Source organism: Lygodium microphyllum, chromosome 19 (genome assembly GCF_053477565.2).
Source record: "Lygodium microphyllum isolate KBCC chromosome 19, Lygodium_microphyllum_v1.1.10, whole genome shotgun sequence".
Lineage (NCBI taxonomy): Eukaryota > Viridiplantae > Streptophyta > Polypodiopsida > Schizaeales > Lygodiaceae > Lygodium > Lygodium microphyllum.
In genome coordinates, this window is record NC_141153.1 from 101,108,074 (window position 1) to 101,180,162 (window position 72,089).

Sequence of the window (72,089 nt, forward strand, 5' to 3'; positions counted from 1 at the left end):
AAGCTTTATAGTTTTTCTTGACTGGAATGAGGTGTGCAACCTTGATGAGCATGTCTACTATAACCATAATTCAATTGTAGCCTCCTTGCACTGAAGGTAACCCAACAACAAAGTCCATGTTGATGAACTCCCACTTCATTTTGGGGATGTCAAGAGGTTGCAGCTTCCCAGGCATCTTGACATGTCCTGCCTTAATGCACTAGCAAGACAAGCATTCAGTGATATATCTGAGCACGTCTCCCTTAAGCCTTCCCCAATGGTAGCTCTTTCTAACTGTGTTGAGGGTCTTGACATATTCAGGATGGCTTGAAAAGGGGGAGTCGTGTGCTTCCCAAAAAATTCTTTTTTTGAGTTTCTTGCTCGAGGGTATGCATAATCTTGTCCTAAAATAGACAAGTCCCTCATTGACGGAGAATTCTTGATACTTGACCTTAAGTCTAGGGTTTTGGTCCTTTTCCAAAATGTCCTTTATCATCTCCAGATATTCTGGGTCATGGCTAGCTTCTTCCTTAGCTAGTTCAAGGATAGGGTTGCTAGGCATTGATACCATAGTTGCCAATGATTCCACCATTGAGGGTTTCTCCATGATAAGAGAGTTAAGGAATGCCTTGTGACTTAGGGTGTCAGCGACCACATTCTCTTTACCGGGTCAATACCTGATCTCAAAATCATACTCCTACAGAACTTTAATCCATCAACGTTGCCTCATGTTAAGGGCGGCCTAGGTGAAGATCCATTTAAGGCTCTTATGGTGTGTGACCAAAGAGAACTTGTTACCAAGCAAGTTATGTCGGCAAAGTTTGAGACCATGAATCACTCCTAGCGGCTCTAGGTCATGGGTGGCATAATTCCTTTCATGGGTTTTTAGCTTTTGTGAGGAATAGGCTATACGATGACCTTCTTGCATTAGTACATAGCCCAGTGCAAGTGAGCTAGCATTCATGACAACTTCAAATTCCTTGTTTAAGTCAAGGAGCTTCAGAATTGGTGTTGTCACCAAGCTATGCTTGAGCTTATCGAAACTTGCTTGTTCAGAGGGCGTCCACACTATGGCAACTTGCTTTTTCAGCAAATTTCTGAGGGGTGCTGCAATTAAAGCATAGTCCTTAATGAAGATCCTGTACCAACCTGTTAATCCAAGAAAGCTACGCACTTCTTTAATAATAGTCGGTGGAGACCACTCTTGGACATCCTTAACCTTTGTAGGGTCTACAGAGATTTCTTCATTTGACAATATAAATCCAAGGTATTCGATCTTCCTTTTGAGGAAGGCACACCTTTTCTTCTTAGCATAAAGCTTATGAGTCCTCCTGGTTTGAAGGACGATCTGAACTTAGGGTTCATGATCCTCCTCTTCCTTGGAATAAACCAAGGTTTCGTCAAAGAAGACGAGTACAAAGTCATCAAGATATGGTTTAAAAATGTCTTACATTAGCTTCTTGAAGGTGGCAGGGCATTAGTCAATCCAAAGGACATTACTATGAATTCAAAATGACCATATCTAGTATTGAATGCGATCTCTTAAGAATATCCTCTTCTTTGACGCAGATTTGATAGTATCATGACCTCAAATCAATCTTGGAGAAGAGTTTTGCTCCCTGCAATCGAATGAGTAACTTGTCTATCCTTGGAATGGGGTAATTATTCTTGATGGTTACTTGGTTCAGGCCTATATAATCGATGCAAAGTCAAAGTACACCATCCTTCTTCTTTTGGAACAAGACTAGAGCCCCCCAAGGAGAACTGTTGGGGCGTATGTACCCTTGGTCCAATAGCTATTTGAGTTGTTCCTTTAACTCAATAGCTTCAGGAATGGACATCTTGTAGGGCCTTTTCACAACTGGTGCAGCTCCTAGCATTAGCTTAAACTCATGATCCACTTTCCTAGGTGGTGGTAATTCAGTCAATTCTTCTGGGAACACATCCAATATTCTTTTAACCATGATGATTCTTCATTGCTATCCTCTACCTGATCCGGTTTGTTTAGCTTGATCAAGTAGAAGGGTAATTCTTTCCTTATTCCTTGAACTATTTGCGTTGCCTTAGCTAGCTGGATCTTTGGTTTACCTACTTCTCCTTGTGTTGTAAACAGCTCACCCTTAGGATTTCGAAATGAGACTTGAGCCTTCCCACAATAAATGCGAGCATCATTGGGGATTAGCCAATCCATCCCGAGTAGGCATTCATGGATTCCTAGATTCATTACCTTGAACTTAACACATGTGGGCTCGTTTCCAAGTAGGAATTCCACCTTAGCAGTTTGTCAAGTGCAAGTGATTTCTTGCCCATTTGCTAGTTCGACAAGCAAAGTGGGTGCAGCTACAGTGGTTATCCCTAACCTTCTTGCACAGGCTAGTGAAATGAAAGAATGAGTGCTGATTTACATGACATGATTAGTGGCAGAAACGTCAAAAGTGGGAGTAGCATGCTGGATTGGAAAGTTAAGAGACCCAATGTATGCTGCCCAACAATCAGCCAAGAAATGTCTAATGAGAGAGACCACGGGCTTGGTGAGGAAGGCTCAATTGCAAGACAAGATTATTTGGAAGCAAGCTATACTTGGTGATAGGGGAAACTTAAAAGTTGAGTTGGAGAAGACATGGAACATGTTTAGGACAAATATCATAAAGAATAATGAAGTGAACTCTAACAAAGAGATACAAATAATCGATTATGCAAGTATTCATGTATCATAGGTATGCCACTAGAAACCAATTATTTTGCAAACAACAATTTCAACCACAATGGAGCCCCTTGTTTTTGCAAGTGGATGGTTGGAAATCACCTAGTTTTTAAAAGACCTTCAAGTCATTGGCAATCTTAGTGGAGCTTGCTTATGCAAGGTGAAGCAAAGTACAAAGCTATAAGCAACATGTGCCACCCTGTTAGGCTCCTAAATAAAGTTTTCTCTTCCAATGACAAAATCATCCAATGTAACTCATGTTTTGAATTGGCAAGAGATAATAGCATTTGCAAACTAACCTATGTCAAAAATGCATGGAGGAACTTACTAACTTGCATAGGTTTTTGGAGAATAAACATTTAAACTTAATGAAAATGTATGACATGGGAATACAACTCCATTATCCATGTGAAAAAACAAAACCCAGATTAGAATATGTCAACTGTTTGCATTGATTAAATATCAAAAAAATTTCCCCAACCAAAAAAATTCCTCGAAAATGAATGCCCTCTCTGATTTCAATAAGCAAAGAGCAAGATGTTTTCATTTACGAGTTTTTAATCTACGACTTAAGCCAAGGATGTGCCACCTTTTTGCACATAATGTCCTTTCTTTAAAAGCTCTCCTCTTTAACATCAAATTCTAGGTTGCTAGTAGTGAAAGAGAAGTATCCTTATGCAACATGTCAAGCGATTAATTATTAAGTAATACATTCTTAAGTTAGAGTTTGTAAATTCCTTATCGTGATCTTCTTTTTGCGACATATAAAGAGCCATATGCGTTCATTATAAAATACCAAATACTGTGTCACTGTGCTAATGTTTGAATGAAGGTTCTTACTCAACCTCTCTGTTTGTTACCAATGATATTCTTAAGATAAGCATATTGAGGTTTATAAAAAATGATCAATTTTGGAAGCCAATAGAAGTTTATAAGCTCTTCATTGTGACCATCTCTTCCAAAGGTCTTTAGAAGTTTCATGAACTTGTTTTCACAAGTATATGTTACTCGTACTAAGTCCTCCCTTTATATTTTAGAATGATGTGAGCATACCACTTTGTATTAAGGTACGCTAAAAAAACATCCACCCACCCACCAACATTTATGTAGACCATTGGACATAAAACAACAGTGCCATAATAATGAAACACAAGTAGTCAAATAAGTATGTGAACTTAAGCATTGTGGAGGACTACATTGGCTTGACATTTATATGTGCAAAAAGGTGACACATCCTTGGCTTAAGTCGTAGATTAAAAACTCGTCAATGAAAACATCTTGCTCTTCGCTTATTGAAATTAGAGAGGGCATTCATTTTCGAGGAAGTTTTTTGGTTGGGGAAAAATTTTCGATATTTAATCAATGCAAACAGTTAACATATTCTAATTTGGGTTTTGTCTTTTCACATGGATAATGGAGTTGTATTCCCATGTCATACATTTTCATTAAGTTTACATGTTTATTCTCCAAAAACCTATGCAAGTTAGTAAGTTCCTCCATGCATTTTTGACATAGGTTAGTTTGCAAATGCTATTATCTCTTGCCAATGCAAAACATGAGTTACATTGGATGATTTTGTGATTGGAAGAGAAAACTTTATTTAGGAGCCTAACAGGGTGGCACATGTTGCTTATAGCTTTGTACTTTGCTTTGCCTTGCATAAGCAAGCTCCATTAAGATTGCCAATGACTTGAAGGTCTTTTAAAAACTAGGTGATTTCCAACCATCCACTTGTAAAAACGAGGGGCTGCATTGTGGTTGAAATTGTTGTTTGCAAAATAATTGGTTTCTAGTGGCATACCTATGATACATGAATACTTGCATGATCGATTATTTGTATCTCTTTGTTAGAGTTCACTTTGTTATTCTTTATGATATTTGTCCTAAACATGTTCCATGTCTTCTCCAACTCAACATTTAAGTTTCCCCTATCACCAAGTATAGCTTGCTTCCAAATAATCCTGTCATGCAATCGAGCCTTTCTCACCAAGCCCGTGGTCTCTCACATTAGACATTTCTTGGCTGATTGTTGGGTAGCATACATTGGGTCTCTTAACTTTCCAATCCAACATTCTACTCCCACTTTTGATGTTTCTGCCACTAATCATGTCATGCAAATCAGTAGGTCCATATCTACGTTAAGATCACTTGCATCGCCCACACAAAGAAGTCTTGTGATCATCCATAACAATGCCACAATTATTTGACAAGCACTAATCAATACTAACCATCCATCTACATTGTTGGCACCACATTGCTATATCATCCCACCAATAAGCTCATTTTTGCATTCAAGTCATTTGATATAGGTACCAATATGCTTCAAATCGAGACATAATTCAAAGAGTGTATCTCAAGATGAAGAGCGGTAAAAACATTTGGTGCATGTGATATGCTTGAAAATGATACAAAATACAAAGAGCGTATGTCAACATGAAGAGAAATGAAACAATGTGGCTCATTATGTTGTGCCTTGTTTTCTCATTGTTTGGTCCATTTGGATGTAAAGATAAGAAACTCTAATAGATGAATATGTTTCACTATATTGCCAAATTCAAGATTGCACAAAGTTAGTGTCTCTTGCATGCTTAACGTGTGAAACTCAAACACCAAACGACATGTGTATCGAGGATTATCCAAATTCCAAAGTGAGTCTCGCACTACATCATGCTCAAGGGTGCATTGCTCATGAGTACAATACCAACATCTTGAGTCTAGAAGCCAACACATGTGTCACCACTAACCCATTGGGAAATGAGAGAGTGAACTGGCGCTCCTCATTCTCACCGCTGTATGCACAATCAGAAATAGTGCTGATGCCCCTGTAACTCTCGTCATAGAGTTGCACCATCCTACCAACAATCAGGATAGATGCCGCTATATGTGGTGCATACTGTAAGGTAAGGGAAAGCAATGCATGGCAAGTGTGACATGAAAAAACAGTCAAAGGGTCCACCAAGAATGTTTTGGTGCAGTAGTGAGGACAGTATATCCGTGGTTTTGCATTGAATCTCATGCGGCCCCTTCCTCGCTGATGCTTGCGTCTCAATACACCTGTGGTGTGGGGACACTTGGGTTGCGAGGATGATCCAGATTCCTCATTTGGACAAGGATGGTCATTCTTGCCATGTCCCAAGCGTGTCTGTGTGACATTTGCCTGGACTTGATTATTTTCATTGTGATTTGCAAAGTGATGACCTCATGGTTCGGGACCCATTGTCACATCTGCACAACATAAACCAAACAGGAATGTCCATTCCATGCTAGTTTGGTAGAACCGCCGCATCGAGAGGAAGGCCAAACACATTGGTCTTAAATGTGCTATCAATCGCCCAGGCACTATTCTTTGAGAACCTCTTGCTCATTTCTAGCATCCATTCATCTTGGACAACCAATATGAATGGTCTATCCTTGTCCTCTTTCGCATGTGGATTATATGGTTGGCAATATAGCACCTAAAGGAGCCAAGATTGCTTTATCAAATAGATGTACTAATCACTATAACATATAAACATCGAGAGAAATATGACAAGCACCTTGTTTTGGTCTCATAGACGAATCGTCTCCAAGTACATCGTGGTCCAATCATCCTTAGAAAATTTGCCTACAAGATACCAATAGCATTGATGCTCAAGGCAGCCCAAGACGATTGAACAATAGCTTAAAAGATGAGAACATACCTTCGTTTTGCATTTGGTAAGATAGTGTTTGCACCTCTCTTGGAATCATGAAGAACCTATACGTCACGCGATCTAATGGAGAGGCATTTATGAAATGAAATTGCTCTTTGGTCAAGCTCATCTTGGTGATGTGGCGGCATGTCCCCACGTCAAACAGATCGTCCTTGCAGCAATCAACCACACATGGATGCACTGGCAAGTGATATAAATCACTACGAGAACCAGGTGTATGGTCCTCGTGTAGAGCATGTACCTATAGAGTAACCTTGTGGAGACCATCTTTATACTCAATTTGCACCTTGAATGGGCAACCACATTTCTTTGAGGTTCTCAATTTGCGAATTCGGGAGCCTTTGCAAGTTGCACTACCACCATGATAACATGCATATTCCACTATTGTCTTCCCTAAACCATGCGTTTTGGTTGAGCGAACCTTGACTAGCCTGGCTTTGTATTGAATCATGATCTCTTGAAGTTGGCACTCCACAAGAGATATGTCTGAGGTAAGCTCCAAGATAGGTACTTTTCCATCAAACCCATGGGGCTTTGTGGATGCCTTACAAGTACAAGCACCGATTAGCTTTTTCACATAAGCAAGAGGGATGCCATACTTTCTCATGTCCGTACACCAATTGGATTTGATGGAGTCAATTGTGGCATTAATGCATTCGTGAGCACCTGTAACCCTATTTATGTGATTTGCAAGGAAAATACTCTCCCAGTCCTCTATAATGCAATGTGCAATGATGGCTCCGATTTAAGGGCTAGCACAACTTGTCCATCATCGTTTCTCCTCGTGCAAAGACTTTCTTTGATCCTTCTCCACTTCTTCTTTAGGTCTAATAGCTCCCTTTTGTCGTATTGCTTGAGCATCCCCAATGTGATGGCTTTTTCTCCGTTCAAGTCACTTACCATCAATCCATAGCTCTCCCTATCGAATGAGAAGTACTTTGATGAGGTCAAATTAAGCGCGCTTGGTGCAATGCCGCTGGTTTCTTGTATTGTTGAACCATTACCTTTAGAAAAGAAGTCAATCATCTCAACCTCATCGCTTGCTGCATGACCCGCCACCTATTCTGATAGCCCACCTTTCTGATGGGCTGGGTTTAAACCCAACCCGTCAGAAATTTAAACCCAGCCCGTCAGAAAGGTGGGCTGGGTTTACTTTTGTGGATGGGTTTACTTTGGCCAAAAAACAGTGACCCAACTCGTCCCCGTGATCCATGGTCGCCCTCCACCGTCGATCCGGACTCTCACCACCCCGTGGCACATTGTGGTGAGGGGGGTGGGGGACACGAGAAGTCTTGGAGATCAAGGCACAACAATACTCTCCACGTGCTTGTGTTGGTTGGCCTAGTGGGCCTTAAGACAGGGGGAGGCTGGGGCCGAAAGTATAACAGCAGGCGAGCGGAAAACAACAACTGTTGGGAATTTGGAAGAGGAATTGCATTCTCCAGCTCGGACAAGATTCTCCTCACAACGCGTACCAGACATCAGGTTTTTCCTGAAATTTAGCGAGAGAGGAGCCGATCGGTCCATTCGGATTGCAGAGTTTCTACATCCAACAGCCGATCCCATGGCAGATTCTAACCCAGCAGGCGCCGAAAATGACAGCAACTCTAGCAGTGCTGAGAAATTGCGGGTGGCAGGGGCATGGTCTGGCCAAATTGAGGTTCCCTTGGATCATTGGACCATCAAGGACCTCCGCAGGCACCTCTCTGGCATGTCCGGTATCTTACCGGACTCCCTAAACATCATCTGTGCTGGCAAAATCCTCAAAGATGAAACCCCTGGATCTTTAAGGCAGTGTGGCTTAAATTGCAGCTCCAAGCTCCTCATGACTCGAGCAGCGGGGCAGCAGGTGGCCACAGCTTTTATTGCAGAGGAGGAGCGCCAAGCACGCCTTGCGAGAATCAAGTATGCAAGCCGAACCTTATTCCCTGAATCGTGGCTGTCTACCTTCTACTTACATCATTATAGGGTTGTTTAACACGCTGATACAGGGAAGCGGCAGATGCAATGGTAAGGAGAAGCAATGAAAATCCATTTTCCGAAGACAGTTTTGACTTCCAGCTTGAAAATCAAAGTGGAGAAAAATTGAAGTTCAACTCGGACAGCGACCGCAGGTAGTTTCTTCTTTCAATCCAAAATCTCAATTCTGCTCGACTGGCCAAGTTGTGAATAGGGCATTAGCACTCCGATTACTGATCAGTTCGATTTCAGATCAGTGCCAGCTCTTAAACGGCAGAATCATCTGTAGCTTACACTCTTTCTTTCCGACATATCATCACTGGAAACTTTGTGTTTCATGTTTATTTCGATGCCACACATAGCCTGCATGCATGTGCCATGGGGGGAGGGAGGGTTATCTGTGTTTAAACCTAACTCTCAGTTTTGCACTCAGGGCATTGACGTTGGGGCTAATGCTGCATTCAAAGGCTCGTGATCTGATTGTACGTAATGTCTACACAGAGGCCTTGGAAGTCTTAAGTATGGCAGAAGTGAGTGTTGAACTTATTTAAACTCACCTTGATCTAAGCAAAGAATGGTTCATAGTTTGGAATTTTAGGAACAAAGAAGAAATCCCAGTCTTTACTCTTTTCTCTCTTTCGATACTTAGTCTTTCTTGAATTAACTACTTAGAATTTACCATTTACAGCTTATTTGGTAGATAAGACATCATAGGTAGGCTAGCATGCTTATGTCTATCTTGATGTTGATTCACAATCTTTGATAAACTTGCTTGTGAGTGCATTGCCTATAGCATCTGGTGATTTTGGATTCTATAGATGAAGTTTTTAATTGCTTTGGTATTGCATGGAGAGGGCATATTGCTAGATGCTTACGCCAATGTTTCAACAATAGACATGATTGCTGTTCTACACCTTTTATTTTATCCGCCACCACCTCCTCTTTCACCTTGCATTGTGGGCATTTCAGGATTCATGGAGTGTGGAAGGTTCCCTCATCCTAGTGTGCTTATTTTTTTTAGGCTTATGGCAAGGGTATGCTACCTCAAGAAAATGTAAAATTTTCCCTCGAGGATCCCTTGGTTTACACTTAGTCCAGCCTAGTTATATGGGGTAGGGGATAGACACAAGGATCAGATTGTGGATGTGGGACAGCTGAAAGAAAGGGATGGACACTATTGTAGTTCTAGTGGGCGAGAATGTAATATACATGGATGTTGCCCATGCCAAGGTGATTGCATGTTGAGTGGGTCTAGTATCTATCTAGGCAAGTACGATACCTTGACGAGCATCCTAGTCCTATTGCAATTGCTATAACCTCATCTACAACATCATCAATGTAATGTGCGTGACTGAGAAGCCCTTAGTGGCACGATTTTAGTGGCCCGTCAAGAGATAATCCTAATTGATGTTGCCTAGTACTTCTCAGAATAACATGGGGTTTGTCACCTAGGTTCACTTGAGTCACTTCACAACCGAAAGTTCTAGCCATAGCCCATGAGGATTAACCTTAATCCGGTTCCTAATTCGATACTAAGGTTACCTAATAGTTTATGTAATGTTGTTCTTTGAGCCACTGCATTCATAAGTCAACTCAAATTGAAGCAGATTAGTACCGCACTTGGTTCATAGTGAATGAGAAACGAGGGGGAGTGTAGCACGTCAACCCCTCTGCCCATAAGGCATAGTCTCTCTCTGGTCCCCTAAAATAGTATTGATTAGAGTCTAAGACAACATGCTAATTAGTCAAGCATTCGAACTTTCCCTAATTCTAGTGCTTTGAAGGAAAACTCTCGGCTCACTGAGACCACCCATCTGTAAGACGTACTCTTCGGGGTTTTGTGCTTGTGCTTGTGCTTTCCTCGATGGTGTGTTTTAGTTATCTAATTACCTACCACGCTTATGTTTGAACACGTGAAGGTAGCTTCTTTATTTAACCTTTCAAGGCACTAGGTTTCTTCATGTTGATCAATCCACCATAGAAAGATAATATCAACCATTTTTTTGGAAACAGTTGCAAAATGAGAATATTTATCCATACCTTCTCCAAGGTGCAATGCCAACTTGGCATTCTGTCCCTTAATTTGGGACTTTGTCCAAATCTCATAGCATATGATCCATAAATCCACTGTTATCTAGCATCAAGGCCTTTTAGGAAGTCCATTCTGGGCTCGTGGAGATTAGGCTGGTCCTCAACAGACCTAAGGGACTTATGGCCAGAGCCCCCTTGGCTCCCCTATCACCTCCTAGCCTAAACTCCCCCCTATGGAGAGAGCTCTCACATCTAGGGCCAGTTCTAGCCTCTAGCGCAGTCAAACCAGCCCCTTGATGAAGGGATTTTGCCGCTAACCTTGGGAGAGGTTCAACGCGTAACCAAAAATCTGCCTTTTGGGCACATAACTTTTGTACAAATATATAACCAAGGCAATCATTCTATTATCAATAGGTAACTGAACATTTCTTTTTCATAATATCAATCAATCAATCAACTTTTTATTTAAAAGACAAATTTGACAAACCAAAACAATGTCCTTTGAATACCTTACAATAAAAAAGACAATATCCACAACAACTTAATCTTTCTTAGAGTGCAATTACTTGAAGTAATATATGCTGCTCTCCTTAGTATTTAGGTCACACATAAAAATATCCAGTCTCCAGTCTTTTCTTTATATATTGCAAGCTTTTTTTCTAAGTGATTCAACACTATCATACACAATCCATGCATAACTTTCTTCATTCTAACCCCATGAATAACCTTTACTTTCCATGAATGATTGTTTCTTTATGCAATAGTCATGAACAATTTAATCAAACTAAACATAATTATCATTTCCATAGAAGAAAACTCAGTGTCTTCCCCTCTTAGGATTAAGATAATGAATAACTTGCTTTCTTTCCTATTCAATCATGTTCAGATTTGAGATTATCAAGAACAAGAGTAGGAGCATAACAAGTTTCGGGGATTCTTTGCAAGTTGTGGTTCGGATGTTCCTTTATTGGATGGAGTAGCTAGGTTTGAGGAATCATCATGTTGTCCTTGAGTTTCCCATCTCAATAGCGCTTCCACAAGACCCCAGAGCTCTCCTAATGCTTTTATAGCCTTGGAGGTAGAGTGCTTGAGGTTGTTGTCAAACTTTACAGCAGAGAAAAATACAATTTCTTAGCCTCCAGGGATTAGATTGTTGAAATCTTCAGAAGGTTGGGAAATGGTTGGAGAATGAGAGAAAATGTTGAGGAGAGAGAAAATTCAGAAATTCTTCGCGAGAAGTGGCCTGATTTCAGCCAAAAACAGCTGCTGCCCTGTATTGATAGCCACAAGAATTTCCACCAGCAATTAGAGAAGCCCAGAATGGTTGTCGCCTGCAGTCCGAGGCTATCGCCCAGTTGAGAGGACCCTTGTGGCTGCTGTCACCTACTCTAGAACCGTTCATGACTGGCTGGAAATGGCCAAAATCTGCTGGCGACCTGCTACTGCAGCCTCTCCACGACTGAATTCCCCTAAGAATGATTTTACTCTCTCTCTCTCTCTCTGCCTCCCAATAGCCTCCTCTAGCTTGCATTGGCAAGTGTGTCAAGTGGCAGCCTTTCAAACTCAAATTTTCAGCATTATTTGCATTCTTAAATTAATTTTTAGCTTAAAAATTTTGAGAATTAATTTAATATTTATTTTAGTGTCCAAAAAATTAGTTTGATGAGTCAACAATTAAATTGGCTAGGCCAATTCATCTCCCAAGGTGTTTCGAAGTCTTTTTTAGCCCTTGGATTGGCATCAAGTATCGAGAATTCCCGTCTTTGCTTCACTCCCTCTTGCTCTATACTCTTAAGAAGAGCCTCTCCTCTCTTGCTCAGGTTGCCTTTCATTGGCTTCTCATGCCTTGTATTTATAGTTAAATTGAAGAAGAAGGGTTGTGGCAAAAAAAGAGTTCTTTATGAAGGGTATCTTGGCAAATCAGCAATTTGGAACCTTTCAAGATGCAATCTGATGTTGGCGATTTGATCTTTGAGGTCTTGAGAGATTGCCGGAGATGCCATGATTGATCTGCCTAGCTCTCGGATGATCTTGCTTCAATCTAAGCCTCTCGTCAAACTGAGAAGAGGGGGAGATTGCTGGAGTTTTCTGCTGTGATTGAGGAGGAGAATTCAGGCTTTTTCTTGTGTATTTAGGATCTCCAAATTTAGGAGAAATTGTGCGCCGTTTTTTTGTTAAAAAAGGGGGGGCGGCGGCGGCTTGTTCATTGTTATCCTCCTCTTAATCTTCTTCTTTTTTTCATAAAGCTTAAAGCTTTTAAACTTGCCTTACTTGCTAAGTTTTAAATGGGTTTAGTCAATTATGACTTATGGCCCATTACTTGCGTTCGTGTGGTGACTTTCGTGAAGAATGGCTACAGTCCCTATCAACGTGGGAGAGTGTCGGGTTATGAACTTCGGACTACTTTTGTTCGAGACTTCCTCTATTTAATGGTCTAGAATTTTTCAAATCTAATGCAAGAAGTTGAGAAGATTGAAAATAAAGTTGGAATATCACAGTTGTACATGAGAAATTCCATCCGGTGCTTGTTAAGAATGATGTTTATGGATGCTTCTTGGTGATTGAGGTTGTGTTTGAAGGGCAGATTTTATGGCTGGTTGGCCTTTATGCGCCTAATGACTCATTGCATCGTCAGGCCCTGTGAAGCCGTCTTCAAGTTTTTTTGAGCATGGGAAGACAGGGTGCTTGTTGTGTCTATATGGTATTTTGGGTATGTTACATGTCTACAGTGATATTTAGTGTTGATGTATGAGCCCGGATATGGTTATGACATGCTTAGGCTCTTAGATTTTAGCTACATTTGATGTACTTGGGCTTTGGTTAGTTGTTTTGAGCTTACGTGCTTACTCACTTATGGGTATTGAAGCTTTATTAGAGACTTATGCTCTTGAATGTATTTGTGATACGCTTGGGCTTCTTGGATGCTTGGATGTATATGTCTTGAGCTTTGCTTGCTTGGTTCGCGTTCGAGATTTGCTTCTAGCGGGAGATGCTTGTACTTACTTGGCAGAGCTTGGTTCTTTGAGACAGTGGGACTCTGGTTTACAAATATGCTCTCTTATATGCTATTGGATGCAGTTACCTCTACTTGTGGGCTGATTTGATTCTGTATGCTTTGGATAACGGCACTTATCTTTGTCAGTAGTTTGTTAGTGATGTATATGCTTATGAAATGTATGGTTTATTGACACATTGAGTTCATGATAGTCTTTGGTGCTAGTGGTCTATGCTTAGTCATTGCTAGTTGTATTATTTGTATCCCGATTGCTACTGAGCTATCCCTAGCAGCAAGATCTTTCTTTCTTGGTTATTTGCCCATAGGTGGATTGACATATACCGCTGTCTTTAGTTCAGCATTGCTATAATTACATTTTTTTCAGCATTGTCTTGGAGAACAAGCATTGTACTTTGGTATTCTATTGCTTGCAGTTGGTGGATAGCTCTATACATTGGTATTCCCTCCTATTTTACCCTTGTTTTGGCTGAGTTTTGAGGGACTGATTTGCAGTCATTTACTGCAGCCCATTCTCTTGGACTATCATTATGGTTGATTCTTTGAATGATAATGCTATTTTTAATATTGTGGTTCAAAAGAAGTAGGTTAGGCCTTTGGAAACCAGGAGTGTAAAGCTTGAGGTCATTGATCAGGATAGGTGGGATGAGTTGGATGAGCTATGTAAATCCACTCTTATATTGTCATTATAAAAAAAGGTTTATTTCAGTGTTGTGGCACCTGAGGATAATGCTTGGCAGTTATGGGAAAAGATATCCAATCTTTATGATAAGCAAAGTCTCGCTTTACATATGTATTGGTTGAAATAGCTCATGGACCTTTGCATCAAGGAAGGGACTAGTATATCTGTACATTTGAATGAATTTCATTCTATTTCATTCTTGCTTTACATATGTATTGGTTGAAATAGCTTATGGACCTTTGCATCAAGGAAGGGACTAGTGCGCACATTTGAATGAATTTCATTCTATTTTCAGCAAGTTGACTTTGCATGGCATTGAATTAAAGGATAATCTCCCTCCATTGTTCTTGCTTGTAACGTTCCTAAGTCATGGGACACTTTTCATATTGCCATGCGTGCTGATATGCCTAAGGATGGTTTGAAACTCCATGATGTTGAGGGTGCCTTACTCACAGAGGAGATAAATAGAGAGAATGTAGATGCAGCTCGCACTTCTCATGCATTGATTGTTAGAAGTAGACATGGCGGTGAGAGTGGTAATGATTATTGTGATAGAGACTTAGAGAGGTCTTAGTCTCATAGGTAGTCTCGCAGTAAGTCGTGTGGTCGGAATGTCTCTTTTACATGTCATTACTCTGGGAGGCAAGGTTATATTGGTCTACAGTGCCATAAGACACGCGATGATAAGCGTAAGGAGAAAGGCAAGGGACATTGTCACTTTTTTTTTGTTCTCTCCTCACTAGAGGCACATTTGTTTTTAAGTGGGAGGTTGTTGGGGATAAAGGCACCTGTACCTACGCCACTTTGTATTTACTTCACACACCGTGATCGCATACTTGTACCCATACGACAGTACTCCATTGGTCCCTATTTCAAGCGTTGGGTATTGATCAACAACCTTGGACTCTTATTACTCACGCTTTTCTTCAGGACATGAGCCTTTGTCATGGTAATACAAAGATTCAAGGTTCATGGTGGCATGTGCTTAATGTCGAGGCTCGCTTTTCTATGTTTGCCTTGGTTCTTTTTAACCATTTGGTGTGCTCATGGAAAATGGTCCTTTTCAAGGCTTGATGGCATTTGATAGAGGACAGACAGGTTAGATGGCAATTCTAGCGGTGTCTCCTCTTCTTTCTTGGAAAGGCAAATCCGAGGAGAAACCTAAGTTTAATTGCATGGCTCGTCTTGGATTGGCCTTGATGGATTGATACCACTCTCTTGCTTCGCACCATCAAACGAGTCTTTTGGGTACCTCATGTTAAGTTAAGAAATGCATCACGTGTTGATTAACCTCTTAAACAATACCAAAACATGCTATACTTTTATGTAGGTTTCTCACTCTACCGTGCAGATTTCAGCTATTAGCCACCTAGCATCTATTGTCGAGGCATCATCAATTGCAGCCCATCACTATCCAGCCCTAGGTGGCCTGTTTTCAGCCATCACCTTATTGTTTGGAGGTCTCCATTTGCTGGGTCATCATAACACTTGATTAGCCTGCGTTTTTAGCATCTGGTGTCAAGTGACAGGCTGCTGCCATCTCTCCCACTAGGTGATTGCTGTAGCACTTGCGTTTTTGTTGTCCAGTGGGCCGCCTATATTAGCAAACACCTCTCCCGTTGTTGCTTGATAGTTCTCCACCTCCGGCGATCAATTTTCAACCTTCTTTGGTGGTACACCACTGCATTTATCAGATTTTAGTCTCCAACTGCTGTGTTTTGGTGACTAGCTTGTTGCCCTTCATTATTCAACACTCTTGCATCTCCGACTGGTGGTTATAGTATTCGGGATCCGTCTCCGATAGACGTTACACTTTGGCATTGTTGCTTTGCCCTTGGGTACTTTGTACACTCTTCATTCGTTTACAGTTTTCATTCACTTCAGAGTTGTTTTATTTCTTTCTCCTTTTGCTTGTGTTTATTTCTGTGTTTGAGTTTTTAGTTTTGCTTTTAGGTTTTGAGTTTCGCATATCTGTGTTTGTATTGTTGTGTTTTTGTTGTGGTCATACACTCTGTGTTTCCTCAATGCAAACCCTAGCAGCTACTCCACAGTTTTCTTCACAGTTCATGGCTACAATGACCTTTGGGGTAGAGTCTCCGATCTCTTGCAGGACTAGCAACCCTTTCCTAGGATCTTGTAGGGTGTTTGACCCTTTAGTCCTCTTTGTTACTTAGATTTATCATTTCATGATCAGAGACTGCACAGGGTTAATCAGCAAAGCCAATACACTTTAGGGATTGTGCAAATCGAAAGCTTGGTGGAAATTGAGAATATTGGAGGGATGGATCAATAAGGCACCATTCAAATGCAAGGTGTTCATTTGGAGAATGTTGGTTGGGGGACCTCCTCTTTGCATCCGCTCTTCATTGCAGAGGTATTTCTAATGGGTATTATTTCTTCTGTATCACTATGGTTGAGTCTTCTTATCAGAAATTCATCTCTTGTCTTTTTGCTCAGAAGATTTGGGTTCTTCTCTTGGACATTTGGCATGATATGGTGGGAACTATGACGCGTCCTCCTAATTGGGTTTTTGGTAAAGCTAAATATCATGGTTTGCCACAACCTCATATGAAGACATTGTTACACTTTTCTAGATTTTGGGGTGTTTGGCATATTTGGGTCATCGCAATGCATTTATTTTTTATGTTGTCTTGGGCATTCGACATCATGTCGTGAAGCTTAAGGGACTTCCCTAGTGGTAGCTTGACTTTATACAGCATGTGATATCTTGGTTAGAGATGATCTAGTTCCTTGGCATACGACAATCTCCTTTGTTCCTTTTCCGTGACTTTGTATCTTTTTGTGCACAATGACCTAGAGCCATCTTGCATGTTGCGATCTTGTACTTTTCGTAATTAATACAATAACCTATTACGCGGAGAGAGAGAGAGAGAGAGAGAGAGAGAGAGAGAGAGAGAGAGAGAGAGAGAGATGCAACTTTGATTCGATCCAAGAGCATGATGTTGACACTTGCTGCTCATGGCAGCCATTATATTGTTCCAAACTCTCATAATGCTAGGAAGTGACTATAAGATCCAGAATGGCAAAAATCAACAACTTCTCATCTCCTTGAGAATGCCCAACAATGGAACCTTAAAACGGGCCTTTAATGTCAATGAAGGGAAAATATTACATTAACTTGCAAACATGATGAATTGGAAACAGTAAATCAGCCCTAAAAAAGAAAAAAAGCTTGAATAGGGAAGCTAGAATGCTTCTACTAAATGGCCATGACACTAGAGCTTGATGCCCAACCCTTCTTCCCACAGTGTTAATATTGGGCCTTTGACTTCTTCTACTTGTCACCCCGCTTTGACGTTGCAAACGCCTCATTGGAGCCACCATATTGAGATGGAAGCTACCTCTGTAAGTGCAAAGACACCTCATGCTTACAGAGCGTGGAGTACACGTGTAAAACTTGCAGGCATCAATGGTGTTTGGGCCCACAAAGCATTGGCTACTCCATCAAACTCCGGAGGGAGCTTGCAGAGCACAATCCCCACAAGATGAGCCTCTGGAAGGGTGGATTGCATGTGTCGAAATTGATCCTATACTTGAGTAACATGAAGCAGCTGGCAACGAGTGTGCATTGCAAAAACACAAAATATGCACTAAACAGTAAACTTTAAAGCCTAAATAGTAAAGATCCAAGTTACAAGAGCTCCAATTTCCAAGTCAATACTCTAAAGTTCCAAAAGGCTAGCTACTAAGTGCTCTGATTCATGGAAGATGGCTCCACTGTGCCTGAATGCTCATCCTGCTGAACAACATCCTGCCCATCATCATCACCATCATCATCATCGTCATATTTTTCCCAACATATAAAAGAATCAGCCTTTGCAACTGATGTATGAGCTAGCAAGCGAAGATTGGAGCTCACATAAACTAGGTCATTCGTCTTCATTGTACCAAGACGATTTCTCTTCTTTGAGTGAATGTGATTGAAGGAGCTCCATAGTTGCTCTAAACAAGAAGAGCTAATTGTTTGGCTAAGAATACGAATAGCCAAACTCTGCAACTCTGGAGCTTCTACCCCGTAGTCCTCCCACCATAAAGCAGCCCCAATATTTGTCCTGTCCTCTAGTGCATCCTCTGTACCAAACATCCCTAATGTTTGTCGATATACAGAGAGCCGATTTTTAATTTTGCGTTGCATTTCACGGCTAGGATAAAGCCTTGCAAGCAATGTGTTCCAAGCCTTGACCACCTCAAGGTCTCTTTCTAGCATCTTTCCTTGAAACTCAGGATCAAGCACATATGCTGCAGCATGCATAGGAGAGTCATACTCATTCCATCTGCTGATGCATAACTCCTTGATTTGCTCATACCTATCTGCATTTGGTTCCAAACTCTCCAACCTCTCAATCATGCGATCCATACCTTCATAGATCTTCCCAATGCATGGATCCATGCCATCTGCAAGCCTCAACATGTGCATAATAGGATCAACCATTTGGTTGGTGCGATTAACCTCATCCCAAAAATCTCTATCAGAAACATATGCATTACATAACACAGCAGTAGCAGTGGCAGCCCCAGTCCAATTTTCATACTCATCACTGGCAAATAGCTCCCTAATTGCACCTTTGCAATAGTGCAATCGACCAAGCATAAGAAAGTTATATGCAAATCGTGTATCCGAGTATTTAAGAAGTTCTTTGTCACTTCTCTTGCGAAACTCAGCATGCAAGTACTGATGATTACATATAAATGTGATAATCTTGTTGCCTTTCGCAACAAGAGATGCAATCCATGGCAAGTCCCCAATATCCTTCAACAAGTTATTCAAGCAATGCGCCATGCATGGACTAAAGGTGATATGTGGATACATTGCCATTAAAATGTTTCTTGCTGCCCTGTTTGTAGGTTCATCATCTGCCACAAACTGCACTACATTTTCTGCCCCAACAGCCTGCACTGCCTCGCACCACTCGGATGCCAATACATCTGCACTCTTTCCAGTCTCTGAAGCATCATGACTACCAATGAAGTATACATCTCCACGAGAATATGCAACAATACCATGTATGGACCTATGGCGTGTGTCACTCCATCCATCTGCTATCAATGTCACTCCATTTCTTGCCCATTGATTGCGAATATTTGCTGTTGCAATCTCTATGGCTACTTTCTCCTTTTGAAGCAATGTAGTCCTGATAGTTTCTGATGAAGGGGGCTTATATGTGGGTCCATACTCTGCAATCTTTGTCACCATATTTAGAAAATAAGGTGACCTGGCTGATTTGAATGCAATATGGTCATGGTAAAAAAAGCGTGCCACTGCTGCATCTGTTTCCTCTTTTTTCTTTGGTTCCCATGAAGTGTGCAATGAACTCTGTTTAGCACCACGACCTGTTGCCATTGATGGCCCACGAGAAGGCTGCGTAGCCACTAATCCTGGTGGTCTTCTGCATGAAGCACCATGCCTTGCTGGTCTTGGAGTCCATGTTGTTGGATCCACTGCTATATTTGGCGTCCTCCTGGCATGTGAATTCCCCATAGATGTGGCTATGCGGTCAAGTAACTCCTGCCTTTTCTTAATTGATACATTGGTGCAAAAACGCACCTCTTTCCCCTCCTCATGTAGAAGATGGGCTCTCACTTTATCAGCCCCACTAGTGCGAGCATAAGGGCAAAGTTTGCATTTCCAAGGGCGAGCCCCTCCACCTCTCAATGGCACCCCTGCATCTACCTCATCCCACCATGACCATGTAGTGCTTCGACTTCGTCCAGTTGTTGACGAAGTACCTGCTGAGGATGATGAAGATCCCATAGATGTCAATGCTGCCATCTATATAAAAGTGACAAATAATCAGTAAAGTTCAATAAAATTGCAAAAATTTGCAGCCAAAATTTCAACATGTGTGTAAATTTTTAGCAATGCTAAAAATGCCAGAACTTTGGTGCTATTTCAACCTGCATTCCTTTTACTGAAAATGCCACAAATTTGGGGCATTCTAGCCTGCATTGAACATTCCCTTGCTGAAAATGCCCCAAAATTTGGAGTATTTTCAGCTCCCAAACTTGGGGCAATGACAGACTCAAAATGCCCCAATTTTGGGGCATTCCAGCCTGCAATTCCTTGCTGAAAATGCCCCAAAATTTGGCGCATTTTCAGCTCCCAAATTTGGGACAATGACAAATTTGAGAATCGAGATAATGATCCTCGGACCTTGAGACTTCACCTGATCCCGGGGAGAAGTCACGCCAGGCAAGAGAGGCGGGCCAGGCAGGCGGGAGAGTTAGACGAGTCCTGAGAGCAGGTGGGAGTAGGGCCTAGGCAGTGGGGGCACGCGGGGCAAGCGAGATAGTCGGCGGGACAGTCGGAAGGGCAGGCGGAGCAGGCGAAGTGGGCGGGGACAGTCGGCAGGGCAGGCGGAGCAGGCAGAGTGGGCGGGGATAGTCGGCAGGGCAGGTGGAGCAGGTAGAGTGGGCGGGGACAGTCGGCAGGCGGACTGGGCGGACCAGGTACTCTGCGGATTGGGTGGACTGGGCGGGAGTGCAGCGACGTAGGCGAAACAGGCGCAGGCGAAACGGGCGTAGGCGACGGACAGACGGGAGTGCAGCGACGTAGGTGAGGACAGACGGGCGCAGGCGAAACGGGCGACAGACAGACGGGCGCGAAACGGGCGACACGCGGGCAGTTCGAGACAGCGCGGGCAACGACAACCAAAAAAAAACTTAAAAGTTAAAAATTAAAAAAATTAAAAAACTCTTGAGCTGGAACGGCCGTTCCAGACAGGGAACGGACCTGGAACGGGAGGGAACGGGCCAGGAAACGGGCTGGAACGTTTCGCCAGCGTTTCCTTGGCCCGAACCCCTCGGAACGCGTTAATCCGTTCCTATGTGCTGGAACGGGCGTTCCCTGTCTCTATGTATTGGGGGTCTTCCAACTGGGGATGTGTTGTGTGCTCGCAAGATCTCTACTAGTCGTTGTGTATTTTGCACTACATGTGATGAGACATTGCTTTATCTCTTTGTCTCTTGCCCTATTGCTCAACATATTTGGAGTTTTGTTTCCCGTGTGTGGTCCTCGACGACTTAGCACCAGATATCAGCTTGTTCGTGGATTATGGGAAAGATGACCTCTATGTCTACTTTGCATTTGGATTATTCCTGCCTCTTCCATTTCCTTAGATGGACAGCCTTGTGGCATATTTGGCGTACTCAGAATGCCTTTATTTTTGATTCAGCCTCGGGCATCCATGGTCATGTGGCCGATGTCCATGGTTTAGTGTTATGGCAGACCTCCTCTATGGTGTCAGCTGATCTGGTTCTTCCTGATATTGCTACTCCTTGGCTGGATATTGTTCACTCCACACCAGGTGTCCTTTCTGTGTGATATTTCTGTGTTAAAAGTCTTGGTAGACTTTCATTTGTGTCTGTTTTTTCTTAGCTGACCTGATGGTCTGATGTAAATATTTGCTACTTAATTCAATTATCTTCACGAAAAAAAAAGGGAGAAAGCCCAAATGGGTGTAGCTTAGTTGGTTAAATTGAACGCGTGGTTACCCAAAGGCTTTCACTTGGACTCCTACATTCCATGCGGTCATTTAGTATAGGTATAGAAAAAGGGAGCTTTGAATCCGGGTCAGTGGGTTAGTAATATAATGTGGCTTACCAATAGGGCACTTGATTGAGAGAGAGAGAGAGAGAGAGAGAGAGAGAGAGAGAGAGAGGCAAGAAGAGTGAGAAGTTGTGATGCAAGGGTGGAAGACATGGCAGAAATAATTGTTACAAAATGTTAACATTTTTTATGTCTGGCTTACCCCTTTCCTGGCTGCTGCTTCTGTACAAGGGGAACAGGACCGGAATGCCCCTAACAGGGAATGCCTTTTAGGAACTGCAGCAGTAGCATTCCACCGATAAGGAATGTGCTCCCTATTCCTATCCATTTCAAAATGGCATTCCCCCATTCCTAGCTGCTGTTCTATCCATCCCATATTGCTGTGAGTGCTATCGTTGTTGGTCAGCTTGTAAGCTCTCGTCTGTGAGTGTGGCATAAATAATTGTTTAAAAATGTTAACATTTGTCTATGTCTCGCTTGCCCATTTCCTGGCTGCCTGTCTCTACAAGAGGAACGGGACTGGAATGTTGCTAACAGGGAATGGTTTTTGGGAACTGCAGGAGCAGTATTCCAACAATTAGGAACGTGTTCCCTATTCTTATCCATTTGGAAATGATGTTTGTCTGTTCCTGTCGGCTCTCATCTGCACATAGGAACTATGCCAATGTGGCTCTTGGCTGCTCAGTCTACTATATGGAGAGCCCCCTACTCTTCCACTTCTATCGTTTGGGCCTACCCAATTCACATTTTGGCCTGCCTACCAACATGAATAAGTTATTAGATAACACATTTTTTCAGGCTTACTAGGATCTAAGTTCTTTCATACTTTGATGAAATTGAGACACCAAAGCTATTATGCACATTGCTAGTGTAACTGTCTTGGAATATATTGAGCATGCAATGAAAAAGAGGTCCAACAGAAATAAAGATTAAGGCATCTGCTCATACGAGGAGGAGATATTGTTGCAACCACCCTATTACCTGGTTACCTTGACAAAGCCTGCAGAAGAACATAAAAAATTGAATTTTTTGGCATTTTCATTTGTTAACCACAGAAGACACAGATTATACTGTTGAAGCCACCCTGGCAAATGGATATGCCTTCACAAAACCAACAGAAGTAAAACATGCAAAACCTGAAAGTTTTCCACGCTTATTTCCTAATGAACCTCTTCTGTGTTGGAAAGAAAAGTTTGTGGCATCTACAGCCTTGTTTTCAGGAGGACTAATATAATTATGTTTGTTGAAGAATTGTTAAAAGGGGTCCCTTTTGTTCTTGGCTTCCCAACAATATCATCAGATCTTGGCTTCAAAGAGCTACCTTGCTTTGTGGCGTGTCTAGGTGTAAGTCCTCTTGGACTAAGGCCTACAGGGTCAATTTTAGGAGGTGATGATGGCATAGCTTACAGGACTATGTATGCAGGAGCCAGATGGATGGCGACAGTAGATTCCTGTTCTGTAATTTTTGTGAGCATTATGCTAGGTGATTATTATCAGTGTAATATGGAACCCAATGTATTGTCAATAGAATCAAGGTACATAGGGTAAGATGCCTCTAATTTCTGTTGTTAACAGTTAAGACTCTTCAATGTTTTGTCTACATATTTTGATATGTGCTAACCTCTATACTTTTTGCTTATCTTCTGTGCTTCATCTTCAACTATACTTGATGTCTTCTGTGCTTCATTTTCAAGTTATATTTGTGCAGCTGGTGTTATGAAAATGCAATATAGCTTACTAGATTTCTTTTGATTCGCAGGCAGCGTTTGTCCTGTGTGACCCCAAGATTTTAGAGGTCTGTTCTGGTTCCTTTTTCCAGGTTATCATAAATGAAAATTGTTTATGTGTTGAGTGATTTGGAGTTACCAGAATTGTTGGGTGTGTTGAATTTGCAGGCCGTAGATAATGTAGCATTCCTTCAAATAGACACTGTGTGGTGCTATTTTATGCTCAAGGATATAGAAAAATTAACAGATGCTGGAAAACGATTATCGCAAGCAAGAGAAGGCCTTCACCGGGCACATGGTCGTAATTTGGAGCGGCTCAGAGTTCTCCAGGGAGGATTTTGTCCAGAGCTAGCAGTGTAAGGGAACCACCTAAATATTGCAACAAGATTGATTTGAGTTTTCCACACTGTTCTTGTAAGAATAGCACCTGCTGCTCTAGGTCTGTACAGCCTTTACAATTTAGGATTGGAAGATGAGACTATACAGGGCAAAAAACTCATTCTTCTGCTCACCGCTAGCTTATGTGCTCATTCCTAACTGCAGCTCATGCCACATTTATCTTGTAGGATAGTGATAAATTCTGACTTGTGGTGCAGTTATGTTCGTTTAGAGCTTCTGGAAGGTATAGTGGCATTCCATAGTGGGCATTTCAAAGCTGCCAAGATATCTCTTGTTTCTGCTGAAAGTAAATACAACCAGGTAGAGACATGGATCATTCCCTTTTATCAAAATTTCAAGTTTTTATTCTTAGGGTACAACAGAAGCCCATTATTTTCAGGTTGATGTATGCTGTTTTCCTTGCATGCTCAGCTTCAAGTTTCTGATGAGGCTTTAGCCTTCCTTGTGGGAATGGGATTCAGCACAAGAGAAGCTCAACGAGCTCTGAGGGTTTCAGGACAGGATGTGAACAGTGCCACAGAGTTTGCAATGGAAGAAAGAAAGAAGAAAAAGAGCAGGAAAGAGGAGGATATACGTCATCAGCAACAGCGACGGTATACATCAACAGATGCATTATCAAATGATAGAGAATTACATTAAACTATAATCCTTTTGTATGATACAGGGAACTAAAGGGCTATGGAAAGACACCTACTGGGCAAGTGGTTGATTTGACAAAACTAGAGGATCTCGTATCCATAGGGTAACTATGCAAATTGCCCAGTGCATTCACTTATTCAGTCTGTATAGCTCTTGAGGAACTCGTTGACCTTGTGTGTCAGGTATGAAAGAGTGCTAGCTGCAGAAGCTCTTCGTCAGAGTGACAATGACATACAGACTGCCCTGGACACTTTAACTGATCCTATAAAAAATGCTGCCTTGCAGGTAGCACTAGTTCTTTGAAATTTTATGGTACTCAAGATTGGAATTTTGGAAGGTTCTGACATCCTGTCTATTGCGTTGACAACACTTTCTCATTCTTGAACAGAGTGTCCTAGCACCACATAAACAGCGTCGGCGTAAAAGATTTAATGAGAGTGAACTGGAAGAGTTGATTGCTATGGGCTTTGCAAGGGATCAAGGTTATTCAGGATCACAGGCTGTCAGTTTGTTTTGTTTGTTATTTTTGTAAAAATCTGTGAATAAAGTTCATCTATTGTGGGCAGCAATTCAGGCTCTTGAGAATTCATCAGGCAAGGATGAAGCTTTAGACCAACTTCTTGGAATGGTTGCTGGTGATGTGGCTGGAACCTCTGGAGAAAGCTCCTCTCTGCCTTCAAGTAATGGAGTGTCTGCAGCTGCTACTGGATCTCTACTTCCACTATCTCCTGCAGCAGGAGAGGATGAGCATGGCAATCGCAATGTATCTCTAGAAGAGACTCGAGATATTGAAATGGAAGATGAGATTGCCATGAACCTGACTGGGGATCCACTGGCTGAGTATGACATTGATGTGCACAAGGAGGGTGAAGCCATACTCGAATATTTGGCTATGGTCAATGCCAGAATTTCTTCTTGATTCCAATCAATGCCTTGTACATAAAATTTAACTCCAGAATGATGCCAGAATATCCTCTTGATTCCACACAATGCCCTGTATATATTTTTAAACTCCAGAAGCAAATGAATATAATTGAAGCAGCTTCAAGCCTGTAATGTTCGTAAGGTACCATAGCAAAACTTGTGAAGACTTACATGATGTAAGAGGATTTTCCATAAAAGTAGAGGCTGTAATCCGCAAATATTGGGGTCTCTGCACTTAATACAAGAATTCAATTTTGTCTCAAGCTGACACCCAAGTTCAGTGTTTGTGTGGGCTTTATTCATTCTAGAAAAGCTTACCTGGTTATTTGTTAGCATTTCCCTAAGGCAATGCTTGGTAGATGGTACACTGCAGGGGTAGGGATGTGCATTTTGAATTTAGTACCAGTTAGCCAGAGGTTTGTTTGCCATGGGAGCTGTATGGGTACTATTCTTCTTTTGGTTTTTCATTTTTTCGTTCTTGGCTACTGCACATGGGACGTCCTTCTTCTCCCTCAAACCATTTCAAAATCTGCTCCTTGGGACCATCCACATCTGCAGGAAAAGCATGGATTATCTCCACCCTACTACAAGGTATCCTCCCCCTTTAATAAGGGGATCTTGGGGTTTGCGACATGCCTCTGAAGAATGTGTGTTTAAAATTGGGTAAACTATTCCTTTGTAAATCCACACTCCTGCAAAGTTAGGCCTTCCTTCTTGTTCTCTAAGATGAATGGTAATACAGACCAACAAGGATGTCTGATTTGCATTAGTTACAAGCATTCTGCAATTCAAGAAGGCAGAGTTGGATACTCACTTCGAGCTGAAGGTGATGTGGAATAAGTGGAGATAGAAGAAGTGATCAGGTGTTTCAGCCTGTTGCAGAATAATGTTCTTTGTGCCTTGTAATTGAGTAGAAATGCTTTTAGGAGAGGACCTGCAGGAAGAGATGCTGCTGCTCCTCCCATTGCTGTGGTTGGAGTTTTGAGTCTTTGCTGCTTGCTATTGGTGATGGAGTATGCAGATTATGGGAGCTGCCAGCTGAAGAAAAGTCAGTTGATGGCGAGCTGTGCAGAGGAGTAATGAAAACTTGAGAGGACTTTGATGCCTGGGAATAATCTGCGGACATCTCTGGACTCTCTATGCAGATGTTAGATACCCTGAAATGGGAACCGACTTGCTCAGAAAAATCACTGCTAGACTTGAACATTTGGGTGATTGCCCAAAGAAGGACGACTTTCCTCACTTGATTCACTGCCAGCAAATACACTTTTATGAATAATGGGAACACCGCCTCTAAAACATATCCACCAAGGGTCAGTTCTCCACTCAGGGTTAGCACCTCCATTGACGGCTGGTACTCCACTCCTGAAGAGGTCCTGCGGGCTGCCTCTGCAGAGTCTGTGGCTCCAGCCCAAAGGGGATCTAGCTCAAAGGGGATCCAAGAAACATCTCTGATCCAAGTAGTGGTTATGGAGAAATCCTTGTAAATGCACATGATTGCCTATACTCAATCCTTGTAAGATAATTGGCATGAAGGAACCTCTAGAAAGCTGCTCCGAAAGCAAATCACTAGAAGTCCTCAAGACAAAACCAATATCTAGTCTTCCTCTTTCATAAGCATGGTCAGCCATCTCTTCAAAGCTTGTTTTCAGATGCTTGCTATGGAGAGCTTGAAGCAGAAGATTTTTCCACTGCACACAGAAGGTATTGCTCAAATAGTACCATTAGATATAAGACCTCAATGCATCTCTCTGGAAAGCTCTGATGTTGCTGCTTTGCCTTAGCTACTTCCTTGTCAAGTGTAGCCATGACGAGTCCGCTGTAAGGAAGTATCTCAATGAATCAAAATGTTGGAAATGTTGTATAATTGATCAAGATAATGGCTGTATTGCATTGCAGGATACAAGTCACTAATCAGATTTGTATGTGTGGTATTGATGGATGATCAAGAGAGAGTACTTCCACTGTGGTACCGATTGATGGCTGCTCCACTGCAGCTATCTGCATGGCTGCTGCTCCTTTCACTTGAGCAATACCTCAGCACAATGGTCCAAATGATCATCCATCCGTTCACAGATTGAAGAAAGGAATTTGAGGAGTTTTGTGGTGCTACGAAGCCTGTTGTTTCAGAAATCCTCATGTCTTTTCAGCAGCATAAGGTTGCACAATAGATGGCATGATGTGTGTAGTGCCAGCAGTGTATGAAGGCTTGCGAGATCATCTACAGGCTAATGTAATTGACAACTTGCGAGGCAGAGTATCATGTTCTAAAGGCTTCTGGTATATGTCTGTAGTATATTTTCTCAGAATTAGCTCCACAGTTGTGCTCCATCAGATTTTCTTAAAGCCAACTCTTCACCACATAGCATAACATGTGATGTAAAGGGACTGGTACCTTTTTACACCATTTGTACCCACTCAGTGCTTTAAATTTAGATAAATCAGTGCAGGTCCGGACTTGATGGATGCACTCCAACACGAGAACATCTCATTGCTTATGATCTCACGCATATATATGAATATATTGAGTAGCTTGGTCTTGTTGTTTATCAGCTGGCTGTTGAAGATGAGAACTGCCCATTTCCATATGTTGGTGATTATGCTATCACTCTCCTCTGTTCAAGTCCCTGTATGGTTCAAGAGGGTTTCTTTGTGTGATTTGTAGGACAAATGCTACTGCAGTTGAGTTTATGCAACTGTTCTTCACAATCAAGGTGCCTGTGTTGTTGTTTGGTTGGGTTATATATAGGTTAGAATCGACTTCCCCATGTAACCTTTCCCTTGATGCATACATTATCCTCATGTTACCATCTGATCTATTTATAATGTTGCATGCACTTGATGCCACATCACTTTTCCTTTCAAGAATTCACTTGAACAACATAACAACGCCAACAAGAAGCTATATACAACACACAAACAAAGGAATATATCACCTACAAACCTTGAACAATAGTAATATCAACCTGAGGTGATTGCCATATGGAACCATAAAGTTTTCAACATGATAGGCCAGAGAACCTAAATACCTGAAATCTTTCAAGAAATCTGGAATACTTAGAAGAATGAATAAAGATAGTAACATGAGCACAAGCAAAAAAGGAACGCTACAAATGCTAAACGAAACACTTGCAAGCTAAATCAAACCACTCAAGAAGAAGCCCCGAAAATGTAGTGCTGTTCATTTTCTTTATTAGTCTATTGCTTGAGGTGGGAAGATTGAGCAGAGGGAGAAGTGGTTTATCATCAAGCCAGCAAATGCCTCTTGGGTTAAACAGTAAATCAAGTTGGATTGTTCTTTTAAGCATCGGGCCCCAACAGTTAATCCTTTCTTTTATTAGCTGCAGGTCTTGGGGGTGAAGTTGGTGATTAAATCTATGTTGATTATCCTGCATCCAATCCCATCCCCCATAGTCCCATATGTGTTTCCAGAGTTCGATCCCTGTTTTAAACAACCTGTGAGCATCTGGGAGCCTGTTTGCTCTCACTGAGTTGTGAAATATGCTAAACCATACAGGGCCCTTGGTGAGGCAGGGAGAAGTTTTTAATTGGGGAAATGCCAATGAGAGGTTTGTAGGCTAGCCAGATCTGCCATGGACTTTCCATTAGAGAAGAGCAGTTTTTGACTATGATCTTAACTGGTCCGAATGCTATAGTTATGGGCTCTAAGTCTTCCATCTAGGCCAGTCTTCACCCTGAAAGGTCTTGCAGCTTGCATGAATTAGGATCGCCCAACCCTGTGACTCATGGTGAAAGCTCCTTGCCACCAACTTGGCTGCCATTTTATTAGCCATAATTTGCAGGTTTGGAGGACCCAAACCTCCTCCCCTTTGGGTAACATGCAATTATCCCAACATACTTTGGGAATCTTGTATTTCTGCCCATCCCCTGCCCATAGAGAGTTGCAGGCTAGACTTTCCAGACCTTGTAGTCCAGCCTTGGACGGTTTCCAACCTTAAAGAAAGTAAATGGTGGAAGGGATCAAAGTATGTTTCAGAATGATGGCTCTTGCAGACATTTCCAAGTTTCCAGTTTCTTCTTCACCTTATTAAGAATCCACTCTCATCTTTGTTTCAGCATAATACCGACTCTATTAGGATACCCAGGAGTCTTAAGGATTTTGCCCTTTTCTATGATCTGGCACCCTTGGTCAACCAGCCCTTTGGAGGCTACTGAGGAGGGGTCATTAACCGTACCATTAGTATCATCAGCACATTGGTTCAATACCATGTTTCCATTGTTCCTAAAATTTGATTCCTCTTAATCTTCCTTTATCTCCTCTTCAATTAGCCATCCCAATGCATTTGGAGATGGGTGGAGGGGTAAGGGTTCATGTATTTCACCTTCAATGCTACTCGCACACTTGCATTGCCAAAAAGGATGCTTACATACTTAATGAACATTCTACCAAGACCATGTAGAGATTGGAAAAGGGAACCTTGATCTAACTTGTCTATTTTGAAGAACAAAAATCTAATTTGGTCTTTATGCATACTTGAAACCTTCCCAAAATGATATGGTTGAATAACCAAATGGCAGCGATTGGGATATTAAAGATGGCTAGGAGATCATCAGAGTTTTGCTCCCCCAAGATGATGGCATGGTCACAACCATGGTAACTATGAAACACATTTTAGTAGGCATGAAATGTGAAACATGTTTCACTAATGAAATGTTTCGGTATGCAACATTTCACATATCTGTTTCATTCCAAGGGAAAAAGGCAATTTCTATTAAAACTTGCTAAATATATGTACTTTGGATGCATTAATTTACCTTTTCATGTGGTGTTTCACTTAGCACCTACCCAAGGGTGAAACATTTCCTTCTGAAACCCAATGTTTTGGGCATGAAACATTTCAAGGGTGAAACGTTTCGCAATTGCCTTGGTCACAACATTTAGGCGTAATGGAAGCAATGGTGGAGATGCTGCATTTGTAGCAAATATCAAACCTAAAGGTGAGAAGAAGAAAGATGGGAAGAAGAAGTTCATGGGAGAGTGCCATTACTATGCAAAGAGTAGTCACATGACAAAGGAATGCAAAAAGAAAGAGAATGATGACAAGAATGGCATTAGAAGGCCTTCTCCAAAGGCAAATTATCTATGAACACTATTGTTGGATCTATTCCTAGCAATCGAGGAGGTTTGTTTCTTAGCTTAGGCTTCAAAGGTAGATGAAACTTGGATGCTAAATAGTGGAGAATTTTGTGAGGTGATTAGTAAGAAAAAATGGTATAGTTCTCTAAGGCCTTCAAGAGAACCCATCACACTGACAGTTGGGAACAATGCAAAATGCCCAATGGAATGAATGGGTACTATTAAATTTTGACATTAAATAGAGAAGCTAAGAAATTTTCAGATGTATTGTATGTGCTTCAAATCAAGAAAAACTTGATGTCTGTAGCCTTGATTATAGATCATGGTCTCAAAATTGTCTTTGACAATGTAGGAGCATAGATTCTTGATGGTATTGGTAGTGCTGTTGGCAAATAAGTGAGACTAGACAACTTATATGAGCTCATAGCTCTTATAGTCACCATTTGGAAAGGCACTAGTAAGCTTTGGCATGAGCAATTTGGCCATATCGACTTTGTTGTGGTCAAAGAAATGTTGACAACTGGGAGAGTTGCACACTTACCTAATTTTGGTGAAATGTAGCAAAGATGTGAAGCTTGTTTGATGGGCAAGAAACATAGGAGGTCATTTCCAAAATAGAGTAGCTACTGGGTGAAGACTCCTTCCGAGTTGAAGCATGTTAATCTCTATGATACAATAACTACTCAAGCTTTGGGATGATCAAGCTTATCCTCTATATGACTATGAGTCTAAGAAGGTAATTGCTAGCCACGATGTAGTGTTTGTGGAATAGTTACATGCATTGGAGGAGAAAGGATCCTCTATGTTATCATAAGAAGAATAAGTAACCCACCCTATGCCTATACCAAATGATTAAGTTTCTATAAAGAAGGAGGAAGAGGATCTTTCAAATGATAAAGTTCCACAACCACAACCACCTACTTTGGCACTATAAGGGAGGTTACTTCCCAAGTGGGCACAATAGCTCTTTGATGAGAAGAATCCAACTCCTATAGTTGAGGAGGATCCACTTGTTGCTGATGGACTTCAAAGGTCAAAGAGGATAGAGGAGCCAAGAAGGGCTTCTAAATACATTATATGGCCTTGTTGGCTAAGATAATACAAGTAAAGGAGCCTACAAGTTTGGATGACACTACGAGTGAGAGCTCATTAAGGATAGAGAAGTAATGATGGAATATTGTTCTACAAAGGAAAATTGTGTTGACACAGTTACCAAGGCTCTTGGGAGTGATAAGCTAGCCAGACATCTTCATTGACTTGGTGTTAGAGTAGACAAGTTATTTACTTTTGAGTGGACATTGAGGGGGTGTGTTACCTCTCAAGTTACCTATCCAAGTTCCAAATGTTGTAAGGTCCCCAAATGAGGAGAAGCCATGATGGGCATTGGGCATTGATAGGGTTTCTAGCTTAGATACTAGGAGGGGTGTGACGTCGAAGAGTGGATGGTTATGAAGATACCCTATGTGGACTTGAACATTGGGTCAAGTTGGAAAGTGTTAATGGTATACATTGAGTGATGTGTTATGGGGATTTGGCAAATATTCCTGGGAATATTATCAAGTGGCGGTTGGTGGGTTGGATGGACCATGTGGGTGGAGGGTTAAGGTGAAACATGTGAGTGGTAAGTTAAGGGGAATCATGTTGGAGGCTATTTAATATCCTATATGTTTTGATGGAGGATATTTCATTAGGGCCAAAAATACTTCAAAAAAGGCACTTGTAAGAAAATGATTAAGTTGCTAATTAGTTGAGATTTTGGAAGAATGAAAACACTAAATTTGATTGCTCAGATGCGTGATTAATGAGAGAATATTGAATTCATTAAAGAGCTCAACCATTAATTGTCCCTCATCTTTAATTTATGTTAGGGTCACCTTTTCAGCCTTTTTTGTCTTGGAACTTGAGAGAATTTGTATTTTCGAGAAATGTCCACCTATATTGCGGTTTGTCTACTCTCGCGTCTTCTTTTCACACGCTCTTTCTCCATTCTCTTTCGCCATTCTCTTCTTTGTGCTCACTTTCTTATCACTGTGATCATTGATATGCTAAAATGTTTAGCAATACCTCTGCAAGTAATACATATGCGAGTACATGCAAATACAAACTTACCATCCAACTAGATCCAATTTATTAATCTTGGAGAAGTATACATCATTGATTACTAATAACAGATGAGATGGAGGCCAACAGATTGCAAACTCAAGGAAAGAAACATATAGATTTGTGGATGGATGGAAATATTTATCCCAAGGATCCTTCAACAGGTAAACCTCCTAATTTTTAAAATATTCATGACTACGTGAGATATGTTGAGGAAGGTTATAATGGGATGCTTGGCTATTGTAAAAGGTTATACTCTACATCTTACACATACATGGCTCAGATGAATGAAATGAAAAAAACATTTATTGCAAAGACAAGCATTTTTGAGCTCACAAATAAGATTGACGTTTTGAAAAATGCTGATAAGTCATTACAAGATAAGCTAGCACACTTAAAGATTGAATCTTGCAAAGAAATATGTCTCTAACATGTCAGGTATTAATATTTGAGAGATTGAGAAGAGAATCCGTTTTTAAAAAGAGACCATGAATAAGAATGATATTTCGAGGATTCTTAGGTCACCTCAGAATATGGATTTGAGAGGCCCAACTCTCAAAGAATTGGTGAAGGACTTAAAGGACACAATAAAACCAAACGAAATTGTAGAGACATGTGATACTGTGGGCATTAGTCGAAAATGTTATCGGCTATCTCAAGATTATGATTTAAAAATCTAAAATGTAATAGAATAACTGCATTTGGGTTACCTCGAGCCCTAAGAGTCTCAGTTGCAAGGACTATCATGAATCGTAAGATTCCACAAGTTTTCGAGGAATACATTCATATTGAAGCATCTATGCCATATGAAAAGACAAAAAGGAAATCTAGTTTTGAATACAATGTATTTAACAATATATGGGTTGTACTAAGAAGGGTTCAGGTTCACGTGTATAGACTCGCGTTAGAGGAATGCCACGGTGTTTTGAAGTTTGCCTGGAAGTTAGATGAAGCACATATTCAAAAAGGACAAAAGATGGAAAGAGTCAGCATTTGCATCATGCATAGGGTATTGGAATACAACAATGGTGGGGGTCAAGCACCAATGCATAAGTTCCAGTCTGAGATGGATATTTGGTGGATTGGTGCAACTCACGTACCAATTGAGAATCATCAAACACTGAAATGGTTGTTTACTCATACATGTATTCCAAACATTTTTAAGTCTCAAAGTGAAGGATAAATGTTGGTTGTTGATGGGGTCGATAATTTTAATGTGGAATGGCACATGAGCGTTGACTTGAAAACTATCAAATGTATGCTTGGAATATGTAATGGGACAAATGCAAAATATCCTTGTATTTATTGCATGGAAAGTGTTGGGTCTAAAGATTGGAGCAACTTGCGCCTTGTAAGAAGAGCCACAACTAGAGACTCTATAGATCTAAGTTAAAACAAAACAAGGACGATATATGGGATCCAATTCTTTCAATTCCTCTTACAAATGTTCATATATGTACTTTGCAGGTATATATTAGAATTATTGATAAACTTCTTAGGTTGCATCTCAACTATGCATACTCAATTAAGCCTTTGTCTTTATCGGATGAGTGTATTGACAAATGTGAGGCATTACTCTCCAAAATGGGTTTTCATGGAGGTTTTTCAGGGAAAACAAGAGATGTCTTGGCTGATGTCTCAATGAGAGGCTCAAAAGCTAGGTGTTTTTTTAGGTAGCCATACAAGAAAATAGGTGAGTATTACTTGGGAGTATTGGAGAGAACTATGTGGGATAACAACAAACGTTGCAACCACACCATGACTTGCATTTCTAAGGATGGAGTTTTGGAGACACCTGATGTCTTCCTAAAGCTCCTCAAGCAACAAACAAAAACCTACACGTATCCAGAAGAGTTCAAATGCTCGATTACAAATCTTGTTCAAGCAATAAAGGAGGCATGGGGAGAAAAGGATATCAAATTTTCTTTGGAAAGAGAGAATATTTAATCCAAGATTTCTTCGATAAAATTTCCATTGGCATAAAATGATCGTTACTCTTATGAATTTGCAGCATATCCTTCATATGCATGGGCCTTACTTTGTGGAGGAGCAAGGCCCCTAGCAACTTATAGCGGTCAAGGCATGGAAAAATCTCACTATCAAGCACGTACGAGTTTTTTTTCGAAGCACAAGACATGGAGGAGGAGTTACAAAAAGTAATGCTCTTGAGGAGCTATTCAATTGGTTTTTTCGACGACAGCTTCAAAGAATGGATACTTCAACTTGAGAATTCATAGTATTTTTCAAGAAAGAAAAGTACAAAGCTAGCTCTCAGGAGCCTTTACATCATCCTCCCCCTCCGGGATATTTCCTCTATAACACATAAAATTTCTTCTCTTGTAGCCAACTATTGATTTTATATCAGTTCGGTTTATTGCCAAAGCATAAGATGAGAGGGCTAGAAAGTATCCTGCTCTAGAAGCAGAGAAACCACGACCATAACCAAAAATCCTAATTGCCGCAGTCTTCTCCAAAAACATCACCTTGTGTGTATTGTAATGTAACCCAGAGAAACCAAGTAGCCTTGTAAGTACCTTGATACATAGTATAGGCTATGTTGCTTCCTTTGAGAAGATGTTATGAAATACCAAGAAAACATGTGGATCAATCCTTACTAAGTAATAGCCAAGTGCAACATCTTTCAATGAACTAATATCAACTCTTGTCCCTTTACCCTGTCCCAAGAAGTTATCAAAATCTTCAATATCCAACTGTAAAAAAAGATAAATGTCAAATGAATGTTGAAATCGAACATATTAATTTATATCTTACAGAATTCAAGATAATAGTACCAATTGATTATCATCATTCTCTAGCTTAGTTGGATTCCATATGTTAATTGATGATTGTGTCTCGTTGGTATCTTCCCATTCTTTAATATATTGCGACTCTTCTCTTACAAAATGGGAAATTCCAAGTCAGTCTTGAAGGCCGTGGAACTCCTCTTCAGTAATCCCATACTCTTTCTCAGCATTCTTTGCCTTACGAAAACAAAGAGAAAGGGCATCCCTTGCTTCAATAAACTTGTCATCCGTAATTTCAGTATCAAGTTTAACTCTTCTTTCAATTCATTTTCGATGTCAACAATGCCATTTGCAACATCAAAAGCCTTTGCAATGATGGCTAAACAATAATCCTCCCTAAGATTGAAGAGTCTTTGGATGTCTGCTAGTAGTATGTATTCCAGCAACAATATAAAAAGAAGAGTCACATATACAATATTTGCATTTGCATGGTTTTCTTCAATAATGGTCTCTGCTTTGAATTGGGCAACATCTAGTTTGCTAGCAATATATGCTTCTTGCTCAGGGTCCAAACATTCCTTTGTATCCTTGTCATTTGCTACCTCGTCCAAAAGGCAGAAGCTGGAACATTTTGGACCCTCTAATGTTGTTCATAAAATTTAATAGGATATTTAACAAGAGTATACGCAATGAATGCAGCTGTTTTGGACATTAGCATGCATTTCCTAGAATGAGCAGAACAAAATGCAGATGCCTAGAAAGCCTCATTTGGATGTAGTTAGACGTGTCCTATCATTAGAGCATTCAGATAACCCCTTTTCAAGCTCTATATGGGCAAGAATTCCTAACTTCGCTAAACTTCTTCGACCCTACCTTGAAGGTTGAAGCTTCTAAGAAGATGCTTGAAGAGATGGACGAACAAGTCAAAACCATGAAGCAAGATATACAAGCTGCCAAGGATGGAAAAAGCCTATGTGTACCTAGGGAGAAAAGAGTGAATCTTCCAAGAAGGGGACAAGGTATTAATCCATGTGTGCTCAAAGACAAGTTCTTTATCCTTGGGAAAATTCAAGAAGCTAAGCCCAAGATATTGTGGACCTTACAAAGTCATAAAGGCTCTTGGACATAATGCTTATAAGCTGCAACTTCTTGAAACCCTAAAAGTTCATGATGTATTCCATGTCACTCTCTTGAAGCCCTATGTACCTAATAGTGATCATATTCTTGATGATCAACAAGTTGTAATACCAAGCCAAGGTTTACTTGAACTTCAACCCATGAACTTCAACCCGATATAATCTTGGATGTAAAAGAAATAATCCTTAGGAATAGGACCCTTAGAGAATATCTCATCTAGTGGAAGGATTATCTTGAAGAGGATGCCACGGGTCGATGAGGCAACCCTTATGAAAGAATACCCCCAGTTTCTCTCGAGATGACTACATCTCAATTTCACTAAGGAGGGAAGCATGTAATGTTCCCATTACTTATTTTATTTTAATGTGCGTATACATTCCAAAGAAAATTGATTTATGTTGCACATTTTAAAAAAAACTAGCTCTAATTATGAAATCGACTCTCATTATGAAGATAATTGTTATTATCAATGAGGTATTATATGCCAAATCATGGAAGAAATACTTGGGAGACCCTCCCAAGACTAGCTTATTAAAACTATGTTTGTAGTATAGAACAACAAAAAAGAACTAGCCTAGTGAATAATCACTTGGCAGTTAAGCGCAGTTTGGGTGATGACACTACTAAGGATGGGTGACCTCCTGAGAAGATTTTTTCTACAAGCTAGTGGAAGCTTCTCGCACATAGCCAACGGCACCAATGAAGCCTTTGTAGCCCGTTGCCAAGTATGCCAAGGTCTATGCCTTGGAGTGATAGTTCCCCGATGACGCGCCACTCGGTGCTCGCCCATATATTCGTATATTTTTATCTTCGCGCTACAAAAATGGAGCTCCTTCTTGGACGTTATCAATGATGTCATCAGAAGCGCTAAAAGAAAGTATTCTCTCTTTGTCATCGATGATATCATCAAAAAACACCAAAAAGCAAGTGTCCTCTCTTTTATCCCCCCTGCAAAACTATAAATTGAGGGCTTGGGGATAACTAGGAAAGGAGGGACAAGAGAAAACTTGACGAGGACGAGACATTGATTGAGGAGGAGACTCTATTCTATGAGACGAAGAGGCATCATTCCATTCAATCCAAGGAAGGGGATATGCTGAAGGTCTCTCATCCTCTTCTACTCTAATCCGAGAAGAGAAGACATTGAAGATATTTATCATATTCTATCAATCTGGTTAGAAGTCATACCTCTACTCTTTTCCCTATTCTGTCTACTAAAGAGAGAGAAGTATTTCTCTCCACGAGGCAAGAAGAACCATCCACGAGGCCTACATCATTGAATCCTGCAATACCCATCATCATCATCGAGAGTCTTACACCCTTGCCAACCAGTATTACTCCTGTGTTCTTCTTCTTCTACAAATCATATTTCCTTCATGGCCCCGAAGAAAAAGAATTCAAAAGTAGAAATCACGAATGACCCTATTAACATCAAAGCATGAGTTGCGAGCACGGGAGTCACTAACGGAGTCACAGGGCACAGATAACAACCCTTTACAAATTTTGATACCACGGGTTTCTTTTTTTCCAAAAATTTCTATCCGAATTCAATAGAAATAAGATAAGTCTCTTAAGAAATACTGCGATTTTAGAGTATTCACTTGGTAAATTATTAGAACATCTTATAGGCTAGAAACTATTAGGGAAACTATGAAATTCTAGAACTGAAGAGAAATCATGAGAAATTTTTCAAGACAGGTTTATTACGAATGAACCCATAGTCAAGGATATAGTTTAATCTAGAAGCTTTGATAGAAGATTTTAAGACCAAAAATATTTCTAAGTTGAAGAAACGGACTTAAGGCTAAGAAACTTGGTTACAAAAATGTCATTATAAACCTTAAACTGAGAGGTTAGAGACCCCAAAATCTAGATACCCTAGGGGGAGAGCTCACTACGTGAATTTCTAAGGTCGATTGCTCATCACTTGAAAGTTACATGAGTGTTTGAAGTCACAATTGCTTGAAGACATCAATCTTTTTTGTGATTTTCTAGATTAGATTTTGATTGAATTAAGTATTGTAATAGATATAAATTGAGGAGCTCTATACCTCCCCCAATGATAGGTGCTGAATCCCCAAGGATAGGAGCTCTAGCTAGTAAATCCTATATGCACCTATGAACTACTTGGTCCCCTGTATGGCCAAAGTTCTACTTGGGACACCTAAAAACACTAGCTATAGGTGGATTTGATCTTGGTGACTTGTAGATGCGCTGAATGAGACAGCATGTAAAATTGTACTTTTTCTCCTGTATGGGCAGGAGAACACACATTATGGAACATAATCAATGAAATTGTTTTATTCTAATTGTATGTTCATGAGTAAATTATACAAATGAACAACTGTGCATAAAAGGATTATTTTTAATTAATGAAGTTGTTTTTATATGTTTCATATCATGTGGTAGGTAATTAGATAACTAAGAACTTCCATAGAGGGAAGCAGGTGGATGGATTATGGTAGGGTGGTCTCGGTTAGTTAAGAGGTTTCCCCAAAAACAAACACTAGGAAGAAATTCTAGGAAGGACCGATTCGCTGACTTACTTAGGGTTTGGTCTCAAAACCAATATCTTAGGGGAAAGGTACGGCGGCTGTGCCAGAGCACTCCAAGGAATTTCATAAATCCTTAGTCTACTAGTGGAAAAAAGTGTTGTACTCCATGAACCAAGGGTAATGGCAGTTGCTCCTTTCGGACAAGAAACCCCTCGAGGGACACCTCCAAATGTGAGCTAGTTGTTGATAGGTGACTATTATTAGGAACCTTTAGGTCGGTCCTCTGTGGGTAATAGCAGGATGCTTCCCCTATAGGTTATACCTAGGGTTATAGAGCCAGACAAAATTCAATCATTTTGGTTAGAGTACGGATGGCGACGGCTAGAAGGTAAACTCTAGGTGACTACTAAAACGTTACTAGTCAATATTATAGCAACCATGATGTTGTGTTCCATGAGGACAAAATGCATATGCAGCCTGAGAAAGTTGTTGAGATACATAGGGTTATCTTTCAGGAGGAGCCCCCTCCTCCCGTATAGCTAGTTAGATAACATGCACCGGCAGCAGCCGCGATTCTCATGACCAAGATATTAGACAAAATGTTAGACAAGATGTTGGATAGGTAGCACAACCTACATTGAGGCGTTCTATTAGAGATAGATGACCTCCTGACTATTATAAGCCCTCCATAAATTATGTCTTGGTTACATATATAAGAGAGTCTCTCACCTATGATGAGTCTATGTGCAGGGGTGACAATCACAACTCAAAGAGGGCTATGCAATCTCAAATGATTGACTCGTTGCATAAGAATCGTATGTGGAATTTGGTTTCCTTGGCTAGTGGCAAGAGGGCTTTGCCTTGCAAGTGGATGTACAAGTTGAAAAGTACCCCTGGACAACCCAGGCCATCATATAGGGCTAGATTGGTAGCAAAGTGTTTTAAGTAGGAGCATGGTATTGACTTTGATCATGTCTTCTCTCATGTGGTTAAGATGACCACCCTACGCTTAGTCTTGGCTTTGGCCTGCACAGCTTGACTTAGACTTGTATCAATTGGATATCAAGACGACTTTCTTACATGGAGACTTGCATGATGAGATATACATGGAGCAGCCTAAGGGCTTTGCAAAGCCTAGCAGGAAACAACTAGTGTACAGATTGAGAAAGAGTCTTTATGGCTTGAAGCAAGCACCTAGGGAATGGTACCACAAAATTGATACATTCATGCAATCACAGGTCTATAGTCGTAGTACTATGGATCCGTGGTTGTACACGAAGAAAGCCCATGATGGTACATTACTGATTTTGGTACTCTATGTGGATGACATGCTTTTAGCAGGGAACGCTCATGATGAGATGGATGCTCTTGAGGCTCAGCTCAAGAAGATCTTTGAGAGATGAAAGATCTAGGACAAGCCTCTCATATACTTGGTATATGCGCATTACGCTTGATAGGTCTCACGGACTACTCTATCCATCACAGAAGGAGTATATCAATAAGTTTCTTGAGCACTTCCGTATGCAGGATATGAAGCCTATTGGCTCTCCATTGCCTTCTTGTGTGAAGGTATCACAAGCCAATTTTCTACAAACATATGAGCAAAGGGCCAAGATGTCCAAGATTCCCTATGCATCCGTAGTGGGTAGTCTTATGTATGTCATGATAGCCACCCATCCAGATATTGCATTTGCAGTTGGTGTTGTGGTACGTTATATGGCTACACCTGCCAATAGGCATTGGGATGCCATGAAGAAGGGTGTCATGAGATACTTGAAGGGCACTACTGATATGTGCATATGTTATGGTGGCCAGGATACAAGAATCATGGAATACACTAACTCTAACTATGTAGGACATGCAGATAGTAGGAAGTCCACTTCTAGTTATGTGTTCACTTTTGCTGGAGGTGCTGTTTCATGGATATCGGGTGCAAAAATGCATGGCCCTTTCTACTACAAAGGCCAAGTATGTTGTATACACTGAGGCTTGCAAGGAGGCCATTTGGTTGGGTTGTTTGGTTGCTGACCTTGGTATTGCAGATGCTATCCTTACATTGCATTCAGATTCTATGAGTGCTATCCAGTTAGCCAAGAATCTGGTCTTCCATGTGAAGACAAAACACATTGAGGTGAGATATTACTTCATTCATGAGGTCATTGAGGACAGATCTGTTGACCTTGTCAAGATCTCAAAATTGACCAAAATCTTGCACACTTGCTCATGAAAAGCCTCTCTACAGAGTGCTTTGCCTTCCTTAGCAGGTTGATGGACATTAAATGAGATGACATATTTCCTCATCCTATTGTATCTATGTATATCTTATATTGTCTTTTCTTTTTTCTTTTCACTCTTCACTAAGGCAGATTTTCCTCTAAGTGGGAGGTTGTTGGGGGTAAAGGCACCTATACCTAGCTGCTCGTGTATTACTACACTAAATGTACCCACGCTTGCAGTGGCGAGCACTCATCACTGTCATCTCATTCTTTATTCTTTCAGTGACATTTGAATAAAGGGAAGGCCATGCCAAGATTGTGGGAGAGAAGGAAGGAGTCTCACTTGTAGCTTTCTTGCTTGCACAATGGGGGAATACACACAGAGATGGAGGCTGAAAACAGTTTTTCTCTTCTTAGTTGTGTAAGCCAAAAAGAACTCTCATACAAAGAAATAGAAGAACCCTATATATGGGTCTCAAACCAAACTCAAATAACTAAGGTGGCATACTAACTGAGCCACGAACTAGAGTAGATAAGGATAGCTGTCATCTAGCTATTATTCATGGGCGGTGTACCAACCGCATATGTAACTAACACGTCGGTGACATAAATGCACAACGGTCACCCTAGCATATCACAAGTGGAGCTCGATATCTCAACACTCCCCCTCGAGCTCAATCCCAATTCCTGTACACCAAGCAGGTCTCTGAACTTACGCAGCTTCTCTGCGCCCAATGCCTTCATGAATATGTCAGCTACCTGATCCTCTGTGCTGACATAAACTAGATCAATAAGACCTAGTAAAACCCTCTCCCGCACAAAGTGATAATGCACCTCAATGTGCTTTGTTCTAGCATGATAGACTGGGTTATTTGCCAAGTGTATACTGCTTATGTTGTCACAATAAATGACAACTGGCCTATCTGTAGGCTGATGCATATCATAAAGTAGCTTATGCAACCAAGCTACCTCACATGCAGCCATTGCTGCACCCCTGTACTCAGCCTCTGTGCTGGACAAGGCAATTGTAGGCTGTTTCTTGCTGCTCCAAGTGACTGCAGCACTCCCAAAAGAGAACACATATCCACTAGTAGATCGTCTATCAGAAATACTACCAGCCCAATCAGCATCAGTGTATCCATGCAACTGTATCTGAACCCCAGTCTCATAAAATAGTCCATACTGCAATGTGGACTTCACATACCTGAGTATGCGTCTAGCCGCATCCAAATGCGATTTCCTTGGAGCCTGCATAAACTGACTTACCAATCCAACAGCATAGCTCAAATTTGGCCTGGTAATAGTCATATAAATCAAACTTCCTACTATGCGTCTGCACATAGTAGGGTCTTCCAGAAGCTCACCTGCATCTGCGCTCAGCTTCACATTCTGCTCCAAAGGAACTGAAATAGGCTTACAGCCTGTCATCCCATATTTGGACAGCATGTCCAATCCATACTGCCTCTGCAAGAGCTGTATCCCACTTGGTGATCTAATCACCTCAATGCCCAAGAAATAACGTAGCTCTCCCAAATCTTTCATCTCAAACTTTTGCTTCAATAGCATTTTCACATGAAGGATATCTTCATCACTATCACCTGTCATAATCAAATCATCAACATAAATGACAAGTAGCATAATACCTTTCTCTGTTTTTCTTACATAAAGTGAGAAATCTGCCTTGGAAATCTGAAAGCCAATAGTGACAAGATACTGTCCTATCTTGTCAGATCATGCTCTAGGTGCTTGCTTCAAGCCATACAAGGCTTTCTTCAACTTGCAAACAAACTCTGGATGAACAGCATGCACATAACCTGGTGCCTGCTCCATATAGACCTCTTCTTGCAAATCACCATGCAAGAAGGCATTCTTTACATCCATCTGATGTAAAGACCATCCCTTTGATGCAGCCATAGCAATGACTGGTCTTACGGTTGCCATCCTTGCAACCGGACTGAATGTTTCTTCATAGTCAATGCCATATGTTTGTGCATACCCCTTGACTACTAATCTTGCCTTGTATCTGTTCACATAACCATCTGCATTGTGCTTCACCTTATAAACCCACTTACAGCCAATTGCATTTTTACCTTTAGGCAAAGGTACCAATTCCCATGTAGCATTTGCTTCCAAGGCATCCATTTCTTCATCCATGGCTTTCTCCCATTTTTCTTTTCCCATGGCTTGCTCAAAAGAAGTGGGTTCTGGTTCCTGTATCACTTTGACCATATATGCATAGTGAATGGCTGTAAATCCATCATATTTCAGCCTATCCACAGGATACCTAGCTCTGGTAGACCTGCGCAAAGTAGGTTCACTCCTAGGTGCTCTCAAAACATCCTTGGTCTTCCTTACTCCAGGTGTAACAATAGAAGGAATACCCAACTCATCATCAATGCTCTGTTCTGAGCCACTGGATTCACCATCCACATAAGAGTGACCTGCATTTACATCAAACATGGGCTGATCTACCTTCTCTTTTCCTTTTCGTGATACCTGAATACCACTATCTACATTGCTTTGAGAAGATTCCTTTGATCTCAATCTGCCTATCCATGGCGAAGAATGTGAACCACTGCTAGAGGACGCTCCAGGTCCACTAATATTTTGTGATTGCTGTTGTGAATTCTGTGCAGCATTACCGTTTTGTGCATCTACATCATCAATCACATTTACTGGTTTATACCAGCTACTCATCTCATCAAAAATAACATCTTTGCTCACTGTAAACTTACGAATAGAAGGGTTATAGCATCTATACCCTTTTTGATGCAGAGAGTAACCAATAAAGATGCACTTCTCAGCTTTTGGATCCAACTTGGATCTCAACTCATCTGGCACATGTACATAGGCAATGCAACCAAAAATTTTTAAATGAGAAATATCTGGTTTCTTACCAGTATACCTCTCCTCTGGCGTCATCCCATGTATTGCTGCAGTGGGAGTCCTATTCATTATAGACTGCTGTAGCAACTGCTTCAGCCCAGTAAAAATCTGGCAAGTCTTTTTCATTGAGCATGGCACGAGATACCTCTCCAATATGCCTGTTTTTCCTTTCTGCAATTCCATTTTGTTGTGGGGTATGACTACATGAATATTGCTGCTTTATGCCATGCTCCTGCAGTAGCAGGAACCTTGCAAACTCATTTGAGAGGTACTCTCCCCCTCCATTTGACCTTAGGCATTTTATTTGCAGGCCTGTTTCTTTTTCAACCATAGCTTTAAGAGTTTTGAAATGCCCAAAAACTTCACTTTTCTTTTTCATAAAATACACCCAAACTTTTCTGCTATAGTCATCAATAAAAGTGACAAAATAATGGCAGCCTCCAAGAGATGCAGCTTTAGTAGTCCACACATCAGAGTGGATTAATTCCAATGGCTTCTCACTCTCTTGAACATGTCTAGGAAATGGTTTCCTTGCCTGTTTTCCAAATTGATAGGCTTCACATACCTTATGCATTTCTGCAACCTTGAATTTGGGCAATCCTGCAACAATATTTTGGGCCTACATTGATTTAAGTCGCTGTACATTAACATGACCAATGCGTTTATGCCAGATATCAATATCTGCAACTACACCGGTCCCATGTGCAAACATTGCTGCACTCAATTCAGGCATATCTGCATCCAACGTAAACATTCTGTCCTTCTTCTTTCCTTTTGCTATCAAGCGACCTTTATTTTTCATATCCTCAACAAAGCATCCATGAGGATTAAATCTGACCTGCAAGCCCTGCTCAACCATTTGACCAACAGAAACCAGATTCTTGGTGATATTCGGGACATGAAATACATCGGACAGGTATTTCTTTTTCCCATCCTGCATAGACAAAGGAATTTTTCCAATCTGTACAATAGGATGTGCAGTATCATCACCAGTCTCCACAAATCCTGGTTTTTCCATTTTTCTTGCATCCTCCATCCATTCTGCATGACCTGTCATGTGGTTTGATGCACTTGAGTCAACATACCATACATCATTGCTTTCTTCTGCACTTGTCACAGAATTTTTCATGTGCTGCACCATAAACAAATGCTCATTTCTGTCATCACCCTGTCTACTAGAAGATGCATAATTCCCTTGTTGCAGTTTTCCATTCATGATGTCATTCTGCTTTTTATAGCAGTCTTTAGCCATATGACCCATTTTACCACAGTAGTAGCATTCAACATTACTGTTTGCATTTTGGCCTCTTTGCCATCCACCACGACCTCTTTGGCTCCCCTTGCCTCTAGAGTTACCATGTCCTCCTCCATAGGATTGGTTTTCTTGAGTTTGCTACATATTCTGATTTCTACCACGGCCTCCAAAACGGCCTCCTCTACCTCTGCCTCTACCTCTTCCAGCATTTGAGTAGAAGACAGCTTCTTTTGAAGTTCCTCCTGAAGAAGATGCATCACCATTTCTCTGCTCCTCAGAAATTAGAAGAGCAATCAACTCCTCAAAATCAGAAAATCTTTCACGAACTGAAATGGATGTCCGAAACTGTGCATAATCCTTTCCTAGACCATTCAAGGTCACAGAAACTAAATCATCATCTTCCACTGGTGACCCAATGGAAGCAAGTGCATCTGCAATCTTCTTCACCTTCATGTGGTAGTCATTGATGCTCATATTTTCTCTTTGCACATTATGCAACTCTTGCTTGAGCTGCATTTTCCTAGCTTGCGTATTTGTGCTATACATTTTTGACAAAGTATCCCGTGCCTCCTTTGGCGTACTTGCATCCTGAATATGCACAATCATAGAGTCTGAAATACTGATAGATAGCCAGTACATAACTTTCCTGGCTCTCTCATGCCATGCTTTGAATGCCTGCATTTGCTGTTGATTGGGAACATCAGGAAGAACTGGTTCTTCTTCATTTCCTGCAACAAATTCCCAATATCCTTTTCCCATAAGGAAATTCGTCATTCTAAACTTCCATGCTTGGAAGTTGTTCTTGTCAAGCTTTTCAGTTACAATCTGTGAAAGAGAATCAGACGCCATTACAGAATACTACAAAAAGTTCTGTCACTGCAAAGAACACAGCTTCAGCCTCACAAGGGCTAATCTGCAAAATTGACGAAAGTGGTATTTGACCACACAGTCACTTCCTAGTGATGATTTTGCATCAACAGGCAACAAGGATGATTCTTAACTCCCAATGTCTCTGCACATAAGCATACGATGCAATTTCTGTGGTAACTTTTCATCGATCTGTAGAGCAGTGGTCGCACAGCATAAAATAGGGTCTTTTCCTGAGTGCGTGCAGAAAACTTCCGCCTCCAAAACAGGCCCCGAAATGGCCTCAAATCAACACTGCCCTCTTGCTTTTCCGACTATGCTACCTGCAAAGATCTGCTCCCAAAACAGAAAATGAAAGCAACACTGCTCCTCTTACTAGAACACCGCGAGCTTGGCTTGCTTTCTTGAGCTCCTTACCACGAACAAGGCTCTGATACCACGTCAAGATTGTGGGAGAGAAGGAAGGAGTCTCACTTGTAGCTTTCTTGCTTGCACAATGGGGGAATACACACAGAGATGGAGGCTGAAAACAGTTTTTCTCTTCTTAGTTGTGTAAGCCAAAAAGAACTCTCATACAAAGAAATAGAAGAACCCTATACATGGGTCTCAAACCAAACTCAAATAACTAAGGTGGCATACTAACTGAGCCACGAACTAGAGTAGATAAGGATAGCTGTCATCTAGCTATTATTCATGGGCGGTGTACCAACCGCATATGCAACTAACACGTCGGTGACATAAATGCACAACGGTCACCCTGGCATATCACGAGTGGAGCTCGATATCTCAACAGGCCAATCACACATTGTGACTGTTGGAGTTCCCACATTGTGTGTGCCTCTCTCTCTTGCTCTTGCTCCTTCCACCATAGCTATTGCTCCTGCTCGTGCTTCCACTTTAGGACTCACCTCCCTTTAAAATTTTCTTTCCATGGTCTGGTCATTATCCATGTCACTTTGAACTTAGTCTTCATCTTCCAACCTCCATAGCTGCCATGCTCTAGATCCATGTTTTCAACAACAAAGACCCTTAATTAGTGGCTCTATCATAAATTCATCAAAATTTTCCAACCAAGGCAAACAACTATGAGGTTGAGGATCTTCCCACCTTACCTAGTGTATATTTAGGGCTTGATACCTTGAGTGAGCCTCCTGCTTATTTTACATTCTTTGTGCAAGAATTGCATGGTTGAGTACTATATAGCTAGCCTATATATCATCACTTCCTAGAGGATATATAAACTTCCTTTTGATGTAGATATTAGTTGCCCTTATATAGCCAATACATAAATAAATAACTCTCTTTTCAAACAATTTCCACCATGTATAATGTAGGCTAGAAAATGAATCAAATCATTGATTTGTATAAATGATCTCTTACTTATAAAGTGAATATTTAGAGAATCATCAAGTTATTATAAATGTATATTGAGGAAAAATGTAATGATATTCTTTCAGGTTTCTTTGATTGAAATACCTTTAATGGCTATTACAATTGTCATTGAGATATCAAATGAGAAAGAAAGGAAATTTCCAATCAAACAACTCATGTTGTTTAAATTTTATGGCAATGAAATGAGCGTAGAGATGTGCTGAATCTTGGATCAAATAGATAGAGGATTACTTCTCCACTACTAGAACTAGTCCGATGAATCAAGCCATGTTAGCATGATTGAGTGTAGAGCGCTCAACCGCCAAGACCCACGGACCACTTATTGTTCAAGTGTTTCAAGCAAGCACTAATGGCTATCTCTCACATAGCTGATGCGCTATCCCTCTCTATGAGTGTAGTGAACTTACCTTGATTCCTTGTCCTCCTATCTTCCTAGCTTCCTTCTTACCGCCCATCTACATTTACAATTTGCATGGGTGAGATCCTGGCACTCTCATAATAAATCATGATGCGCCTTGCGCTCTTTTACAAAAGTATTGACTTGCGTTTTTTTTTGTGCACCTTTCTCCTTGATTTAGGACTTTTCTGCGGTTCTTTTGTTTCCATATTTTTCTTGGCACACCTTCATCTTCTGTTTAACTTTTCCTTGGCCTTGTCTTTTGCTTTAGATTTCCAAATTTTCCACCTTGTTCATCTGAGGGTTAACATTACCCCCCTCCTAGACGAGTGCCAGACCCATGGCACTAATGCGGAGTGGTTGGAAAGGGTGATGGGTGTAGCCAAATGGCTTTCTTGAGTTTGTATACAAGCCCTGGTTGAGGGTGTGTTGGAGGGATTTATGCCTTTGAAATTGAATATCGTGTTAGATGGTTCCTTGCATGGAGAGAGGCGGATGTGCAAATCCATCTTTGAAATTGAATATAAATTTGGATGGATCCCATCATTTGGCCCTCTGTGGTGGCTGACTTCTCATGTGTTGTTCCAAATGAGCTTCTTCATTCACTTTTTGACTAGGCTGTCTCAATTTGCCTCTGCCTCCATTTGCCTTCATGGGAACGTTGTCGCATAAAATGGCCCCTCTTGTAGGTGGTTGCTAGTCTTGAGACATTGTGGTTTTGGGCTGCGAAGATGAGAAAGGGCAGACATGTGAGTCAATAGTGACGGGGTTGCAAAGGAAGTGAGCTTGGGAAGAAAAAAATTACTTGGTTAAGGTAGTGGGGGTCAGGGGCATATTGCATGGATGATGGGTCCGTCAAAGTCAATGGTTGAGGCCTTTGTTTGTACCTAGAAAGAAAACAAGGTGCACTACCTAGGGGTGTCTCTGCCTTACCATGGAGTGCAGGATGCACATGCTTGTGGAACTGGGAGATGGGTCGCAAGTCCTTGGTGGTGTCCCACACTTGAGGACCCATTTTGTGCATAAGGGAGGTGTGGTGCAGGGGGCTTAGGGTGACGGGTCTAACCATAGGCAAGAATTACCTTCCTAAGTATGTCCTTCCCTTGATGTGCCCTAAGCATGTGTAGTGGGAATCAAAAAGGGCTAGGGGGTTAGACATGGAGCTGGTCGAGACCCAAGCCATCGGGACGCACCTAACTTGGGAACCCCTAGGTGCAGTGACTATGACCCTTGTGCATCTTGTTGTGTCTACGTGTGATATCTCTTTTTGTTTCCATGTTCGTGTGATTGCCTTTTTTGCTTTATACCTCCTTATCTTGCTTTTTCTTCTTCTTTTTTATTTTTATTTTTATTTTTCTTTTTCTTTTTTTAAAATCCAAGTTACATGGTTGTGACAGAAGTTAGTCTTTGTCATCGGGGTGGGGTGGAGAAGGGGAATTGGTGGCTTTGGAGATACCCCTTGAGGTTTAGGCAGACCTGAAGGGTGATGGTGGAGAGGAATGGATGATTGCAACATGTGAATCGTCTATCATTCATATCCTCTAGAAGAGCTAGGCAAAATGAAGATAATAGAGAAGTTTGCATCATTAGTTGAGCCATCGTGCAACTATCTATAGTGTTAGGATCAAAATGGAGTATTGGGAGGTTGCACTCTTACGAGGTGGGGTCTTACCTAGTATCCTAAGCAGTCTAAGGTAATTACAAGTAGTAATAAAGGCGGGATCAAGGCATGAAGAGATTTCATTGGTGAAGTGAATTAGGGTATCATACAAGTTTTCTAATGTGAAGACAAGAGCATCTTCATATGTAGTGCAATGAGGATTATAAATTATAGGGAAATCATAGCAGTCGTGGACACTAGAGTCAAAATCCACTCCTACCCTTTGAGGGTAGGGCATAAAGGTTGGGCCATTCCGCTCAAAGGGTTGAGTGTTGCAAAAGGCCATCCAAGTGTCTAGGTTGGCATCACAGACCCTTCTTCTCCATTTAGGTTGACATTTGTAGCCATGCACAAACCATAGCACTTTAAAAACTTTGTTCTGCCAAAAATTGACATCTTCAGTGGCCCATAATGTGGGGTTCTACTCTCTCTCCTTTGGCCATTTTTGTTCGAGCATGCTTCCGACGTTAATCACCTCCTCCACCACCTTGATGGGCAAAACCCTATGCAAGGTAGTGGGGAACTGGAAGTTAAAGTCGAAGGGGCAACTGGACATTTCTTGCCTCTCCCAAATTACAAGGTCAGCGTGGAAGCTCGTTGGGGCATCATCCTCGCATGGTGGGATAGGTGCCTTGGGTGCCCTCACTCCCTTGGCATTCCAATTTTCTATTTGTCTCCTCTACCATTTGTTTTCTTCTTTCCCTCAGTGTCAGCTTTCTTTCTGCGTAGGTGTTCGCGTGTTGCTGCTCTTTAGGCCGCAGGGAAGGAGCGGTGGGACAAGCTCTTCTTCATGTGGTCCCATTCCAAAGCTCACATACACCTTCCTCTCCTGGCTTGGCTCCTACTGCTCTTCTTCGTTGAACCCAAATGCATCCACTTCTTGCGAGGTTAGGCCTACCAATAGGAGATAGTGATGTTGCTCTTCCAAGCTTGGACCAACTCCCCTAGATTGTGGCAACATCTGTAGTCTTGCTTTCAGTGCTCTACGAGCCATTTCCAATTTTGTTTTCATGGCATCCATGGACTCTCCCTCCTCTTCCTGGGTGACATCCAATGGAGTATCCAGGAAGGCTCATTGTTGCATTTGGAAGCTCACTTGGGCGGCCTCCACTCTGCTTTCAGCAATGATTTTTTCTTTCTCTACTTGAGCAAGACGGCGTGCCAAGGATTTAATCCTTTGTTCATTTTGGTTAGCCCATTGTTTAGCTCTCCTTTCCACGTCTCCCAGGCTTTCCCCCTACCTCTAAGCTAGCACTTTTAGCCTTTGTTCTTGATCTTCCATTTCTATCCTTTACTGCTCTTCATGTGCTAAGGCAGTCTCAAGCTAATGTTTCCACCTCTCTTTCATACCTACGAGCTCTTTCCTCCCTCACCTCCTCCAATTCTTATGTGGCTTTAGTGATTTTCTCCATTTCAGCTTGCAGATATTCGTAGCACTCCACGATCTCTTCATTGTGTCATCGTAGAGGTCGTATGGCCTCGGTTTCTTTGTTCAACTGCACCTACCATTCTGCTTTTGTCTCTTCCTTAGATTGTAGTTGCTCCTTCAGCTCGTGAACTTCCCTTTGGGCCATGGCTATTTGGCGTGTTTTCTCCAACTGAGATGCAGCCATGGCCTTTTTTTCGGCTGTGAGCTCTGCTACCATGATTTTTTTCTCCTCATTGGCTTTCTCTATAGCTCCTTGACATGCTCGTTGTATTCTTTGGGTGGCCTTTCTGTTGCGAGGATGGAGATTATGGAGCCTACCACCTTTTGCCTCTTAGGGTCTTGCCTCAACTCGATGTTTGCCGCACCTAGCCTTTTGGTTCCTACCAGGGGGTTCCTTCTCCTGCTCCTTGGCCCATTTCTTTATTCACAAAGTAATGGACCCAAGCCATTAAGTTGCTGGCATCCACTTGGGTCGTAGAGTTGGGTGTGGACATGGCGGTGGTGGTGGTAGGTGTCAGGAGAGTGGGAATGGGGGTGATTGGGGCTTTGCACTTGTCTTCTCACACCACAAGTGACACAAACTCTGGCACATGGGCACTTGAGCTCATTCGGCCCTTTGTCTCTGATTGGGCTTGCGGGTTCAGCCTCGTCCTACCTGGGACTGCTACTCAATGGACCTGTGCGTGGCAAGGGCCATGTCTTCCTCCTCGTTTTTTCTCAACTCCTCCTCCTCCTCTTCTTGCTTTCGCCTTCTTTCCTCCTCGGTCTTTTTGGACTCCCTATGGACCTTTTACAAGTCTGCCTTTTCTTGTTTCCTCCTCTCCTCCTACTTTTCTAGTGTAGTTTTCTTCTTCATCCTCTTAGCCTTTCCCTAGCTATAGTCTGCTCTTCTTGTTCCTTGTTTTCTTCTTCCTCAGTCAATGTCCTTTCGATGGGCTGTGCCTCTTGTTCCTGGTGAGGTGGTGACTTGCTTGGTGTTTCATCCACTCCTCTACTTCTTCATGCCCTTGCCCCAAGGCTTTCCTGATGATAGTGGGGAAAACCCCACCAAATCCAATTGTTGCAGCCTTTGAAGATGAAGCTTTCTTTTTAGCCTTGGTGGCAAGGGATTGCAGATTTTCCTCCTGTTGCCAAAGCCTTTGCCGAGGTTTCAATGGTCTTCCTCGCAAAACTATTGAGGTTCACTTCATCCAACAACCATGGTGCGATGCTCTCTAGAAGGGGGACATTAATGCGGCTCTTATTAGAAAACAACGAGTGCACCATCTTGGCTTGGAGTTGGACTTTGGGATCCAGGATATCTGCCAAGTTGATGCCGTCGTTGGTGTGGACCTTTACCTTGTCCATTCCTAGCAAGGCATATACATCTCTCTTCGGCTTCCTCTCTACTTTGTTCACCAAGCCTAATGCCTTTTCTACCAGCTCCAAGGTCAATTCAATTTGCACTCGATGAGTTTCCTCTCCCTCATGCACTGTTACAGTGCCATGATTCCTATGGAAAGTCCTCAAGAATTCTGCACAGTGGATGTAGTCTACCCCTTGGCCTATTGCTTCCACATATTTCTACAGATTGCATTGCTCGATGATCTGCCTCACAGCCCGTTCTTCAATGGCCATGTCTTCTAGGTTGAAGATATGTCAAAACTTAAACTGGTTGAAGGCTTGTGTTTCCACTGAAAGTCCATATTTTGCTTATTCTTCTTCTTAAAAATGTAAATTTTTAGCCTTATATTGGCCCACCATGATGGGTGCCTATCATGAAATCATATTCTCCATTAGTGTTATTCAGAATAATCAGAAACAAAAGAAAACAATTACATATTTGCTAAACTGAATTGCTTGAGTGTGCAGAAATCAACCTGTCTTCCAATTAGTCTGTTGATTTCAAATTTTATTGACCTTTTCCGTACTCACAAGTTGTTCCATCCTACCAACGTGTGCCTTTCCTTTATTGTTTTCCTTATGTGTTAAGTTTGATTTACCTTACCCTTACCTTTGCCTTACCCTTACCCCCTTCCCCTTGGAATTGAGAAAAATCCTTCCTAGGATTCGAGGCTAGAGTATAAAGGACGTGCTGCATGTGGGTATAGTGCGTTACTTCCACATGAGCCAAGCATAGAAATTTGGATTATATTCCATACGGGTATACCGGTCCATGTTGAAAGGTCGGATGCAGAGCTTGGTGATGTAAGTAAGGACATCAAGCAAGAAGTCACTGGAGTCCATGTGACTAGCAATGTGCAGCTCCTCCTCAGTAAGGATGCGATCTAAGTAGGGGTGTCCCTGAATATGTTCTTCCATGGGTCGGTCACGAATGGTCATTAATACTCTATAAGAGGTTGGAGCAACATAAGTTGGGTCGTATTCCGATGTTTTAATTGTACGTCATTGCTCGGCATTTGACATGACTTGAAAGCCCTCGAGCTCCAATTGGAGGTGAAGAGTGTACCATTTTTTCAAGAAAGGGGAGTTGTTGGCTGTTAGTTGTTTCAAGTCTTCTATCTCTTGTTAGCACAAGTTGCGCACTAGGCATATGAAGTGATGAGGCGTTGTCGATGTGCTTGTTTGCAGGAAACCTTGGTGGCAATCAGCTTTGCAACTGCTTCGGAAGCTTTGACGAACATGAATTCCGATTCTTCCCATGAACAAGGGAGTGTCTGTATTTCTGTAACCACAAGTTCATCCAAGAGTCCCAAGTCTAAGACAAGCAACCAAGTCATCCCTCATATTTCCAGCTAAGTCAATGGCCAAAGTTAGAATTGATTGCCACTCATAAGAGGGTCTAAGACTGGTGGGTGGTTGAGGTTTGACAGAACTAGAGAGTTCAGCAGCTAATGGTTGCAGCTTGGTTTGCTCCTTAGATTGTAGCTTGGCTTCATGTTCATGCATTGGGTTGTGGTTGTGGTTGTCATGCCACTAGATGCTTCTGAGATTTGAGAGGTTTGTTAGTAGCAGGATGAAACTTTGGGCAATAGATTGGTTTAGGCACTACTAAGCTAGGTTTTAGCAATTTTATGGACTTGAAGGCCTGATTCCCTTGTGGCCCGAGTGTCTCTAAATCACTATTACGTGTGGCCAAGCTCGAGGGTGGCGTTTGAGTAGGAATTTTGATTGGTTTGGCTTTAGGGAGCCAAATCCAGGGGTTATCCTGATACTAGCCTTGCACTTGTAATAAGGCTTTGGGGACCCATTGCGGCTTGACCGTGTGTGTCGATGTTACAGATTTGTCTTGGGCTCCTAGATTTTGAGTGTGGGCCCTTGGCTCTGCGAGGGCGTGGGTGTCTGCTTCGAGGTGGCAATCCTTGATGTTTAGGCACCCATTTGAACTAGGGTTTCTTGGCTTAAGTGTTGGGTTCAATGGGTTGCCGACATTGGGATTTGGCGGGTTGTGATGGGTCATGACCCCCTCCTTAGACTTGACATTGGGGTTCTCTACCAGTGGCATCATGGACTTGGAAGAAGTCACACCGCCCTTGCTGAAAGATGTAACTATTTGGAAGTCACCTATGTTTAGGTGGATATGTTGTGACTTGTAGTCGACAGTACAACGAGCTGGCTTCTTAAAGGTTTGTCCTAATATACATTATGTGCCTGCATCTTTAGTGTTGGGTAACACATAGAAGATCATCGGCATGCTTTCAAACTCGATATAAACTACAACTTGGCACTTTCCCAAAAGTGTGTAGGGTCGACCTCCATAAGGGTTGAGCTTAGCATTAGTGGGCTGCAACTGCAGTTTGCCAATTTGGGCCCAATGGTCATGGGTTAAGACATTAAAATCATCTCCCTCATCGATCAATGCATTGATGGTGTATGTGTGCTTGGCAGCAACCGTTATTCTTAGGTAAGCTGGTTCTATAGCTTCCTCATCCTCATTGTCCATCTCAGTGATAGTGACTACTCGTACTTGGACAGGGGGTGTCAGCATTGGAGGCTCATGCAATGGGTGCATGGGAGGGAATTACTTCTTTATGTGGCTACCATTGAAGAAGCCTATTCCCTCACCTTCTAGGGTTTTGAGTTCTACATTGCCAGTTCGGCTAATAGTTCGAACCCTAAAAGGACCTAGTCCTCAAACTTCAATTTCTGATTATGTCCTTTGACTCAGTATAGCAGTACTAAGTCGCCCTGTTTGAAGCTGTGCTGCTTGAGATGCTTGTCAAACTAGCATTTGTGTCTTGCCTTCTTGCATATATTAGCACATGGATGGCTAGAAGCCAGGTTTCCAATAAGCATTCGAGCTCAATCAGGCGTTCCATCTATGCCTCCTTCCCGTCCCATCTCTCTTGAAGGGATATCTTGAGGCAAGATACGAAGAACTCAAAGGGTAGAATTGCCTTCATATCATAAGTCAACCTAAAAGGTCCTACAACCATCTTGTAAGTCGTGTGATAGGCCCACAAGGCCACCATCAACTTGTTATCCCAATCATTGCGCGAGGCAGAGATGACTTGAGGGTAATAAGGTGAAGATTTTTGATGGATGATTAGGAAGGAGGATAGGAGGTGAGCTATCACTTCATTGATGAAATGTGTACCTTGGTCGGTCGTCGCTAACTAGTTCGACGGGGCAGCCAAGAACCGTGAGATCATGTACTCCCATAGGAACTTGGCAGTGGTACTAGCATCATATTTTCTCATAGCTCGTGCTTCTGCCCATTTTGTTAAATAGTCGATGGCCACGATGATGTATTTGGCTTGTGAATGCTATGTCGCGGAACTAATGGGTCCACTAAAGTCAATCCCTATTTCTCGAAGGGTTGTCGTGCGATAATTGGGATGTGATCTTTACGAATAGGGACTTTAGTTTATTGGCACTCATCACAATGCTTCACAAATCGTGTTGCATCTCAGAAGAGAGTAGGCCACCATAGTTGGGATTGCAGCACTTTGCAGGCTATCGCGTCTCTATTGAAATGTCCTCCTACGATTCTCTCGTGTACCTCTCTCAGTACATCATGCATCTCATGCTCACACATGCATCTACACAGTAACCTGTCTTGCCCCAACATGTAGAGTTGTCCTGTTATCAACTGATAGGTTGGATTTTCAAGATGAGCCGCCTAAGTTGGGCCTTTTCTATCAATTGTTCTGGTAGTACATGCTCAAGAACTTGAACTATGTCATCTGTCCAATACGGCGTCATGTCAACCTAAACAAATCCTTTTCACTAGATAAACAGAATAGATGCACATCTAGCAGTTTATGCCTTGTTCGACAGCTTCTCTCGTGGGGACGCAAGATAGATGTTCATCCATGTAATGATGCTTCCCTTTACACACCGCCATGGAGAAGTCAAACTCCAAAAACAGAAGTAGCCATCTAGCGATGCATCATGTAACTCATGGTTTGTTAACAAGATACAACAAGGCTTGATGGTCAACAAAGAAGGTAAAAGGCGTAGCCAAAAGATAATGCCAAAATTTCTTTATAGCAAACACCATGGCCAAGCCCTCTCTCTCAGTTGTTGAGTAATGTATTTCAGTCTTAGTGAGTTGTATGCTAGCAAAACTCACTGGGTAATCTAGGTTGTGTTCACCAAGTTGGCACAACACAGCCCCTATGGCATCAATGTGTACATGAAACGTGAGTGTCCAATCTGGGGCTCGTAGAATTGGTGCCATGGTCAGAGCCCTTTGCAATTCCTCATACACATGTTGGCATTCCTTGATCCATTTGAATATGATCAACAGCTTGTATAGAGGTCTAACAATTAACGCATAGTTCAACATGAACTGTGGATAATACCCTGTATGGCCTAAGAAGCACTAAACACCCTTGTAATCAATTGGGGGTGGAAGATCAACAATGACCCTAATCTTCAAGAAATCCATGGCAATGCCATTCTTCGACACCACATGTCCTAGGATGCATCCATGCTTCACCCAAAACTAGCACTTCAAAGGGTTCAATGAGAGATGGTATAGTCGACATCATTCAAAGACTAGGAGTCTTTCTAAGTGTTCTCGCCAAGTAGAGTGAACACGCAAGTCGTCCATGAAGACCTCTAACTCCTTTCTCAACATGTCTTTGAATATTGTACACATCAGTCGTTAGAAGGTGGCTGGTGCGTTACTCAACCCAAAAGGCATGACTATGTAGACAAAGACGTCCCATTCAGTGGTGGCAAATGTAGTCTTATGCCTATCATTAGGATGCACTTACAGCTGATTGTATCCAGAGAATTCATCTAGAAAACTGTAGGCCTCTTTGCCAGTCACTCTCTCAAGCATGTGCTCAGTGTATGGTAGTGGGTAATTATCTCTCTTTGTAGCTGCATTTACCTTCTTATAATTGACACATACTCTAATCTTTCCATTCTTCTTTAATACAATGATGATGGGGAAAACCTAGTCCATGTATTCAATTTCGCAAATGAATCCTGCTCTCATTAGCTTATCGATTTCTTCCTTGACACCATGGGCATGCTTTGGATTCATGGGATACGGTCACTGCTTGACCAGTGTTGCATCAGGTGTCATGGGTATGTTGTCAGTCACCACACTCGGGTCACTATCCCTTTGAGCCCTTCTAGGGACTAAGAAAAGATGTCTATATACTCTCACAAGAGAGTAACGAGACTTGCTTCATCTTGCTCAGCCAAGTCATCGGCCATAAAGATAGGTCGTGAGACTTCCCCTTCCCTGGCTAAATTGACCTCCTTGACCTTGGCAGGTCCCTCAATTGGTTTGCTTGCTTGTCCCCGTCGTTTGGCTCCTAGCAAGATCACCACCCTATTTCCCTTTTTGAACTTTGTGAATCGTTTTGGCAGGTCTTGTGGTTTTCGATGCTCTTCTGTCTGCGTTTCTTTAGGCAACATCTGTCATCCTCCCTTAACCATCGGTGTCTTAGGTGGATAGGTAGGTCCCCCTTGGTGCATCTAGTCTTGGGGGGTCGAGGTATTTCAGGGTCACTATCTAAGCTGACTTCCAACTCAAAATCAAACTCTTCGTCTTCACTAAAAGAGGGGCTCTCTCTTGGTGGTTGTAGCTCAGAAGGTGATTCCGTTCACAGCAGCGGTGCATCACTCGATTGGTGGGCTAGGCTTGCCTGCTCGTAGTCAATTGCGCCTGTGTGCCCCAACCAAGTTCAATCACAGTCCTTGTGCCTGACTCCCTTCTTTATTTTAAGGGTGCTTTGCTTGTGTGGTCTGGAGTTTATTCGTATTTGTTCAATTATATGTCCCCCAGTGTCGTATTCTATAGTATCAATTTTCCTTTCGCTCTCATCACTGAAGGAGCAGTAATACCTCGTTATCAGAGCTGCCTTTGTCTAGTTGCTCATCATTCCCCAAGTTCTAATACATCTCCTCTTGCTGGTCGAGGATTAGAGTCAAATTGTACCTCAAGTTTAAATCGTGCATCTTGGACCATGGCCATTCAAGCTCGTCTAAGAGATCTTGGAGTGGCTTGAGGTTAGTTGTTGGATCACCAGCCAACTTGTCGGTCAAGTACCCTAGGATCTCTAGGAACTCTCATCTATTGCTTGGGACTCGGAATGTAATAGGGTTGGGCCTTCCGCATAGGCTTCCAGTCATCATGCAGACTGGGACTGAGGGTGTATCCTTGGGCTTGCCAATTGCCTTGATGGCTTGCTCATACTCCTCATTGTCTAAGAACAACAGGTCGATGGTAGTAAGAACATGCATCCAGTCTCGCTCATCCTTAGGGCATGGGACATACTTGGTAAGGGCCCCATAGGATCTCCTAATCTGTCCATCACCCTTCAACATGGTGAAGATGGCATCTAGGTCAACCAACGTAGTCTTCCAAGTGTTCATCTCTACTTTTACAGCCTCTATTCAATTGCCTAAGAAGATGAGACCATTACCCCAATCTTCTATGACTCTCACGTTGCGCATTCAAGGTTGACCTAGCAAGATGTCGTAGTCCACTCCCTTCATGACTATAAAGTCGACAGAGAATTGGATTCGTGAGATCTTCAAGGGCCAAATTTTCAACACTCTGAATAGTCTCACCTTCATTCCGTTATCTAGGAATCTAGAGGTCTCGATCGGTGGGTTACCCCAAGTTTAGAGTACCACATGGCTTAGCACACTCACTCCTGCCCTCGTGTCCACAATTCCTTTTCTTGTGACATCCCCCAGAGCTAGGACTAGTAGGACTGCATGCATTTCCGTGCCTTCCCAAAAAGCATAGATGTGCAAGGATTTAGGCATGGAGTGCAGTGTCAGACTTGGTATTTGTGTTTCTGCATCATGCTCAAGCAAGTTTGTGGCAACTCGCTCATCTGATTCCTTGACTCACTATTTCAACTCCTGCCATAGTGTTGGATGCTGCCTAAGTAAGTCACCTAAGATTAGAGCCATAGGGGTTGTTAATCCCAAGCCGAGAAGGTGGAAGGATGAATAAAAAAGCAGAAAGAAGATGGAAAAGGAGCAAGGACACGCAGGCGGGCTCCAAAGCCAAGCCGGGGCCAAAAGCGTAGTTTTAAATAAAAGGCACCTCAAAAACTCCAAAAACTCTTGTAAAAGAGCGCCAGGCTCCCTCCTGTGCCACTTGTAAAATAATAGTCGAATATAGGCCTAGGGCATGAAGCAAAAAGAGGGAATTAGAAAAAGGGACCTTGCCACAATGGTCGGTCATGTAAAAAAGGATGGGTGCCCATGGAGTTTTAGGGTTTGTATATATAAAGTTCAAAAAGTGAATGGAAGCTCATTCTTTGGTGTGTGCCCAACAAGAGCTCTTCTCTTCTTCTCCTCTCCTTGCTTGTGTGTGCTCTTGAGAGAGGGAGTGATTGTGAGAGTGAGGGAGGGAGGGAGTGGAAGTGAGGATCAAGGGGGTGAAGCTCTTCACCATCTTCTCTTCTCTTTCCTTCTTCACCATCTGCTCTTCACCATCTTCTCTTCTCTTCTCTTCTCTTCTCTTTCCTTCTTTTGCGCACACGGCTATGGCGGTTGGAGCTTGGAGAAGGAGGAGGCTTGAGCATGCTTGAGCTAGCATCTACGATCGTGGAGCTACCGGAGTGTGAAAGAGAGGAGGCAACTCATATCGGTATCAAGGTAAGCTCACTACACTCGTAGGATCAAGGGCGCGTTGGCTATGTGAGAGGTAGCCATTAGAGCTCGCTTGGAACGCTTGAAACAATAAGCGGTCCATGGGTCTTGGTGGTTGAGCGAAAGCTCCCACATTTTGGTTCCCTTGTCGGGACCACAGATTCAAGCTTGAGCGCTTGTGCGCCCCATATCAAGCATCGAAGTAAGGGATTCTCCCCTGAAACGAAGCTTGAGGTAGGTAGGAAGGTTGGGTGTTTTGATCTTTGAAACAAGTAAGTATTTTGGGTTAGTTAGTTAGTTTGATGATTGGAAAATAGGGAGAAATCATGTTAGTTTGTTGCTTTCAATTCTCGTTGCATTTAGTGTAGGATAGCATTAGGAAATTGAACCGGGAAAGGGTAGGGTTTATTGTTGCAAATAGGGCAAAATAGGGCATAAAACATGCAAAAAATGACAAAAAGCTAGCTTGGGATGCTTAATGTCGGCAAGTGAATGGTTGAGAGTGTCAAAGCCCTACCCGGGAAGGGGTTTAAGGGTCAGGAGGCCAAGGGAGAGCTCATTTGCAACCATTGCAGTGAGAGAGAGAGAGAGAGAGAGCCCCCGCAAAGATTCGATTCGATCGCATCATCGGAGAGCCTACCGCTCACCCCAAGTATGCCAATCACTTCCCTTAGTGCCTTAGCCAGGATCTAGAAGTTTATGCAAGGGATGATTGCCTGACTAGGGAGATTCAATCAAAATCATCATTGCGTGGCATTCATCGCGTCGCGTTCGGCCCGTCCAAATGGTCCTTATTAGTCCGAGTCCCAAACTCGACCCTCGAACCCACCCATTCGGACCTCGACCCAAAAACCCTACTCGGCCCTCGGACCCAATACTCGACTCGGCCCTTTGACCAAACTAACACTCGGCCCAAGTCCACTCGGCCCAAGTCCACTCGGCCCGAGTGTCCACTCGACCCAGGACATGATACTCGGCCCTCGGCCCAACATCTGGCTCGGCCCGTCCGAGTTACTCCACTCGAACCTCAGCCTACGGAAAAAAAATTTACACTCGAACATGCGAGATTCTGCCCATCCGAGTCACCCGCTCGGCCCCTACAATTCGGACCAGTTGGGCCGAGTGCATGCCCCAACTCAATCTCAGAGATTTGACTTGACCCAACTAGAGCTCAGTGGCGCAACCTGTCGTAAGCCTTCTTGACGTTTAAAGTCTGATTCTGGCTCACTGAGTGGACAAAATCATAAGGCATGGCTGCTTAACAATTTGAGTGGGCTGTGGTGATACCTAGAAACCCAGAGACCTAGACGTAACCCGCCGAGCCATAAAACCCTGATCGAGCCCAAAAGAAACGGCAAGGCAACGTAGAGCCGAGAGGCCCTAAATCCCTCCTAGATAGCCAGAGAATCGATCTACCAAGCCTATCAAGCCCAAGGGTGCATGAGACGCTTAGAGGTTGTTTGTCGCACTCACCTTGAATTTTCGCACTTGAAGGGCACTTAAGAAAAACTAAAAGCCTGATTGAACACAGGTGCACCAGAAACAACACCTGCACGGAGTGGAGATAACTTGAGAACTACATTTAATAAGTCAAGAAACTCACTCAGATAAGCCAATCAAGGAACCCACAAATAGGAAAGAACCCACGGACGGAGACAAACCATCAACACGTAAAGTAGGATCAAGCAAGCAGCGCAAGCAAAGGGGATTTGACAAACCCACTCAATCCGATTGATAGCTTGGTGAAGCACGAGAACTCGACCATGGCGGAGGAAAGCTCAGACCTCAGGTCTAATGAGGAACTCGACTTGGGCGTCTTCCCAGAGGCTATTCAACAATTGGTCAACAACTACGATGTGCACACCCGATATGAGCACCGTGGTCGGACAGCAGATGCTATCATCACAGACTTGGAAGAAGAGAGGAAGCTAGCCCATAAGGCATTGCAAGGCATAGCCGTGTACAATAGAGACCAGCAGGTCAGGAGCCAAAGGCAAAGCATGGAGTTGAGTGAGGTATAGCGAGTGTTGAACTTAGCCGGCAGAAACCGAATGGATCATGAGAGAGCCCTAGAAGGAGACTTAACACTGAGTGAACTTCTTATGAATCGCCTATTAGACAACACCGCAGCAGAGCAAAGTGTTGCAACGTTAACAACCTCATTGCTGGCAGGGTTAGAAGCAACCCAAGGCTCTAAGAGCCAGTCTAAAATCCTGATAGTAGTCACAAAGCAGCTCGACAAGTACCAACCCCACGACGACCCATACATCTTTGTAGAGTAGTTTGAGCAAGTTAGCGAAACCAACGGCCTCAGCGACCTGACTCAGCGTTCTCAAGCATTTGGACTCTGCTTAGGTGACAAGGCCAGGACCTGGTATACAAGTTTAGACGCTACAGAGCGGACAAACTTCAACAACCTCAAGGATCTCTTCATTAAGAGATTTGCCGAGCCTGGATACTCCGACAATCTGCTGGTGCGATTGATGGAGCAGAAAGAGAAGGAGGGCATTCGATTACGTAACCCACATAAGGAGCCTCTTCAAGAGAATCCTTGCAGGTGAACGACCGACTGAAAGAGCAGTTTCAACTATGTTCATCAGTGGAATTCGAAACGAGGAACTGTATAAGGCCTTGGCAGCCAACTCGAGCTTGCAGCGAGACACGCTAGCTAGGGTTTTTGAGGAAGCTATCAGAGTTGACAACCAACTGAAAGAGAGGAGCTCCAGGAACTCCAATTAAGAAGAAACCAGCTTGCGAGGTTTGGAAAGAGCACCAACCTCTGGTGAGCGATCCACACCACCATCCCAAGATAAGGGGAAGGCCACCAAGACGAACCACGACTTGGTTGATGTCAAGATGGAGATAGTCAAGTTGCAAGACCTGTAGAGATGACCAACGCAGCCACACATCCAATGTGTGTACTATGGTGGAAATCATTTGCCAATCGAGTGTCAAGACCCTCGGTCGAGACCTTGTGCTAATTGCGACAGATTCGGTCACAATGCTATGCACTGCAAATTTCCCAGGAGACTTCCATACTCCCAACCATTAGGTCAGCTTTACCTAGCAAACAGACCGCAACCACTTTTCGGAAGGGGAGCCCCATTGGCCCTTCCTACGCCTAACAACATGAAGTCGGATGTCCCCAGAATGGACATAAACCCCACAGGTATACCTAGGCTGCCCGGTCCCTATGTGACCCATCCACCGAGTGACGCTCCAATCCACTACGTGGAAGAGCCAAATGAGGAAGAGACTTACTTATACCCTTATGTCTCTCACGACGAAGAGGGTAACTCCATCCTCATGGATTATCGACCAGTACCAGTGATGGTGTGTTAGGAAGAGAACGAGGTAGAGGCCTAGGGGGGCAAACGCATGATCCAATCACCTGTTGGACCTGTGGACACCCAGGCCATGTCTTATCGTGTTTCCCTGAGAGGGAGCAGTAGAACAGAGACAAGGCTGACCTAAGGTGTGTAGAGTGTGAAATCACCCATCTCTTCATCGATTGCCCAAAGCGGAAACCTTCTACAAATTCAACCGAAGTACCATCTATCCCATTGGGGCTGTTCGGTGTCGAGAACCTTGATGGAGAGGCCACACCCATCCCATTGTGGGTCATGACCCGTGCCCAGATAAAGCAGGCTGGCATATCACTACCAGGGCCTAGCAACCTCGATGCAGCCTTGACGGGAAAAAAGTGCCGCATGCGAAGGAAGAGAAGGCCGGAGGCTAAGATCGCACTAAAGGCTAAGAGTGCTACAACTCTACTTGTTGGAAAGAAAGTGAAGGATGCAGAGATGAAAACTTTAGCCCCCAAGATGGCCGAAAAGGGGAGTGCCAAGGTAGGGGAGTACCCGCATCTTAAGAGCCAACTCGAGGCCATAGAGAAGGTGAGGAACTAGGTAAAAGAGACACAAGCGCTCTTAAGGGACGTTGAGCCCATCCTAGAGGACGGGAGCAAGGATCTCATCAGCATGACCATGGCAGACTCACCCCCTCAACCAAAGTCAAGAAGGGCAACTGCAGCTGAAGGCCCACAAATTAGTCACAACCATTGGCCAGGACAAATCGGCACAAGAGAGGGATGAGCAACCGACAGCCTCCTCACCATGCTAGTGACCACCCCAGTGACGTTAAGCCTAGGATTTCTGCTTAAGCAGCACCCCACTCTATGGCGAAACCTCAAGCAGTGGGTCGAGGAGTCAGGAGAACAGGCATCAGATCTGCAGGATCAGGACACAGAAACACAAATACCGAGTCTAACGCTACACTCTGTGCCAAAATCCTTGCACATTAATGCTTTCTGGGAAGGCACCGAGATGCATGCAGTGTTACCAGTCCTAGCCTTAGGAGACACAACAAGAAAGGGGATCATAGACACGAGAGCTGGGGTTAGTGTGCTAAGCCATGCAGTACTGCAAACCTAGGAAAACCCACCTGTTGAGACCACTCGAGTTTAACGCCATGTTAGCAAACAACATGAGGGTGAGGCCATTTGGGGTACTTAAAAATTGGCCAGTAAAAATCGCAGGTGTCTAGTTCTCGATCGACTTTATAGTCATGAAGGGGGTGGACTACGATGTCCTGTTAGGCCGGCCCTGGATGCGCAATGCCAGAGTTATTGAAGATTGGGGTAACCGCTTGATATTCTTAGGCAACAGGACGGAAGCTGTGAGGGTGGAGATGGACACTTGGAAAACCTCACCAGTCAACTTGGATGCCATCTCCTCGATGCTCAAGGGCGACAGTCAGGTCAAGAAGTCTTATGGGCCCTTGACCAAGTATATCCCATGTCCAGAAGACGAGTGGGATTGGATGAATGTCCTTGCTACAATCGACCTGCCATTCTCGGACCAAGAAGTGCATGAGCAAGCTGTCAAGATGATGGGCACGACCGATGGCATGCCCACTATACCAGTGTGCATGATGGAAGGAACCCATCTTGGGAGACCTAATCCCGTCACCTTCCAAGTGCCAGGCAATAAGAAAGAACTCCAGGAGGCCCTGGAATACTTAACAGACAAGCTGGCTGACAACTCAGTAGCAAACCTCACATCTCTCTAGGACCTCTTAGGCGAATCCAAGTGGCAATGGACCAAAGTGCATGACTTGAACCTTATGTACAACTGGGCCTTAGTCCCGGATCAGCAAACAAGAGAAGTACCAAGCCCTACGGGACGACGAACTGGCTAGTGCAGAGGACTCTAACGACAAGTATGAAGACTGCCAACCCTTCAGGGATGAAAGTGAGCATGAGGTAGATTCGATAGAGTATGACACGGAGGGACATGAAATAGAACAAATACGGGAAGATTCCAAGCCGCAAAAAAGAAGTGCTTACAAGATAAAGTGAGGCCTCATGCGCATGAATTGTGACCGTTGCCTGGTTAGAACACATTGTAGCCATAGACCTTGAGCAAGCAGGCCTAACTCAACCAAGGGCAACACAAGTGCTTAGAGCAAAATCACCATCTAAACTATGACCACCATGGGAGACCCCCTCTTTTAGCGAAGACGGCGAGTTTGACTCTGAGTCCGAAGTGAGCTCGGATAGCAACCTAGAAATACCTAGGCCGCCCAAGACCTGATGCACAGCCAGGGATTTACTTGTCCACTTGAGGCACAAACAATTGAAGCAAGAAAGGGTGAACCAACCCAAGGACACCCGAACAGATGAGCAACGAAAACCACGGGACCTTCCAAAACGATTTACGAAATTCAAGAAAGGCGATAGGGTAGTGATCTTGATGGGTGCCAAATGGCAAGGGCAAACGAGCAAACCAATCGAGGGATCAGCCAGGGTCAAAGAGGTGAACTTAGCGCGGGAAGGGGAGACACCCCAACCAGTATTCATTGCCGATGACTTGGCTGAGGACGAGGAGGCGAGTGTGGTCACCCTCTTGTGAGAGTATGTGGACGTGTTTGCATGGTCCTTAGAAGAGCTTGAAGGGGTAGATCTAAGTGTGGTGACTCATAACATACCCATGACACCAGACACAGCGCCGGTGAAGCAGCGACCGTACCCAATGAATCCTAAGCACCCTCATGCTATCAAGGAAGAAATTGATAAGCTGATGAAAGCAATATTCATTTACGAAATTGAGCACACGGACTAGGTATCACCCATATTCATTGTGATGAAGAAAAACTGAAAAATTAGAGTGTGCGTCAATTATAAAAAGGTGAACGCTGCTACCAAAAGGGATAATTATCCATTCCCATACACTGAGCACATGCTTGAAAGAGTGGCAGGCAAGGAGGCCTACAATTTTTTGGATGGCTTCTTAGGATACAACCAAGTGCAAGTGCATCCTACCGAAAGGCATAAGACTGCCTTCGCCATCGAGTGGGGCGTCTTTGCATACATAGTCATGCCTTTCGGGTTGACTAATGCCCCTGCCACCTTCTAACGTCTCATGTGCACCATATTTAAAGACATGCTTCGCAAGGGGTTAGAATTATTTGTTGATGACCTCTGCGTTCACTCGACCTGGATGGAACACTTGAACAAAATCCAAGCAGTCTTTGATCGGTGTCGCCTATATCATCTCTCCCTAAACCCCTTGAAATGCCAATTTTGGGTAAAATATGGATGCATCCTCGGCCATGTGGTGTCGAAGAATAGCATTGCCACTAACTTCTCGAAGGTCAGGGCTATTGTCGACTTTCCACCCCCAACCAACTACAAGGGAGTTCAATGCTTCTTAGGCCATACGGGATACTATTGACGGTTTGTGTTGAATTACGCATTGATAGCAAGACCTTTATACAAACTGCTAATTGTCTTCGAATGGACTGAAGCCTACCAACGCGCATATGAAGAGCTGAAGAAGGCTCTAACCAGAGCACCAATTCTACGAGCCCCGGATTGGACCATAACCTTCCACGTGCATATCGATGCTTCTAAAATCATTGTGCGGGCAGTGTTGTGCCAACCTAGTGAGCACAACCTAGATTATCCAGTGAGCTTTGCTAGCCGATAGCTGATGGAGATGGAAATGAATTACTCGATGACCAAAAGAGAGGGCTTGGCCATGGTGTTTGCTGTAAAGAAGTTCCGGCATTATCTATTGGCTACGCCCTTTACCTTCTTTGTAGACCATCAAGCCTTGCTATACCTAGTGAACAAACCTTGCACTACAGGACGCATAGCTCGGCGGCTCCTTCTGCTTTTGGAGTTTGACTTCTCTGTGGTTGTACAAAAGGGAAAACAACACTACATGGCTGATCATATGTCACGCATCCCCATAGGAGAATCCGCTGGAGGCGGCATTGCCAATGAATTGCATGATGCCCACCTCTTTAACCTCGCCAACGGGAGGGATTTATTCAAGGATGATTTAACACCATACTGGGTGGATAACATAGTCCAACTGCTTGAGCACGGACTGCCTGAACGACTAATAGAGAAGGCAAGGTGGATTGATGCGCAGATGCGTGTGTGAACATGAGATGCACGACGTGCTCTCGAAGCCACACAGTGGGATTGCTGGTGGACACTTTTGCGGCGACACAACCGCCCGCAAGGTGTTGCAATCTCAACTATGGTGGCCAACGTTGTTTGGTGATGCCATGCAATTTGTTAAGCATTGTGATGAATGTCATCGGAAAAAGATCCCGATTTGCAAGGATCAGATGGAGTTGACCCCAGTCATTGCATGACAACCCTTCGAAAAATGGGGGATCGACTTCATGGGACCCATCAACCCTGTTGCACAGTATTCTTAGGCCAAATACATCATTGTGGCCACAGACTACCTAACGAAGTGGACAGAGGCGAGAGCAACCCGAAAGAACGATGCTCGAACAACTGCCAAGTTCTTATGGGAGCAGGTGATCTCACGATTCGGATGCCCCATCAAACTAGTCAGTGTGACCAGGGGACACACTTTATCAATGAACTGATAACTCGTCTCCTATCCACCTTCCTAATTATCCATCGGAAATCCTCTCCATAGTACCCTCAAGAAAACGGCCAGGTGGAATCCACAAATAAGATTCTTGTCAACGTTCTAACCAAGGTAGTCTCAGCCTCACGCAGTGACTGGGATTACAAGCTGATGGCGGCCTTGTGGGCTTACCGCACAGCTTACAAAACGATTGTCGGACAAACCCCCTTTAGGCTCTGACCTACGGAACCGAAGCAATTCTCCCCGTAGAATTCTTCGTGCCTAGCCTACAAATTGCGCTTCAGGAGCGATGGGAAGGAAAGGAAGCATGGATGCAATGCCTAGTAGAACTCGAACGCCTCTTGGAGACACGTCTTCTAGCCACTCATGCACGCATATGCGAGAAGGCATGACACAAGAGCTGGTTTGACAAGCATGTCAAGCAACGCGACTTCGAACAAGGCGACCTAGTGCTCCTATACTCAGTCAAGGAGCACAAGCAAAAAATGAAGTTTTGGGGTCTTTGACCTTTCAAGGTTTGTGCAATCAGCCGGAACGGGCAACGTCAAGCTCGAAACTCTAGCCGGCAAAGGAATTGGCTTCTTCAATGGCAGCCGTGTCAAGAAATACTATACCTCTGCGCATCCTTTGCATGAACCACCAATGTTGGAACCACCAGTCAACATTCGTGTAGCCACCATCACCGAAATCGATAATGCAGATGAGAAAATCGTGGAACCTGCATACCTGCACATCACAATCATTGTCAAGCGGACATGCATCTTCAATGCCTTAATTGACGAGGGAGCAGACTTCAATGTCCTAACTCATGATCATTGGACCCAACTTGGCAAACCACCACTACAACCCACTAACGCCAGGTTAAATCCATATGGGGGCCGCTCCTATGCACTCCTCAGCAAGTGCAGGGCCGCTGTTTCTATCGAGACTGAAACTGTACTAATGATCTTCTACGTGCTACCAAACACCAAGGACGCAGGCACGGAGACGCTGCTAGGGCGAACCTTCAAGAAGCAAACTCGTTGCCATGTCGATTATGAGTCGCAACGTGTTCACCTCACCATAGGCAACATCCGCATTAATACACCTTTCGGCAAGGGTGGTGCAATAGAGCAGTCTGCACGACCACCGATAGAACTATTAGCATCCGGATCTAAGGAGAAGGGTAGTGCCCGGCCGCCCCCCACCACCACTCAAGAGCCACTACTCGTGGTGACAAAAGCTAAAGCTCAATAGTATAGTTTCCAATGGAGGCCTAAACAGCCACAACCACCACCTAGGAGTCATCACACACGACCTCATAAGAACCATAGCTCTAAACCTAGGATATCAAGGCGCAGTTACAAAAATCAGAGCATGATCTGGCGTAGGTGGGTCTCCAAAGCTCTCCTGCACATGTAAGGCTACTATGAGGGAAACACTTGGTTGTATATCCCTAAAACCCACCTGGCCAAGACTGCCACTCGTATGCTACCCCCGAGCTTGATCACCCCCAGCCCCATCAAACCTCAAAACTACAAGCCACAGTGCTCCCCAGGACCACATCCATCAAGCCCATCTACACATATGCCTGAAAGACTCAAAAAAGCCTACCGGCCCAAAAGACAAACACCATTGCATGACCCATCACCACTAGAGTCCATCTGACTACAATGATCCACGCTGAAGGTAGCAGTCCATCAAAAGTAGCTGATGCTCCCCCAGCCCTAAGCTAGGAAGCCCAACCGCAACCTAAGGCACACCTGCAGCCACAACTATCCACTGTCAAAGGCTCTAGTGCCATCAAAACCCAACCTACAGGGGATGACGTGGTTGATTGCATTAGATGGCTCGATGCCACCTTCAGAGAGCTGGCTCTGAGCTACGACCGCTTGGACTTGGGCTTGTTGCCCGAGCCTTTTGCAACTGAAATTCACACGATGCCTTGTTCTTGGGAGACATTTGAACTTGCCTTCACAAAGGCAGCAAACTCCACTGCTGTATTGCTCAACAGCGAGGTCTCTAAAGAGCAGGCCCTCAAACAGCGCCTCATAACGTCATATGATCAACAAACCACTTCGACCATCACCGACCAAGAAATTGCAGAATTATCCCAACTTGCTACGACTGAATCCCCATTTTTGCGGCACTAGTACACTCTTAATTTGCAATGGGAAGTAGAGGGATGCCTAGTCATGACCAACGCGAAGTAGTGCCGTGCAATCAAAACAGCGGAGTACGACCCCACTTATATCGTGCCAACCTCGTATAGACTGTTGACCACTCTTCGCGACCACCCCCTAGAAGAGCACATCAAGGGACATCCTTACCTCGATCGCCTACTAACTGAGGAGGAGCTACACATTGCTAGCCGCGGTGCCTCCGGTGACTTCCTAACAGATGTCCTCACTTACATAACACACATTAGCACTCGCCCTTTTGATCTCGATCACACAACTCCGTTAGAGTACAACCCCGATTTTTACACTTGGTTCCTACACCGATGACTTCTAAGACCCATTCCAAGGTCCTCAACCTCCCACACCTTTAATCCTAGTAAGGATTCTTCTCAAGCTGGGAGGGGAAGGAAGTAAGGTGAATCAAGAGATCAATTAAAATCAATGGGAGTCAAGAAAAACGCATAAGCGCATAGGCAACAAGCGAGGTAGAAAAATGTCAAGAGAACTTTAAAATAAAAGGTAAAAAGTTAAAGCTGAAAAGGGGGGCTCCACATTGGATAGGATTTTAAGGCTTCCATTCAATAAACACGTAAAGTCTTTCCTTTTCAGTTTATGATGTTTTTGTATTATCAATTTGGAAGAACTAATGGAAACTGGGGTTCATGATAGGAATGAAAAATGTCGCAACAAGATCGTGCCCACCGGCTTCCATTCACGGAAGAGGAGAGAGCGCAGTACAGTATCACCTTGGAGAGCTGTGCCTACAACCAACTAAAATTCCGAACCATTCACAACATAGAAGGATTGGTGGCCAAGGAGGAGGCGACCAGGAGAGTCGTTGAAAAATGCAACTTCACAAAGTCCCTGGAAAGATTCGCACAAGAACCCGACCACGCAAAGTGTGTGGAATTTCTCAGGTCTTACAACCCCGACAACGAGTGCGGCACTGTCACAATAGGAAGGGGACAAAACGCCAAGCAGGTGCTGGTTCGCTTAACTCCCGCCTTGGTGGAAAAGGCACTAGGACTAGAATCGAAAATAGAAAAGAGCAGAAGAGAGATGTGTACGCCATGCTGGGATGAGAAAGGAGGACATGCTGACAAATGACGGCATCAGCATTCAAGATATCCTTGATGCAAAAACCAAATTGCAGGCAAAATTGGTACACACGCTCTTCTCCAGCCAGTGCTACAATGCATTGATGCACCAAATTAGTGTGTCTGTGCTGGAGACGTAGCAGCTCATACCCTGCATGAAGTCGATTGGAACAGCTATGTGCATAAAACTATCGACCAAGTGGCTAAAGCGCGCCCGCAGGAGGAGAGTCTCCAGCGTCTAAGGGCATAGAAAGAAAGAAGGCCTCGTCCAAGGCCTCGTTCATTGCCTATGGAAGCATCTTAACAGCCCTCATCCTAGGAGGCCGTGAAAGAGACGCAGGATGCAGAAGAGGGGGAAGGGGAAACACCTGAGACAGGTCACCCCCTCATCAGTACCAAGAGAGGTCTAGCGACAGGACTGAGACCAATAAGAAAGGACAAGGGCAAAAAGAGAAGAAAACAGCACAGAAGAAAAAGAAACCAAATGAAGGCTGCAGGAAGGAGAAGGAGGATTTGGAAAAAGCAAAAAGACAATCCCTCAAGGAGGCCAAGGAGAGGGAGAAGAAGAGGAAGCAGGAAGAAGAAGAAACAACAGAGCAAGTCAAGAGGGCTAAAAAGGCATCGAAACAGGAAGCTGAAAAGAGAAAAAGAGAGGAGTAGGAAGAAAAGGAGAAACTGGAGGAAGAATACAAGAAGGCCGAAAAAGAAAGGCAAAGAAGAGCTGCGGAGGAAGAAGAGGAATTAAGAAGAAAGGAAGAGGAGGACTTGACCGAGGCCACACGCCAGTCCATTGAGCAACAATGCAGGGCTGATGATCCAGGATCCTGGAGCCATCTGAGGGAAGAAGGGCCTAGCTCTAGCACACAAGTACCAGAAGTCACGCCCGCCCGCCATCCTGGAAGGCAAAGGC

The 72,089-nt window shown here is 43.0% G+C and overlaps 1 protein-coding gene across 2 annotated transcripts; it reads left to right on the forward strand.

The window, feature by feature from the left end:
• The first annotated feature begins 7,712 nt into the window (after positions 1 to 7,712).
• Positions 7,713 to 25,579, forward strand: NUB1 (ubiquitin-associated (UBA)/TS-N domain-containing protein). 2 transcript variants are annotated; one of them, XM_087700525.1, is made up of 11 exons: positions 7,713 to 8,280; positions 8,367 to 8,489; positions 8,768 to 8,816; positions 23,387 to 23,422; positions 23,523 to 23,710; positions 23,951 to 24,053; positions 24,165 to 24,346; positions 24,418 to 24,495; positions 24,575 to 24,677; positions 24,781 to 24,874; positions 24,959 to 25,579. In XM_087700525.1, the coding sequence occupies exons 1-11, from the start codon at positions 7,940 to 7,942 to the stop codon at positions 25,309 to 25,311; spliced, it is 1,650 nt and encodes a 549-aa protein (XP_087556651.1). In that variant the 5' UTR covers positions 7,713 to 7,939; the 3' UTR covers positions 25,312 to 25,579. The 2 variants fall into 2 exon arrangements, with proteins under 2 accessions (XP_087556651.1, XP_087556650.1); XM_087700524.1 differs by having other exon boundaries at positions 7,714 to 8,280; positions 8,768 to 8,864.
• The last annotated feature ends 46,510 nt before the right edge of the window (positions 25,580 to 72,089 follow it).

Coding starts and splice junctions, on each gene's coding strand:
- NUB1 (XM_087700524.1), top strand. CDS start 7,940: ATGGCAGATTCTAACCCAGCAGGCGCCGAAAATGACAGCAACTCTAGC. Junction 8,281..8,366: donor GCACGCCTTGCGAGAATCAA/GTATGCAAGCCG, acceptor ACGCTGATACAG/GGAAGCGGCAGATGCAATGG. Junction 24,678..24,780: donor TAAAAAATGCTGCCTTGCAG/GTAGCACTAGTT, acceptor ATTCTTGAACAG/AGTGTCCTAGCACCACATAA.